Here is a 72,089-nt window from a genome sequence, read left to right on the forward strand (position 1 = left end):
CCATTTTTCCAGAACAAAGACACACAGTACAGTACATAAAGTATAGCTTTCTATTTCATTACTATTTTATACATATGGATCATATGGATAAGAAATCATGTACCACAGGGACAGAGAACCACCTGGACTGTGTATTGTTTTATTAGAACCAACTGCTAGACTGTTTTTCTTTACAATGACACCAAATGACTTGTGGCAGATCGTCTCAGGCATGGTAACTGTTTAATCCAAGCTTGGTAAAGACGGAAAAAATCAATTTAGTAATCCTCCAGGGCTATAGGAGGTCAGGGGTCAGCTACTGGTTCCTATAGCCGAGAAAAGCATATGTCAGCAGCATTCTCTCTCTCTCTCTCTCTCTCTCTCTCTCTCTCTCTCTCTCTCTCTCTCTCTCTCTCTCTCTCTCTCTCTCTCTCTCTCTCTCTCTCTCTCTCTCTCTCTCTCTCTCTCTCTCTCTCTCTCTCTCTCTCTCTCTCTCTCTCTCTCTCTCTCTCTCTCTCTCTCTCTCTCTCTCTCTCTCTCTCTCAAGGACAACTGCCACTGGAGAAAGGTTAGTTCCAAATGAGCAGCTAGTTCCAACATTCCAGGGGTGTCGCTTCATATCTAAGAGTCAGCTGCCTGGTAGAGAAGGGTGAAGGGTGACCTCCAGGTATCATTGACATTTTAACACGGCAGCACGACAGCATGGAGGGAAGCATACGGCATGGAGGGAAGCATGTTGCATGGCTCTACTACACTGTAAAGCGGATACTGTGAATTTACAAAGGATTGGTGCAAGCAGGTTGGCTGCTAGGTAAAGTGTTTGCACATTACAGTATATTAATGAATATTTTGTATTTTATATTACTTACAATTCTATAGGCCATGGCAAAATGCACAACTATTTAAGGTTTAAGACTTGCTGCCACTCCAATCTGTCCCCTATACAAATGGATAGGGCACTATAGGAATTATAACCACATAGGAGTTAACCTTTTACTGCAGTTTTTTGGTAGTCTTAAACAAATCTACTTTGAAACAAAAGTATACACCTCACACACATGGTTATGGTCTTAAAAAAGAAGACAACTGTACCATGTCAGATATAGACTTGAAAAGTATTCCATTTTGAGTTTGCATCCCAATATTACACTTTATATACATCACAGAAGACTGAAATATAACAAAACCATTTGACATAGATACACTGGATTTTCTGTGTATTGCAAAAAAAAAAGGGCTACATTGGTACAGAATTCTCACTAAGGGGTGCAACAAATATAGCCCCTTATAAGGCATGCCTCAAAATATGTCAATGAGCCAGAAAGAAAAATACAATGCACACACTAGGTTTTTTGCTGCTCCAAAGATATGGTACAGTACTGTATTCTGTGGGGTGGAATAACAGTACTATTCGAAATACAGCAATTCTTTTCCACCCACAACATTTTCCCATAATTTAGAGAATTCTGCAGTAAAACATTTCGGAGTATTTTACTGTTGATAATACCCAAAATTATCGTATAATTTACAGTTTTCCGTTACAGTGTACGCTTGAACAAAACTGGGAGTGTAAGTGAATTCTGGCAGGGTCTGGATCTCCCTGCTCTGCTCTCTAACCCTCCCCAAAACAGATCCAGGATTACTACTACCTCCAAAGGGGGCTGGTGTCAGTTGGCAGGGGGGGTTGGGGGTTCCTCTTTACAGTCAATAGGGGAAGCTCCCTAGCCCCTGCCCCCAGCCCCTTGATACTGTTAACGGTAGGATCGATGGCCACTATAACATGGATACTGGTGGTGGTGAGAAGCTCCCATCTAATTACATGGCAAGGCCATTTCAAGGCCACTTCCCCAGTTCTACATGAAACCTCCCCACTGAGATCAATGTACATTCCCAAGGAGCAGCCCTGTGGTTAGAATAAGGAAACAATGTGGAAATGGTGAACTTGGTAGAAAAACATGGGTAGAAACATACACATTAATGGTATATTGTGCAATGAGAATGCAGATGGGGAATGATTCACTTTTTAGACATTTAGTCCACCTGAGAACTTGAATTTGACACATTTAGCACTACTGAATTTGTCAGAGAATGTGAAACATCACTTCGATTTCAATCAATACTGTCCCACTGCTCCAAACAGAGCCTTATCCAACTCCTCCTGGCTGGCAGTAGTTTTCTTATCAAACACCCCTCTGTCTAGGACTCTAGGCCTTACTTCCCGGGATATTTTGACAGTTGGATCAGAGGAATTCAAAACAAGACCATCGCCTTCTCACTGAGTGAACAGTCGGCCACGCCTCCCTGGGCACCACTCCCTCTCAGCCTCCCCACCACCACCAGACGCTTGTTTTCATAATGCAGTGTGAAGGTTAAGTCCGGCTTTGCTTGTTTAACGTACACACAAGGGTGGTATGGAGAAAACAAAAGGCTTTTAACCCTTTCCAGGTGTGGCGGGCTGGGGAGGGCTGGGACCCTGGTCTGAGGGGGTTGCAAGGGGACCAGGGGGCCCGTTGGGGCCAGCCAGCTGTGCTTGTGTTGGGTCAGTGTGCCGACCCTCTCTGCAGGCTGGGCTCTAGGAGGACAGTGACTCCTGTGAGGGCCCGGGGCCCTGGGGCATGACCCTGGCAGTGTGTACAGTCCTTTATCTAGCAGGAACTCAATTGTCTCAAGGCTTAAAAATCCTTCTTTAACCTGTCTCCTCCCCTTCATCTACACTGATTGAAGTGGATTTAACAAGTGACATCAATAAGGGATCATAGCTTTCACCTGGATTCACCTGGTCAGTCTGTCATGTTCCTAATGTTTTGTACACTCAGTGTATGTAGTATATTAAAGCCCACAGAAATAGTCTGTGCGAAGTGTCTTGTGTATCGCACACAGGCAGGCAGCAGTTAAACACACCGACTGACAGACAGACCTACAGCAACCAAGCGGGGGGAACATCATGGCACATTGTCGTCATGTGATCGATCCCAACCGAAATAGCTGTGTGTGTGACTCACAAAGGGGAATGTATACCAGTGCACTCTGTGGTATGGCGGAAATACAACTCTCAAAGGTGAACCTCAACCCCCTTTTAATCAGCATCATTCCTGGCTCTAGAATATATCGCCCTGACCATCTCCCTTCACTCAAAGAGAGAGAGAGAGAGAGAGAGAGAGAGAGAGAGAGAGAGAGAGAGAGAGAGAGAGAGGGTTGGGAGAGAGATAGTGTGAATGAGAGAGAGAGCGAGAGAGAGAGTGTGAGAGAGAGAGAGAGAGAGAATGAGTGCGAAAGAGAGAGAGTTGGGAGAGAGAGAGTGTGAATGAGAGAGAGCGAGAGAGAGAGAGAGAGAGAGAGAATGAGTGCAAAAGAGAGAGAGTGAGTGGGAGAGAGAGATAAAGAGTGAGAGAGAGAAAGAGAGAGGGAGGGAGGGGGTCCAGCTATAGAGTCTAGCGGTTGGTGCAAGGTTATAGATTAGAATAGACTTGGGCTCTGAATTATTTATTAGCCCTGTGCGCTCCAGCATATTATTCCAGAAGAAGACGCACACACACACTCACAACTCCTGCTCAGCACACATGCCACATTTTTACAACACACACATAAAACACATACGTAAAAAGAGAGAAAGAGAGAGAGAGAGAGCGATTCACACCACAGACAGCTGAACTAACTTGAGCTCTGCCAGAGTCCCTGAGAACAGCATGTGATGTTGTTACACATAACAGCGGTTAGAAGTTACACAGTTACACTAGCAGCATCTGCTCATACTTTATGAAAGAGCAGGGGGCTAGAAATGATATTCAGAAGCATAACCATCAAGGTGGAGCAGTGCAGGTGACACAACCTTTCCCCCTCCCATCTCTCCCTCCTTCCCTCCCTCTCCTTCCCTTTTTCTGACAGCACAGACGGACAGTTCTACGAATCCTAGGCAGAACACAGTGGCCTTTTCTCAATTGGATTTGCTCAACTTCTGCGTCCTCTCTCCTCCATCCTCTCTTGCCTCCTTTTGAAAAAGGTCAAAGGTAATCAAGGAGAGGAGGCGAGGAGAGTGAACGTGGACAAAAATGCGCTAGTATAAAATGTGTCTCAGGCAAAATACGTTTACAGGGGTGGATCCCAAAATAGTGATAAGAACTCATTCAGTTAATTGTGCAATACATTTTATAGATAAAAAGATAAGTTGCATATTGTTTTTAAACGTGTGGATGCTTTTCTCCTCTGAAAAAACATAAGCTGATTCCAAGGAGGTGTGGCAGATTTCAAAACCCTTCAGCGAAGGACACATGACTATCCTTGATGAAAGGATCAGCTTACAATACTGAAGTCACAGCCAGCCAGGCAGCAAATGTTGTGACCCCGCGACCTCTGGCTTATGACCTTGGGTCTTATTGGGTACAGGGCATGCACCTGTCAGTCCAAGGGACCACTGTGAGGGTCCCTATCAGCAATGTCCAATCCAGATCCATAATGCTTACACACATGTGCTCAGCTCAGATCAAAGAGCATTAGCAATCTTCTTGCCTCCTTATTACTGACATTACATATACTGGCAGTTCAAAGCTTCAAAGCTAGCTACAGTAATAACTTAACAGGGGAAAGTAGGTTACAGAGACTGCACATTTATGTAACACTTCCATTCCTAACAACAGGCATGTGCACATATTTATACTGAACAAAAATATATAAATACAACACGTAAAGTGTTGGTCCCATGTTTCATGACCTGAAATAAAAGATCCCAGAAATGTTCCATACGCACAAAAAGCTTATTTCTCTCAAATTTTGTGCACAAATTTGTTTACATCCCCATTAGTGAACATTTCTTCTTTGCCAAGATAATCCATCCACCTGACAGGTGTGGCATATCAAAAAGCTGATTAAACAGCATGATCATTACACGGGTGCACCTTGTGCTGGGGACAATAAAAGTCCACTCTAAAATGTGCAGTTTTGTCACACAACACAATGCCACAGATGTCTCCAGTTTTGAGGGAGCGTGCAATTGGCATGCTGACTGCAGGGATGTCCACCAGAGCTGTTGACAGATCATTTTATGTTAATTTCTCTACCATAAGCCGCCTCCAACGTTATTTTAGAGAATTTGGCAGTATGTCCAAACAGCCTCACAACCACAGACCACGTGTAACCAAGTCAGCCCAGGATCTTTACTTCCGGCTTCTTTACCTGCGGGATCGTCTGAGACCAGCCACCCGGACAGCTGATGAAACTGAGGAGTATTTCTGTGTGTAATAAAGCCCTTTTGTGGGGAAATACTCATTCTGATTGGCTGGGCCTGGCTCCCCAGTGGGTGGGCCTATGCCCTCCCAAGTCCACCCATGGCTGTGCCCCTTCCCTGTCGTGAAATCCATAGATTAGGGCCTAAATTATTTATTTCGTTATACGAACTGTAACTGTAAGAATCTTTCAAATTGTTGCATGTTGCGTTTATATTTTTGTTCAGTAATAGTTGCATTGCCTGGAACTGACATACAATCATCCACATGTACATAATAAGACACATATCCAGTACATACCTACAGTGCACACAGGCTCATGGACACACTCACAAACACCCTCTCTGCCTCTCTCTCCTCTCCTCCTATTTCACTCACGGCCTACAGACACACGCGCTTGCACACACAAGTCAATTTACTTTAATTTGTCCCTCCATGATTTCCAGGCTGGCTTAAACTGCGTGTGTGTGTTACTAATAACTCAGACATGGCAGATATCTGAAGCATTTATTTGCAATTCATACTTCAGCTTCTCCACCCCTTCTCTCCCTAGGCTGCTCACCTTCTTTCTCCCTCTGCTCTCCCCCCACCTCTTTCCCTCTCTCTTTCTTTATATCTCTCTTTTCTAAAACGATGAGTTCTCTGAGTGTTTAGAGTGGGCGGCAGGCAGGCAGGGCTGAGCTGTACAGACTGAGTCACAGAACCGCTCCAGACCCAAATCTGTATGACTAATGGGGCCGCTGAGGAGCCCTCCTCTTTTTTTAAAACGACTGCTTTGAAAAATGCATCCAGTACCAACTTTCCACCTACCTCCCATAGCCCAAAATCTACTGTATCATTCCTCATAAGAGCAAATGGATGTATTATTGAACAGATGGGCTCCCAGCTCAGGGGACTGGGGTCGTCACATCAATAGCTATGGCAGAAAACAGCCATTTGGTCAAAATACAGGAGCACTAAGAATTCTCCAAGCTTTGAGAGATGATGCTCCCCAAAGTCAGATTGTATGCTAACTAGACTTTAGCTAACGGACTAAACTCCAGTGCTTAAGCAGGGGATAGAGTTAGTTAAGCACCATTGAGTGGCTAATAGTAAACGACTCTCCTTGTCTCTGACCTTGATCCATAGGGTTCAGTCTTATCTCAAGGATATCATTTTCGACAAATTCTGTCGTAAGGATTACATACACCTCCCAACATGTTAAGAGTTTGCCTTTCACCAGAGTGCAGCCATAAGCAAACACAAATCTTACACTGACAACCGTTGGCATGAAGGGCGTGCAAGAGTCAAAACAGGTCACAGCGAGCGAGAGAGACAAGGCAAAGCAGTACGGGCTTAAACATTAACTCTCATCTTTCCTTGTTACACATTTCCAAGGAAATGGTCTCTTCCATGAAATCCTACAGTGGTGATAACGTCAGGCCTGCTGTGTGCAGTTGGGGCTTACAGCAATATAAATCACACTGGCCCTCTGGAACTTGACAAATGTTTTATAGCATGAGAGATGAGATGCTATCTGGTTTCATGACAGAATAGACTATGTCTATGTGGGATTATACGGGTCATCAGCTGGACAGGACAAGCATACAAGCATATGAGCCAGCCAGGCAGGCAGGAAGGATAAACATCTGCATGCTTGCTTATCAGATTAGTGTTTACCACTGGTTGAAAGATGTAATAACGGTGGTGGGTATGAGAGGTTAGTTGATAATCGTTTTGTAGCATGCAGTATGTTTTGGTTTAGTAAACACCATGGTGTAACCTTTTAACCCCTACCAAGTCATTCATCAGTGTACGTGTGATGAGTAAGCAAGGCAAGTCTTCGTGTCTCATGCTTATAGGAAACTTGTTTTTTTCCTTTCAGTGTGAGGAGGGAGGTAGCCATGGTGCGTAACATTAGGGTGTATGAGAGCTGTGTGTCTCTGTGGAATAGGGTGTGGCTGATTTCTCTGTGGAGGGGACCTGTGATGGGCCTGAGTGGGGCGTAGTGCGGCCGGCCATCCATCCATCTACCGGGATTAAGAGCTCAGAGCCAGTTCCTGCTCTCACACAGAACAGAGTAAGGGCACAGAGTAGGGACCCTAGTGAGGAGATGTCACCTCAATCAGAAGTGCTCAGAACATTCACTCGCCACCACTGAACCAGGAGCCAGCAGCACTGCAGCAATAACACAACCCCAGTTGAACTGCGAGTTATTACTTTAGGTCGGCATTAGCTCAAGTCATTAGTCCCTGATCACTTCCCATAGCATTGAAGAACAGATGGGAATACCCTTTATACCAGTGTGTGTAATTCAAGATGGATCCAACAGGAATCTGGGACAGCCACTAGGCTAGGCATAGCTTGAGCTGGGAGGACACCATATACAATTTGTTTACATTTGTGGCCAAACAAATATATCTGGGAGATAATCCAGCTTTGGGCTGGGTTATATAGACAATACAATACAGTACAGTACAGAACAATGTAATACAGTACAGTACAATGTAGTACAGTACAGTATAGTAGTACATTACAGTACAGTACAGAACAATGTAATACAGTACAGTACAATGTAGTACAGTACAGTATAGTAGTACAATACAGTACAGTACAGAACAATGTAATACAGTACAGTACAATGTAGTACAGTAGAGTATAGTAGTACATTACAGTACAGTACAGTACAATGTAGTACAGTACAGTATAGTAGTACATTACAGTACAGTACAGTACAATGTAATACAGTACAATATAGGACAGTACAATGTAATACAGTACAGTAAAGTAGTACAATATAGTACAGTACAGTCTGCTGTGCTAAAGGAGGGTTCCTCCTTCTTCCCCCGTCTAATATGAGCCCAGACCAGTGTCATACTATGTTGCCCAGCCCTGACAGAGAGAGACAGAGAGAGAGAGAACAAGCCTTAGTACAGTGGGCATTCACAGCCCAAGACAGACACAGGCTCATGTTTATGAAGGAGACTAGCAGCCTAAATTTAGTTTGAAAGCACTACACCCCACCCCTCCTTCCTGCCTCCCAACAGCACAGACAAAGCCTGTGGCTCTCTCTACAAAATGGATGACGTCCACGGGGGGGTAATCAAGGCGGTAATCTGCACAAACCCCCGGTCCAGAGTGGTCGGTCGTTCCCCAGGGAAGACAGCCAGGTCAACTTTAAACTGCCATTGAGATTACTTACACACAGCTCTCAGTCCATCAGAATGGGGTTGTGCTGCTGCGTCACAATCTTGACTTGGACATCTGGTTGATATCTTGCCATCTTAATTTTTTGTTTTTCTCCATTCTTTGGAAAATGACAGCAATAAAAGAGGTTGAGATATGAGTGTCATTTGATGTTTCAATCGGTTACAGAGCAATTGTGAATGGCACTCTCTGATACACACACAATGAATTTGCAGTGGAAGAGGATGGGGACATGAAATCCTGTTTGTTTTTTTAAATTTCATAACTGTTCTCGCTCTCTAATATTATGAGACAGTAGGCTATCTAAAAATGAACCAGCCAGAGGTTACACTGTAGGCAGTGTGTACTGTTACCATTATAGTAAGGCATCTATTGATGCAATCCTGAGAAAATCGTTAATGTCTTGTCAAGGTGTGGGGGCCATATCATATGAAGACTGATGGGCTGCATAACACAAAATAGTCTATTGATAATCTCTCCAGGAGGAGGAGGTGAGGGGTGGAGGAAACAAGCCGACACTCCCCCTAGTGGCGGCAGATGGCAGAGATCTGTTTGGAATCCAATTGAAAGACTGTGACAGTAACACTAACCTTAATTCACAGCAGGCCATCAGGCCACGGAGTGAAACAGCAAATGATGCACTGTACAGCATCAGTGTTGTCTCCTCAGATTCAACTCTGCATCTCCTCCTTGGTTGGTCTGCAGTGAGACACACACAGATGCACACACACACACAGACAGACAGTTAACGCCCTAGAGTCGATTGATGCAAAATCTGTCAGTTTAAGCAATATGTCGCACTTCCGCATCTGCGGTGAAAGGTGGCAGAGCTAGAGCGGTGTTTGTCAGACCATGAGACATCCCGAAAATCGGTCTTTTTGAAAAAAAAATGAATGGAAGTATTGATGTAGTTTTGTGCATACCCAAAAAAAGGGGTTAAATAATTGGCCCAGCGTCGTCCGGATTTGGCCAGGGTAGATAAATAAGAATTTGTTCTTAACTGACTTGCTTACTTAAATAAAGGTTTAATAAAAATATAATAAAAATGTGTAAAAAAAGAAATATATATATATATATATATTTCCTGAGCTTTCTTATATCTCTTCCTATGATTTATTTTTTGACTGTCTTTTTTGCCATTTATGAATGTGTTATTCAAGACGTTTCTCTGGGCTATAGTAGTAAAGGCCAAATGCAATATTTTGTCAAATATTCTTTTTTTATACCTAAAGGGGTCCTAAAATTCAAAATCAAACATCTAAATGATCCATAATATAACCATCTTAAAACAATTCCATCTTAAAGCAATTGTTTTTGTGCTCTTTCACAACTGTAAAACTCCAGTCATGGTCATTATAAAAACCATTGCCTCATAGCAAAGATTCATATGGCATCCGTTGTTATCAGGATTGACTATCAAAACCATGTTGTTTTGGGTGCCAATGATCCACCATGTTGACTGTTTTAGTGATAACATTGTTTACTCCAGGCAGGCAGCACGCTGTACTGAGGGCAGTGTTTACATGTAAAGCATACAGAGGACTCATAACATAACCCTCTGTGATCTCTCTTTCTGTTTGGTGTGTGTGTGTGCGAGTACAAATAGATAAAGAACAGGCCGGCAGCATCCAGAGAACCTGTCCCACCAATGCCTCTAAATACCAGGATTAGGGCCTGAAATCCCTTCATCTGCACAGGGATTACAGTGCAAGTGAAACAGGTGTTTATGACATATCATTCAGCAAGTTAATAAACAAGCATAAAAACTCGCCAGAGTGTCATTTGTAGTGATAGCTGGGCGACTGGGGACACAAACAGGCAGTGCTGGCTGGGACGTGGGTGGGACATGGGTGGCTGTAAGGAAAGGAAATCCTAAAAAGTCAAAGTCAGTCAGGGCCTTGTGCGTGCCTGACGCGCCTGACCTCTGGTGTGACCCCTTCCTTGGCTCCTGAGTGCTCTGGGTCCTGCCCTAGCTGCTCTGACTTATGTCATTTTGATCACAGTAGCATTCCTTGTATGTCAGTGCTATTATGGACATGACCTTGAGCTTCAAGGCAACCTTGATTGAGTGGCTGGCTGGGGCTGGGAGGCAGAAAGAGGGGCAGCTGCCTCGGCAGTCACACTGGATATAGGGGGATAAAAAAAGGGGGGAGAGAGGGGGGAAAAAAAGGGGGGATAGAGGGGGGAAGGGGAGAGAGAGGGGGGGAGAGAGAGGGGGAGAAAAAAGTGGGGAGAGACGGGGGGAGAAAAGGGGAGAGAGGGGAAGAGAGAGGGGGAGAAAAAAGTGGGGGGAGAAAAGGGGAGAGAGAGGGGGAGAGAGAGGGGGAGAAAATAGTGGGGAGAGAGGGGGAGAGAGAGGGCGGAGAAAAAAGGGGGGAGAAAAGGTGGGAGTGAAAGGCCCAGACAGATGGAGGAGAAAGAGGGTGAAAGATGGGCTGGGGCTTAAGAGAGTGAGAGAGAGAAGAAAAGAGAGAAAGAGAGAGAGAGAGAGGTATATGAACAGGGGAAAGCACAGGGCTTTCAACATACAGGCAGGCACTCACATAGCAGAGGAATGCATTACATGATCACATGGATACACCATGACATGTTCTACACTAAAGAGCATTAATTCACCATACTGCATCTGTGCACTCTACTATTGATGAACTAGGTGCATTTTGAAATCAGTTTTACCTGCTACAGCTCTCAAAACATTATCTACGGCATTTTGTGTGTCGTCTGTTTTCCTAATCGGCGTCGCCATAGCAGGCAGTCAGGCAGACAGGCAGTCAGGCAGTCAGGCAGGCAGACATCAGTTTCTTTTGTATGCTCTGCTCTCTGTTAATCTCAACCCACTGTCTCCAATCCACTCCAGGCTCTGCTCTGGGCTTCCTCACAGGCTGTTTCACAACCCTACATTTGTCTAAATTTCAAGCTTGTCCATGAGGGTCTGTGCTGGTCAAGCTGGTCTGACCAGCATGGTCTAGCTGGTGATGCTGGTGACGCTTGTGACCAGCTCATGCTGGTATGCTGATGATGCTGGTGACCAGCTTATGCTGGTATGCTGGTGACCAGCTCATGCTGGTGATGCTGGTATGCTGGTGACCAAGCTGGTCCATGCTGGTCCAGCATGGTCTAGCTAGTCAAGCTGGTCTGCAAAACTACGCCCATCATTATCATATTTCCCAGCATGCTCTATTGCCGTTACATTTTCGTTTGTTTCAATATCTGTGTTTTGCATGTACATTGATTGATTAATTAGTCAATTAATGTATCTTATGTGCACACAGATAAATTAAATAAATGTTTCTAAACTAATCCAATCTGTTAGTTGGACTTATTGCGTCCATAACTGAAATGGTTGTTCCAGTTTAGATGATTTAGGTAGTCTCATTTATTCATCTTTCTAACCCTGGCAGTCATTCTGAATGCAGATTGTAGGTGAACAAAACTTCCAGTTGTTGGATATCCCCACTCTGGCTGGATTCCAATAGGAATTAAACATCACTTTACAAGCCAGCATAATGTGACTTAATGCTGGTTTTGCTGGTGACCAGAATACAGATGTAGGATCTTAATTTGATCACTATGTAGCAGAACTTTCCTAGCCTGACGACTCACGCTAAATTCTTCCGCTGCTCTGTCGTTCACTACATAAGTTAGTCTGAGACTGCCATCATTGAAATAGTTTGTGGTGATGAGGGGTGTTGTACAAAACAAAGTAATCAGCGATTGGATCGTCTCCAACCAACCAGAGTATCAAAGCCAATGACGAATTTACAAACCGCTACTTTACCCACGTGTGTTCTGGCTCTGGCCCAACCCATCGTTTTCTAGACCAAGCAGATGGCCCCGATTGCGTTCACATTCGGTGAAGGGTTGGGGAGGTACTCAGATTCGGATTCATCACGGATAAGAAACTAAGGTCAATGGGAGTGGTGTAGCATTTGGCCGAAGCAAGGAGTCTGGGTAGCCAGGCAAGAACTTTCCTACAATGCACGATATTTTAAACTTGTAGTGTATTTGAGGTTTTAAAAAGGCTTCTGAAGTTTATAATTTCCACTTTGCACTTTTCCTCTTACGAAAAATGCAACAAGCCCTACAAAAATGTCCATTAATTATAATCCACATAATAATTCACATTTCCTGTTGCTGCAGGATTATTTTCCTTCAGTAGCAAACTGGCTCAAATTAAGATCCTACATCTTTATGCTGGTACGCTGGTGACCAGTGTCCAAAACACAGCGAAGGCTGGTCACCAGCAAAAACACAGCGAAGGCAGGGCGCTGTGGGTCTAATTCCCAGTGTGTGTGCTGTTGTTAATGTCTGTCTGGTGTCGCGTAGTCTAGAGCTCCTCATCACATGAGAGATATCGATCACCTCCAGCTCATGGCTTCAGCCAATCAGAACTGTCCCCATGCACCCCACACTCTTCCCATGCACTGATCATGATTGGTCAGATGCTCCTAGCTAGTCCAGCACTGGCCAGTCGGATCCGTTGCATGCTCTCTCAAGCGTATAAGTATTAGCCTGGCCTAAACTGTGCTTTTCCAGTCTGAGAACATGGGTGGGCATTTGTGCATGGGATGCGTAAACAGTATTCTATGTAGTTTCTCATTCCTGTTAATATTATGTTACTACTGATATTGTCTGCAATGATTAGTCAGTGTTTACTACTTCTTATTTGCTATATATTTACATACAGTCTTTGCCATTATTCTCACTGTCCTATTGCCATCCTAGTCATTAATCTGGTGTTACTATTACTATGTAGGTCATTATTAGATACAGTCCTTGTTATCGAGTATTGCTGTGTAATAGCCTACTGTTTATTGCGGCAGTGTATTATTATAGTCCTTCCTATTGTACTATTGTAGTTATATTCCATTACATGGTTATAGCTCATTTATAGCATCCATTCGTTACTTTGTTCTATTCATTGCGTTTCCATTTCTGCATTACAGAACAATCTCCATGTTCATCTTCCTCAGTGTGTTTAAATAAAGTTCCTGTGTGTGTTAAGTCTTGGGCTGCTTTATTCCCCTCTAACCGAGGGCGGTGTCAGTCGGTCACAAACCAGTAAAATACGTAGAGCTTGGTCGCTCTCTGTCAACCAGCAAAAACACAGCGAAGGCATCAACAAAACACAGCGAAGGACGGTCACCAGCAAAAACACAGCGAAGGCTGGTGACCACTGACCAAGGTGACCAGCCTATGCTGGTCTATGCTGTTTTTTTCAAAGACAGCACAAGACAGGAAGTCCTTCAACACTAAGCAGCCAAATCATTCTGCTCTGTAGTCTTTCCCCTAGCTAACCACACACACACACAATTACTCCTCAATGATTAAACCACGCTTATTCATCTAAGCCAGCAGTCTTCCAGAGGGCTCTGTGGAAGGTCATATAACGGAGGCTGGAGCGAGAGCAAGAGCGCGAGGGGGGGGGGTGTGAAGGTGGCTGATCTGTTAATTGAATCGCAGGGAGGGATGCATGCAGGAGCTGGAGCTGGGTGGATACATTGCCACGGTTATTCACACAAGCTGCATTTAAGGGCTGCTAACCAATTAAAGGGAGAATCATTGCGCGTGTTGTGACATGACGTTGATGAGATTGAGAAGTAGCTAGCTAGTGCAACAGTGAGTAGAGGGCAGCGCCCTTTGTGAACACTATTGACAGAATCTTTATTCAATGGCCATAACAGTGCCTTCTCCCCAAAGACATATTACCACATTCCTTTTACGGCCACAGAGGCGGGGAGGAGATCCGTAAAAGATGACAGCTTTAAGGAATTGTTGGATTGGGGTGAATCGAGCAGATGAAGGTCAAAGATTTACCCACCACGTGAGGCGTGAGCCAAGGGGCGTCATCTATGGCATTATTGACACAGTATCAGACCCAGGGCTGGAGCATGAGCGAGAGCCAGCTTCACGTGACATTGATCGCAGGTGCCAAATACAGAGGCTGTTTCCACAGTGTGGACATGCTATAGGCCTATAGGTAGGGCCCTGTGTTTAGGAGAATCATGTCACATTACCTGGTTTTTAACATTTATTTAAAGCTTTTTCATCAAACTGTCCCCTTTTCTTTTTATGTCAGATGGACCAGCTCCATCCTCAGACAATTGCTTTCATTTTTGGTGTAATTCTCATTTCTGGAAAAGGCTTAAAATAAAGGTAAAAATCTAGGTCTCGAGACATCTAGGTCCAAAACACAGGGCCCTCTCTACTTATAGGATATCTACTACTACAGATATCACATTGGTATTCAGAGCACACCCTATTGGCTGAGAAAATCCATTCCCTGTACGTCCCCCCTTACAGAGCACTGCACAGGTTCCTCGTCATTCCCACCTCATGAAAAATTTAACGGTACACGGGAAAAATAATGCAAGTGACTACAAATAGGGCAAGACACAGAATCACACATCTCACGGGGGGGGGGGTGTTTTATATATGTTTAATGTTAAACATCTTGGCAAAATATGTACAATACATGTACAACTGCAAAACTAAACAGTTAGCTCCTACTATAGCAACATAGCACTTCATTTGGCAGTAGCTGCAGTCCATACTGTACAATACAGCAACAAGAGAACATGAGATGATTGACAGTTTAAAGAGCGAGACGAAAATATTAGTACATCTATTTAAAAAAAACATTCAATCGCTTGACACAGCATCGGCTAAACTTAGAAATTCAGTCCAGCTCCAACAAATTTGCACTCCACGTGTTATAATATGTGACACCCTATAAGCTAAGTGTCATGTAAGTGTTAGAAAGTGGCTTATCGGGTTGCCAGAGGGGGGCATGACATATAGTCTGTCCCGGTGTTGGATGGTGGCTCCTCTCTCACATCGAAGATAAACACCCCCTCCCTCCCTCCTTTCCCCTCCGCATGGCTCTGCGTGCCACGCCCACTAAACTATAGCAACCTCAAAGTCCTGTGCCCTCGTGATGACGGTTGACATCCCTGGCATTCTAGGCAAGCTCTGTTTACAAGAGAGAGGGAGAGAGAGAGCGGGGCTTATGTATGGACCGCACGGTTGCCTGTTTCAAAACACAGTCAGGGTCCTTACATAATTGGGCTGGGAGAGGTGGTGCCCTGTCCTCTCTGCTGAAAAACAAAAGAGACCTCGAGCAGCCACCCACCCACCATGCGAGGCAGTAGACAGCCCATGACAGTCCCTGCCTGCATGTCGAACCGTTCAAATACACAGAAACAAAAGAAAAACGTAGCGTCTCGATGCCACATTTCGCGGCTAATGAAGGAGAGAAAGAGATGAAGCAATTGGGTCAGTTAGTCATCATTTTTGGATAAGTAAGAAGGGAGGGGGATTGTCCCCTGAGACTGTAGGTTACAGCGGAGTATCTACGAACTCTGGGTTTGAACACAGAGTCTATGATCTACGCAGTCACCCTCCAGTTAGAATCCTCACATAGGCCCCAATCTTCCCTTGCCCTCACCCCCACCCATGCCCTTCCCTCAGTCTGAATGGGCCCCAGGAACAAAAAGGAATGGGCCTCTAAGGACCGTCCAGTCTATTTTGTACAAAGGGGCCAATGTGATTTACACCAAGGGAAAGGGCACTGCCCTATACAGCACAGTTGAGATCAACATGTAAACAATCCTAGACTACCCTTTGGTTACAAATAATGTTTGGCCAATTAAAAGTATCCAGTTATAGAACATCAAAGCAATAACTTTATAAAGGCCACATAAGTACAGTTGAAGTCGGAAGGTTACATACACCTTAGCCAAATACATTTAAACTCAGTTTTTCACAATTCCTGACATTTAATCCTAGTAAAAATTCCCTGTCTTAGGTCAGTTGGGATCACCACTTTATTTTAAGAATGTGAAATGTCAGAATAATAGTAGAGAGAATGATTTATTTCAGCTTTTATTTCTTTCATCACATTCGCAGTGGGTCAGAAGTTTACATACTCAATTAGTATTTGGTAGCATTGCCTTTAAATTGTTTAACTTGGGTCAAACATTTCAGGTAGCCTTCCACAAGCTTCCCACAATAAGTTGGGTGAATTTTAGCCCATTCCTCCTGACAGAGCTGGTGTAACTGAGTCAGGTTTGTAGGCCTCTTTGCTCGCACACGCTTTTTCAGTTCTCCTCACACATTTTCTATAGGATTGAGGTCAGGGCTTTGTGATGGCCACTCCAATACCTTGACTTTGTTGTCCTTAAGCCATTTTGCCACAACTTTGGAAGTATACCCATTTGCGATCAAGCTTTAACTTCCTGACTGATGTCTTGAGATGTTGCTTCAATATATCCACATAATTTTCCTTCCTATTTTGTGACATTCACCAGTCCCTCCTGCAGCAAAGCACCCCCACAGCATGATGTTTCACGGTTGGGATGGTGTTCTTCGGCTTGCAAAATTTCCCCTTTTTCCTCCAAACATAAAAATGGTCATTATGGCCAAACGGTTCTATTTTTGTTTCATCAGACCAGAGGACATTTCTCCAAAAATTACGATCTTTGTCCCTATGTGCAGTTGCAAACCGCAGTGGCTTTTTTATGGAGGTTTTGGAGCAGTGGCTTCTTCCTTGCTGAGCTGCCTTTCAGGTTATGTCGATATAGGACTCGTTTTACTGTGGATATAGATACTTTTGTACCCGTTTCCTCCAGCATCTTCACAAGGTCCTTTGCTGTTGTTCTGGGATTGATTTGCACTTTTCCCACCAAAGTACGTTAATCTCCAGGAGACAGAACGCGTCTCCTTCCTGAGTGGTATGACGGCTGCGTGGTCCCATGGTGTTTTTACTAGCGTACTATTGTTTGTACAGATGAACGCGGTACCATCAGGCGTTTGGAAATTGCTCCCAAGGATGAACCAGACTTGTGGAGGTCTACAATTTTTTGGCTGATATCTTTTTATTTTCCCATGATGTCAAGCAAAGAGGCACTGAGTTTGAAGGTAGGCCTTGAAATACACTGCTCAAAAAATTTAAGGGAACACTTAAACAACACAATGTAACTCCAAGTCAATCACACTTCTGTGAAATCAAACTGTCCACTTAGGAAGCAACACTGATTGACAATACATTTCACATGCTGTTGTGCAAATGGAATAGACAACAGGTGGAAATTATAGGCAATTAGCAAGACACCCCCAATAAAGAAGTGGTTCTGCAGGTGGTGACCACAGACCACTTCTCAGTTCCTATGCTTCCTGGCTGATGTTTTGGTCACTTTTGAATGCTGGCGGTGCTTTCACTCTAGTGGTAGCATGAGACGGAGTCTACAACCCACACAAGTGGCTCAGGTAGTACAGCTCATCCAGTATGGTACATCAATGCGAGCTGTGGCAAGAAGGTTCGCTGTGTCTGTCAGCGTAGTGTCCAGAGCATGGAGGCGCTACCAGGAGACAGGCCAGTACATCAGGAGACGTGGAGGAGGCCGTAGGAGGGCAACAACCCAGCAGCAGGACCGCTACCTCCGCCTTTGTGCAAGGAGGAGCAGGAGGAGCACTGCCAGAGCCCTGCAAAATTACCTCCAGCAGGCCACAAATGTGCATGTGTCTGCTCAAACGGTCAGAAACAGACTCCATGAGGGTGATATGAGGGCCCGACGTCCACAGGTGGGGGTTGTGCTTACAGCCCAACACCGTGCAGGACGTTTGGCATTTGCCAGAGAACAACAAGATTGGCAAATTCGCCACTGGCGCCCTGTGCTCTTCACAGATGAAAGTAGGTTCACACTGAGCACATGTAACAGACGTGACAGAGTCTGGAGACGCCGTGGAGAACGTTCTGCTGCCTGCAACATCCTCCAGCATGACCGGTTTGGCGGTGGGTCAGTCATGGTGTGGGGTGGCATTTTCTTTGGGGGCCGCACAGCCCTCCATGTGCTCGCCAGAGGTAGCCTGACTGCCATTAGGTACCGAGATGAGATCCTCAGACCCCTTGTGAGACCATATGCTGGTGTTGTTGGCCCTGGGTTACTCCTAATGCAAAACAATGCTAGACCTCATGTGGCTGGAGTGTGTCAGCAGTTCCTGCAAGAGGAAGGCATTGATGCTATGGACTGGCCCGCCCGTTCCCCAGACCTGAATCCAATTGAGCACATCTGGGACATCATGTCTCGCTCCATCCACCAACGCCACGTTGCACCACAGACTGTCCAGGAGTTGGCGGATGCTTTAGTCCAGGTCTGGGAGGAGATGCCTCAGGAGACCATCCGCCACCTCATCAGTAGCATGCCCAGGCGTTGTAGGGAGGTCATACAGGCACGTGGAGGCCACACACACTACTGAGCCTAATTTTGACTTGTTTTAAAGACATTACATCAAAGTTGGATCAGCCTGTAGTGTAGTTTTCCACTTTAATTTTGAGGGTGACTCCAAATCCAGACCTCCATGGGTTGATACATTTGATTTCCATTGATAATTGTGTGTGTGATTATGTTGTCAGCACATTCAACTATGTAAAGAAAAAAGTATTTAATAAGATTATTTCATTCATTCAGATCTAGGATGTGTTGTTTAAGTGTTCCCTTTATTTTTTTGTGCAGTGTACATCCACATGTACACCTGCAATTGACTCCAATTATGTCAATTAGCCTATCAGAAGCTTCTAAAGCCATGATATCATTTTCTGGAATTTTCCAAGCTGTTTAAAGGCACAGTCAACTTAGTGTATGTAAACTTCTGACCCACTGGAATTGTGATACAGTGAATTATAAGTGAAATAATCTGTCTGTAAACAATTGTAGATGTCCTAACCGACTTGTTAACAAACTATAGTTTCTTAAAGAAATTTGTGGAGTGGTTGAAAAACGAGTTTTAATGACTCCAACCTAAGTGTATGTAAACTTCCGACTTCAACTGTAAGTATGCCTGTTCGAGACAGGCTCCTGTCCTATTGGCCGTTCCATCTCCAGTTTCTGGAGGGTGAGGCAGCCTGAGGTACAAATTCACTCCCTGGACAGGACGCTAGTCTATTGCAGGCCACATAACTTCCTTCAAATGGAAAGGGAATATAAAATTCAGTTTCAAGTCAGCGTGTGGGAAAAGAATGGATGGAATGATATTCAGTTTAAGGGAACCACATGTGAATTGTATCTCTTATGTCACAGTGTACAGTGCATTCGGAAAGTATTCAGACCCCTTGACTTTTTCCAATTTTTTTCCCTCATCAATCTACACACAATACCCCATAATGACAAAGCAAAAACAGGTTTCTAGACATTTTTGCAAATGTATAAAAAATAAAAAACTGAAATATTACATTTACATAAGTATTCAGACCCTTTACTCAGTACTTTGTTGAAGCACCTTTGGCTGCGATTACAGCATCTTCTTGGGTATGACGTTACAAGCTTGGCACACCTGTATTTGGGGAGTTTCTCCCATTCTTCTCTTCAGATTGCCAGAGATTGCCTCAGATTGCCAGAGATCCTCTCAAGCTCTGTCAGGATGGATGGGGAGCATCGCTGCACAGCTATTTTCAGGTCTCTCCAGAGATATTCGATCGGGTTCAAGTTCGGGCTCTGGCTGGGCCACTCAAGGACATTCAGAGACTTGTCCCGAAGCCACTCCTGTGTTGTCTTGGCTGTGTACTTAGGGTCGTTGTCCTGTTGGAAGGTGAATCTTCGCCCCAGTCTGAGGTCCTGAGCGCTCTGGAGTAGGTTTATATCAAGGATCTCTCTGTACTTTACTCTCGTTCATGACTAGTCTCCCAGTCCCTGCCGCTGAAACACATCCCCACAGCATGATGCTGCCACCACCATGCTTCACCGTAGGGATGGTGCCAGGTTTCCTCCAGACGTGACACTTGGCATTCAGGCCAAAGGGTTCAATCTTAGTTTCATCAGACCAGAGAATCTTGTTTCTCATGGTCTGAGAGCCTTTAGGTGCCTTTTGGCAAACTCCAAGCGGGCCGTCATGTGCCTTTTACTGAGGAGTGGCTTCCGTCTGGCCACTCTACCATAAAAGCCTGATTTGTGGAGTGCTGCAGAGATTGTTGTCCTTCTGGAAGGCTCTCCCATCTCCACAGAGGAACTCTGGAGCTCTGTCAGAGTGACCATCGGGTTCTTGATCACCCTTCTCCCCCGATTGCTCAGTTTGGCAGGGTGGCCAGCTGTAAGAAGAGTTTTGATGGTTCCAAACTTCTTCCATTTAAGAATGATGGAGGGCACTGTGTTCTTGGGGACCTTCAATGCTGCAGAAATGTTTTGGTACCCTTCCCCAGATCTGAGCCTCGACACAATCCTGTCTCGGAGCTCTACGGACAATTCCTTCGACCTCATGGCTTGGTTTTTGTTCTGACATGCACTGTCAACAGTGGGACAGGTGTCTTTCTTTCCAAACCATGTCCAATCAATTGAATTTACCACAGGTGGACTCCAATCAACTTGTAGAAACATCTCAAGGATGATCAATGGAAACAGGATGCACCTGTGCTCAATTTCGAATCTCATAGCAAAGGGTCTGAATACTTATGTAAATAAGGTATCTGTTTTTTATTTGTAATAAATGTGCAAAAATCTAAAAACCTGTTTTTGCTTTGTCATTATGGGGTATTGTGTGTAGATTGATGAGGGAAACAAATAATTCAATCAATTTTAGAATAATGCTGTAATGTAACAAAACGTGGAAAAAGTCAAGGGGTCTGAATACTTTCCAAATGCACTGTATACCTTCTCTCTCTGTATGTCTTATTCAAAGAGGGGCTGGAAGCATGAAGGAGAAAGCAGAAAACAGCTGATGTCCTGGAATTAGGAACAGCCAAGTCAATCCTCCTGACGACAAGGAGATCTGTTAAGCTTGACTGCCGTGGCTCACTCACACGCTACCCTGCACCGTCCACGCCTTAGTCTCACCCCTATCTTCTAAACCCCCAGTCAGTGGCTACAAGGCAGGGGAGACTCTCCCATTCTAGTCCAGCAGCAGAGGGGATGAGCCATTGTTAAAACTAAATTGGTTTTGCCAGAGACAGGGCCTTAAAGGGCCAGCTGAGAGGGCCTTAAAGAAGCCAAGCTAAGGCATCAGGAGCAGTGCCAAATGGTTACCAAATACAGCCCTGGCTTAAAGCAACCAGGCCAAGCCCACTGCTACTATTTCTGTGGCCAGTCCAGCGTGGCTTTGACGGATCTGCCCCGTTACACACTGCGCTTCAACACTTCCTCACAAGTCAGGGGAGGTGGCGGAGGGGGAGAAGGAGGGAGAGACTCTTTCAGGAAAAATACCCCCCGGCACCCAGATGCAGATGCTCTCTCCCTTGACTGCCACAGCGACCCCCTACAAATGGACAATAAATTCAGCCCAGCACATAAATGTGAGGCTGCAGCCATATAAACAGACAGTGTTACTATGGAGCAGCTGATCCACACTCTGACTGGAGTCGGAGGCTAACAGAAACATGGACGCCTTGTCTCAGCCTTGCCTGCAAAGCACTGGATTACCCTCGCAGTCAGGAGCCCAATTCTCTAAGACAGAAACAACAACCAACCTAATTGTTGTCTGTATACTCCTCTATGGATTTTAAGCCAAGAGCGGCCCGGGAGCCGTGCAGGGAGGTAGTATAACAGTTGGTGTTATGGGATTTACCACCCAGAGGAGGTAGGAAGGAGAAACAACTTGTTTCCACAGTGGCCAGCAGGGGGAGAACAAGGGTCCAACAGGGGATTTTATAAGGACAGTGGTCTATTTATAGAACCATTGAATGAGAGAAAGTGTATTTTTAGAGCTGCGTAGGGTTCTGTCATGCTAGGGCTAGCAGTAGCTGCAGAGAGTCACTGCATCAAATCCCTGGTGACAACCCGTCCTTAGCATCAAGGTGACAACCACAAATGCGGAATACGCCACACATATGTTTAGATGTCATATGGAATACAGCACGTGTCACGCAGTAGCGTTGTTTGGTTGAGTGCAACCCTAAAAGCCCTGACGTCCATTTACACTTGATTACCCTCCATTCTGGTGCTCTCTTAGTGAAAGCTATGTTATAATAGCTTTCTCAAAATGGGTCACCATCTATGTGGTCTTTCCTTAAAATATATCAAAAATGTAGAGCTGCATACAAATCCTGTTATGAGCCAACATGGTAAAATGGAGGTGAATATCTGAAAAGCTGCATACCCAGCTTGAATTTTGAATCATCCAGACTATTCTGCAGCAATCAGCATAACAATGACACTGCTGCACCAACAGAGCAGAGCTGTGCTCCCTTCCAAACTGGTTTTGGCTATACTGAGTCATTTCATCTTTCATAGCTCATGTCATCAGAACACATTATAAAAGCCTGCTGGCGGTGAATAAATACAAATAAATAAATACAATAAAAAAACATGACATTGGATTATCCCTGACAGTAGACTTACTGAGCAAACATATTCTCATTAGATCATATTATGAAGCAGATATTGACAGTCAAATGAATTATATATCACAACACTGTTAAGATATGAACATGTTTAGATTGCGCAACGTCCACCAGAAGATTAGCATCAATACTGACTGAGGTAATAATAAAGACGCTAAAGCCTACAACGCCATCTGTTAGGTGAGCTATGCCCCCTTGTGGCCAGCTCAGAGAAGACACAGAGTTCTACCTCTGTCTAGACCAGACAGGCCAGATACAGCAGCAGCACGTAATGTCTTGTCGTCTCACTCTGCCCTGACATTTGGACCAATGAGAAGGCGCCGCTGGCACTACAAGTACTATGCTATTAAAGCCATAACAACCGAATGATGTAATTGCTTTAATAACAGATGTTTGCTGCCATTTGATATCTGGAATCAAACTAGCTACGCTTCATCCATTTGAACACAAGTCATCTCATCCACTCTCTCCCTCTTCTTATTTGATCATGCAATCTAGCATTAATGTTTTAGTATGCCGACCTCATTCTTCCTAGAAATCATAAAACTATTTTGTCTGAGCATAAATTGCATTGCTGTCAATGTCAGTGGCAGATTCACTGTTGACGGTGCAAGTGGTACATCACATAAATGGAGTCAGGGGTCTGTACATATGTCCATCAGTTTAACTGCCAGCGTCAGTTGAGAGAGAGAAAGATCCGCTCAGTGGAGAAGCTTTGTCAGGTAGGTAAAATATTCACAAGGACCTATTCCCTTGCCACAGACTGCCTGCTCTCCTTCATCCTCACACTGTGCTGAGGCATTGCTACCTGCCTGCCTGTCAGTCATTCTCTCTAGAAAAAAGCTGTATTCCACCCCTGGTTCCTGGTGATGGAAGCGGCCTCCCACTTACATGCTTCTAATAAGAGCTGCAGTCGAGGGCTTGGAGCTCTCTACATGCAAAATGCCTGGTGCACCACTTCACACACACCTGTCATCCAATCCATCACACACACTCTATCTCTCTCCCTCCTGTAGATGTAGGCTTCAGTGAGAGTGCTTCTCCTGCTGAGATGAGGTGCGTGAGCGGCGATGGTTGAGTGGCGTCTAGCTGGGACTGGCTGGTTGCCCGGGGCAACCCTAGTGGTAGGGGGTGGTGGGCGACATAGATGTAGGCACCACTGCCAGGTAGTTGGAGGGCACATACCCCCTCTGTCCCCGCACCTCCACCAGGCTCCAGTCACGGCTTCCCCTCTTGTCGTGGGGTTCCAGGACTCTGATTGGTTCCCCCGCCCTCAGAGAGACCTCATGACTGCTCCTCGCCGCGAAGTCATAGCCTGCGAACACCTGCAACGACACCGCGGTGGACAAAGAACAGACAGAGCAAACACGGCTTTATTAACGAGCATGGCGGTCTAACAGAGATTGATGTGCTAGCAGCCTAATTGCTGTTTTTAGCCTGGTGGTCTGGCCAACGCCATTAGTAAACACAGCTCTTCTCTGGACAACATGACTCTAGAAAGTTGGCCATCATCAGGGCATGTAAGTGCAGTTTAGGGCTCCGCCGTGTGGCCTGTGATGGTAGTTGACTAATAATCACCATCAGTCTCCTCTGCTCACACAGGCACATACTCAGCCAAGGTAAGGATTTTGGACAGAAAGAACAGACTCAAATGGACCACCCATGTTGAAGAATTGAAGCCTTAGGGGATTGTCACCTGCCTATGATTAGTGATCGTACTTCCAGCGGTACATGAAGAGGGCTGGCTATAAGGGTATGATAAATGCCTCCCAAAGGTCATGAGGAGAATCACTCACTTTTACAACCAGGAGAGCTGTATTTCAACACCGCCGCAACACACAGAATCAACCCAGAAACATTTATGTGCTTCGACACCTCCGCCCACACTGTGTATGTGTGGCTCCTCCAACAATGTATACTGATGTTTTTAGAGCTAAAACAAATAAATTAATAAAGCACTCTGAATAGGGTTTGGGGGCACTCTTCATTTCATCACTGCTGACAAGGGTAAGCAGCCAATTTGGGGTTTTCCACCAAAACCCTCAAACACATCTGACAGTGTTTGATTGATGGGATGCTGTTCCCCACCATCGCATACACCCATCATCCATTTCCCTGACACACAAATCAGAGCAGGTAATCAGATGTGCTTTAACACCCTGCCACTCAGATCCCATGCTGCTCTGGCCCTCTTGTGTCACTCACCCGGGTGAAGTTGCCCCTAGACACTAATCTTGGGTCAGTTTGAATTTTTTTCCCCACTAATGGTTAAAGAGATAGTTCACCCAAATTACTAAATGACATTGGTTTCCTTACCCTGTAAGAAGTCTATGGACATGGTATGACAGCAATCCATGCTTTGTTTCTTTGGCACTGTTTCCACATGCTAACTTTTTAGCATTTGTGGCACAAATCCCATTCAAGTCATTGGACAGATATTAGAATTTTTCACGTATCATGTCCAAATTATCCAAAAGTATCTTAAATTGATTGTGAAGCTCAACAAAAATCACTTGGATGTTTTGAACATGCGTGAAAAATGCTAATATCAGTCCAATGACTTGAATGGGATTTCTGCCACAATTGCTAAAATGTTAGCATGTGGAAACAGTGCCAGGGAAACTAAACCAAAGCATGGATCGCTGTCATCTAGACAATAGACTGCTTACAGGGTAAGGAAACCAATAAGTAATTTTGTAATTTGGGTGAACTATCACTTTAAGGTTAGGATTGTGGAGGGGACACTGATCCTAGATCTATACCTAGGGGAAACTTCACCAGGGAGTGTCACTTACCTGGAAGCAGGGCACAGTCATTGACACAGTCCTCACGGGCTGGGGTGTATCAGGGGAGTAGGAGTGTCGCCTGACGTCAGGGGTGTAGGAGTGTCGTCTGACCCCCCCAGCACAATCCATGGTAGTGACTGTCAGATGAGGGGACAGGGGAGGGTCCATGGTTACCTGGTGGTAACGCACCAGTTTGGAGGAGGGGACGTATCCTCTTGGACCTGGACACAGATTGTGTAATAGATTATCATAAAACATGCGTTCATCAGTTTTATACTGTAATAAGATGCATTACAAACCACCTATTATCCAATAATTAAGCTAATCTATTTGGATTGATAGAACTCAACACCTACTATGAGTACACAGCCAGCAGTAACAGTAAACAACCATTAGATGTCTCCACTAACTGGTGGTGGCTGAACCAGCATTCTAGTTTGGTATTCACTGCTACATTGACAGAAAACACAATACATTGACTAACTAAAGGACTGACTTTCCTTTAGAAAGCGAAGCAGTGGCCTCCCGAGTGGCGCAGCGGTCACTACAGACCCGGGTTCAATCCCAGGCTGTGTCACAACCGGCCAAAACCGGGAGTCCCATAGGCGCACAATTGGCCCAGCGTTGTCCGGGTTAGGGGAGGGTTTGGCCGGGGGGTCTATACTTGGCTCATCGCGCTCTAGCGACTCCTTGTGGTGGGCCGGGCGCCTGCAGGCTGACTTCGGTCATTAGTTGAACGGTGTTTCCTCCGACACATTGGTGCAGCTGGCTTCCGGGTTAAGCGTGCGGTGTTAAGAAACGCGATTTGGCGGGTCATGATTCGGAGGACGCATGACTCGACCTTAGCCTCTCCCGAGCCCGTTGGGGAGTTGCAGTGACAAGACAAGACTGTAATTGGATCGCAATTGGATATCATGAAAAAGGGGATAAAATACAACAACAACAAAATATATATATACACACACACAGTACCAGTCAAAAGTTTGGACACACCTACTCATTCAAGGGTTTTTCTTTATTTTTACTATTTTGTACATTGTAGAATAATAGTGAGGACATTAAAATTATGGAGTCATGTAGTAACCAAAAAAAGTGTTAAACAAATCAAAATATATGTTATATTTCAGATTCTTCAAATAGCCACCCTTTGCCTTGATGACAGCTTTGCACACTCTTGGCATTCTCTCAACCAGCTTCACCTGGAATACTTTTCCAACAGTCTTGAAGGAGTTCCCATATATGCTGAGCACTTGTTGGCTGCTTTTCCTTCAGTCTGCCGTCCGACTCATCCCAAACCATCTCAATTGGGTTGAGGTCGGGGGATTGTGGAGGCCAGGTCATCTGATGCAGCACTCCATCACTCTCCTTCTTGGTAAAATGGCCATTACACAGCCTGGAGGTGTGTTGGGTCATTGTCCTGTTGAAAAACAATTGATAGTCCCACTAAGCCGAAACCAGATGGGATGGCGTATCACTGCAGAATGCTGTGGTAGCCATGCTGGTTAAGTGTTCCTTGAATTCTAAATAAATCACAGACAGTGTCACCAGCAAAAGCACCCCCACACCATAACACCTCCTCCTCCATGCTTTACGGTGGGAACTACACATGTGGAGATCATCCGTTCACCCACACCGTGTCTCACAAAGACACGGCAGTTGGAACCAAGAATCTCCAATTTGGACTCCAGACCAAAGTGTTCCTTGAATTCCTAATGTCCATTGCTCGTGTTTCTTGGCCCAAGCAGGTCTCTTCTTCTTATTGGTGTCCTTTAGTAGTGGTTTCTTTGCAGCAATTCGACCATGAAGGCCTGATTCACACAGTCCCCTCTGAACAGTTGATGTTGAGATGTGTCTGTGACTTGAACTATGTGAAGCATTTATTTGGGCTGCAATTTCTGAGGCTGGTAACTCTAATGAACTTATCCTCTGCAGCAGAGGTAAATCTCGGTCTTCCATTCCTGTGGCGGTCCTTATGAGAACCCGTTTCATCATAGCGCTTGATGGTTTTTGTGACTGCACTTGAAAAAACTTTCAAAAGTTCTTGAAATGTTCCGTATTGACTGACCTTCATGTCTTAAAGTAATGATGGACTGTCATTTCTCTTTGCTTATTTGAGCTGTTCTTGCCATTATATGGACTTGGTCTTTTACCAAATAGGGCTATCTTCTGTATACCCCCACCCCCTACCTTGTCACAACACAACTAATTGGCTCAAACGCATTAAGGAAAGAAATTCCACAAATTAACTTAAGGCACACCTGTTCATTGAAATGCATTCCAGGTGACTACCTCATGAAGCTGGTTGAGAGAATGCCAAGAGTGTGCAAAGCTGTCAAGGCAAAGGGTGGCTATTTGAAGAATCTCAAATATAAAATATATTTTGATTTGTTTAACACTTTTTTGGTTACTACTTGATTCCATATGTGTTATTTCAAAGTTTTGATGTCTTCACTATTATTCTACAATGTAAAAAATTTTAAAAATAAAGAAAAACCCTTGAATGAGTAGGTGTGTCCAAACTTTTGACTGGTAGTGTATATAAAAAGAAAGTGAAGCAGTGTGTCATTTTAAAGATCATCCCCTCAAGTGAAAAGGTGAGATATCTTACCCCCTGCGTCGACCAGCCAGCGTCGTCTGTCCCCCCGTGTGTCCATCTCACTGATGGTGGCCACCAGCTCTCCTCTGTTCAGGCTCAGGTCCAGGTCTCTGGTCCCCACCACATGACCCGTCAGCTGGTAGATCTTGCCTGAGCCATGCTTATCTGTCAGGACCTTCAGACGCTTCTGAGACCGAGGGCTGAGAGGCTGGGAGGACCCAAGTGAACATAACAGGGTCGTGTTCATTTACGCACAAAATGGAAGGAAACTGACTGAAACAGGGAGACTACCTGGATTTGTCCAATAATAAACACTAAATGTTCGCTTTCAGTTGCAAAAAATTTATGCTACGGTGTGCCCTAATGAACCGATACTCCAAGTTCAGGAACATACAGTGCATTCGGAAAGTATTCAGACCCCTTGACTTTTTCCACATTTTGTTACGTTACAGCCTTATTCTAAAATTGATGAAATTGTTTCCCCCCCCCCCATCAATCTACACACAATACCCCATAATGACAAAGCAAAAACAGATTCTGAAATGTTTGCAAATTTATAAAAAATAAACAGAATTATCTTATTTATATAAGTATTCAGACCCTTTGCTATTGAGCTCAGGTGTATCCTGTTTCCATTGATCATCCTTGAGATGTTTCTATAACTTGGAGTCCACCTGTGGTAAATTCAATTGTTTGGACATGATTTGAAAAGGCACACAACTGTCTATATAAGGTCCCACAGTTGACAGTGCATGTCAGAGCAAAAACCAAGCCATGAGGTCGAAGGAATTGTCCGTAGAGCTCCGAGACAGGATTGTGTCGTGGCACAGATCTGGGGAAGGGTACCAAAAAATGTCTGCAGCATTGAAGGTCCCCAAGAACACAGTGGCCTCCATTCTTAAATGGAAGAAGTTTGGAACCACCAAGACTCTTCCTAGAGCTGGCCGCCCTGCCAAACTGAGAAATCGGGGGAGAAGGGCCTTGATAAGGGAGGTGACAAAGAACCTGATGGTCACTCTGACAGAGCTCTAGAGTTCCTCTGTGGAGATGGGAGAACCTTCCAGAAGGACAACCATCTGTGCAGCACTCCACCAATCAGGCTTTTATGGTAGAGTGGCCAGACGGAAGCCACTCCTCAGTAAAAGACACGACAGCCCACTTGGAGTTTGCCAAAAGGCACCTAAAGACTCTTAGACCATGAGAAACAAGATTCTCTGGTCTGATGAAACCAAGATTGAACCCTTTGGCCTGAATGCTAAGCGTCACGTCTGAAGGAAACCTGGCACCATCCCTACGGTGAAGCACGGTGGTGGCAGCATCATGCTGTGGGGATGTTTTTCAGCAGCAGGGACTGGGAGACTAGTCAGGATCGAGGCAAAGATTAACTGAGAAAAGAACAGAGAGATCCTTGATGAAAACCTGCTCCAGAGCGCTCAGGACCTCAGACTGGGGCGACGGTTCACCTTCAACAGGACAACGACCCTAAGCACACAGCCAAGACAACGCAGGAGTGGCTTCGGGACAAGTCTCTGAATGTCCTTCAGTGGCCCAGCCAGAGCCCGAACTTGAACCCGATCGAACATCTCTGGAGACCTGAAAATAGATGTGCAGCAATGCTCCCCATCCAACCTGACAGAGCTTGAGAACACCTGCAGAGAGGAATGGGAAACTCCCCAAATACAGACTCGAGGCTGAAATCGCTGTCAAAGGTGCTTCAACAATGTACTGAGTAAAGGGTCTGAATACTTATGCAAATTTTTTATTTGTATTTAATGTGCTACATTTTCTAAAAACCTGTTTTTGCTTTGTCATTATGGGGTATTGTGTGTAGAATAAATTTTAGAATAAGGCTGTAACGTAACAAAATGTGGAAAAAGTCAAGGGGTCTGAATACTTTCCCTTGACGTTGTAGATAAGCAGTGATCAGGAATATAGCTAAGCAACATAGTTAAACTATTCATTAGCAACATAAAAAAAAAGTTTATTGGTCATGTACACAGTTTTGCAGATGTTATAGTGGGTGCAGTGAAATACTTATGTTACTAGCTCCTAACAGTGCATTAAAATGTCAAACAAGTACACAAATAATCACACACAAAAAAATTGAGAAATCAAGAAATGTCATAACGAATCCAATTAACAACCCAAATAGCACTGTAACAGTAATCCAAATGCAATCTATAAATCAAATATTATTTGTCACATGCGCCGAATACAACAGTGAAATGCTTACTTACAAGCCCTTAACCAACAATGCAGTTTTAAGATAGATAAGTGTTAAGAAAGTATTTACTAAATAAACTGAAGAAAAAAACAAAAAAATTTACATAAAAAATATAGAAAATATAAAAATAACAAATAATTAAAGAGCAACAATAGAATAACAGTAACAAGGCTATTTACAGGGGTACAGGGGTACAGAGTCAATGTGTGGGGGAACAGAGAGAACAGTCTATGACTAGGGTGACTAGGGAGTCTTTGGCAATTTTTTAGATGCACATTATACAAAAGATTAGGAACACCTTCCTAATGTTCAGTTACAACCCCCTTTTTCCCTCAGAACAGCCTCAATTCATCGGGGCATGACTCTACAACGTGTCGAAAGCGTTCCACAGGGATGCTGGCCCATGTTGACTCCAATGCTTCTCACAGTTGTGTCATGTTGGCTGGATGTCTTTTGGGTGGTGGACCATTCTTGATACACACCGGAAACTGTTGCGCGTGAAAAACCCAGCAGCGTTGCAGTTCTTGACTCACTCAAACTGGTGCGCCTGGCACCTACTACCATACCCCATTTAAAGGCACTTACATATTGTTTCTTGCCCATTCACCTTCTGAATGCCACACATACACAATCCATGTCTCAATTGTCTCAAGCATTAAAAATACTAATTTAACCTGTCTCCTCCCCTTCATCTACACTGATTGAAGTGGATTTAACAAGTGGCATCAATTAGGGATGATATCTTTCACCTGGTCCTGGAGTGCCACAGGCACTTGATGTTTTTTTAGGCAATCATTGAACTGATCAATTAGGTCAGTTGGTCAGGTGTTGTGCCTAGTTGGAACAAAATCCTGCAGTACCCCAGGAACAGGGTTGCCTACCCCTGGTCTATGTCATGGAAAGAGCAGGTGTTCCTAATGTGTTGTATTAGAGTGAGCACTCATTATCACTGGTGTTTGTTCACCTGCTTAGCCTTCACCCAGGGTGACTTGTAAGGTTTATGGCTTTTCTATGTCATCTAAGAGCAGCTAATGAAGTGATCCTGTTCCTTTCTAGTGCTGTAGAAATGGTTCCTGTAAGTGAGAGTCATCTCCAGCCACAAATGAGCTGCCCATCCTCACTACTGCTGTCATGTATTCCTGTAGATCTGACAGGCTGAGTCTCATTACTATCATATAGAATCAATCCCAAATGGCACCCTATTTTCGATGTAGTGCACTACTTTTGACCGGGCCCATAGGGCTCCGGTCAAAACTAGTGCACTATATAGGGAATAGGGTGTCATTTGAGGGAATAGGGTGTCATTTGGGACGCAGTCATAGCTACCCTCTTCTGTTCTGAGGGCTGCTCACATTGCAGACAGAAAGACTTAAAACACTGATTATAATATGGGCTGTGTGAGAGGTCTAGACTGGTCTGAGACATGAAACCAGACCATTTCTCTCTCCTCTTCTCTCGCCTTCTTCACATTCTGATCACTTAAAGTAATGCGTAGTGGTGTGGTGATGATATGAGCCACGCGTTAGCTGGAGTTAAGTTATTAGTGCATTATGACTAAGCAAAATGAATGACGCTTTCTGTTCTGACTGGGTGGGAAAGGTAATGGAATTTCCAGTTTGCTATTTATACATGTTGAACAGCAAATATAGTTTGTATTTTGTCAGTTGTGAACGTGACATGTTCTATTGTGTTAGTTTTGACAAATGACTTGTGTTTAGTTACATAGGCGGCACACCTTCCTCAGAACCTTCAACAGGTAATCTCGGTTAACCCAGAACTAAAATATTGCGCAATTTGGTTAGTCGCCCGATTTAGGTTTACATCGTCTGTCCACGAGAGATTACTCAACAGGTAACACCACAAGTCTAAGGCTAATATAAATAACCATCCTGATCCAATTCAGGTTATTCCAAACACATGATGGATTCAGGTAATAAGAACATTTACAGTGAATAGGTCTAGTATGAATCGTCCTGCTACTATTTGACAACAAGTCCTGTGAGGCTGTGGATGTATACACGCATTGTCCCTGGCGATGTTCCCCGGCAACAAGTCACATCACCACCAACCAAACAACAGATTATAGTGCAGCTTCCGTTGGGACTGACCTGGACAATGGGAGCATTGAGTTGGTCCTCCACATTCCGACAGAGATTCTTCAGCCTACTCGCACCCTCCAGCACCGAACACTCTGCCCACTCCCAGAATGCATTAGGCTCCAGGGAACTGTGAGGGAGCTGTAAAGACATGTCAGACAAAACAAGTTTAGAAAGATAGTCAAGTTCAACTTCAGCTGCATCTCTGGCCTTAGGTATCGTTCTCACTAATCTGTCACTGAAAGTGATACAAGAAAACTGCAACAACATGCTTAACAATATACATTTTTACATTTTAGTCATTTAGCAGACGCTCTTATCCAGAGCGACTTACAGTTAGTGAGTGCATACATTTTTCATACTGGCCCCCCGTGGGAAACGAACCCACAACCCTGGCGTTGCAAGCGCCATGCTCTACCAACTGAGCTACAGGGGACTTCACGGGCAATGGATATTAGACCGGTGGAAATCTGTCCTTTGGTCTGATGAGTCCAAATTTGAGATTTTTGGTTCCAACCGCCGTGTCTTTGTGAGACGCAGAGTAGGTGAACGGATAATCTCTGCATGTGTGATTCCCACCGTGAAGCATGGAGGAGGTGGTGTGATGGTGCTTTGCTGTTGACAAGGTCTGTGATTTATTTAGAATTCAAGGCACACTTAACCTTCATGGCTACCACAGCATTCTGCAGTGATACGCCATCCCATCTGGTTTGCGCTTAGTGGGACTATCATTTGTTTTTCAACAGCACAATGACCCAAAAACACACCTCCAGGCTGTGTAAGGGCTATTTGACCAAGAAGGAGAGTGATGGAGAGCTGCATCAGAGGACCTGGCCTCCACAATCACCCGACCTCAACCCAATTGAGATGGTTTGGGATCAGTTAGACTGCAGAGTGAAGGAAAATATACACTGAACAAAAATATAAACACAACATGCAACAATTTCAAAGATTTTACTGAGTTACAGTTCATATAAGGAAATCAGTAAAATAAAATAAAATCATCAGGCCCTAATCTATGGATTTCACATGACTGGGAATACAGATATGCATCTGTTGGTCACATATACAGTGGGGAGAACAAGTATTTGATACACTGCCGATTTTGCAGGTTTTCCTACTTACAAAGCATGTAGAGGTCTGTAATTTTTATCATAGGTACACTTCAACTGTGAGAGACGGAATCTAAAACAAAAATCCAGAAAATCACATTGTATGATTAAGTAATTAATTTGCATTTTATTGCATGACATAAGTATTTGATCACCTACCAACCAGTAAGAATTCCGGCTCACAGACCTGTTAGTTTTTCTTTAAGAAGCCCTCCTGTTCTCCACTTATTACCTGTATTAACTGCACCTGTTTGAACTCGTTACCTGTATAAAAGACACCTGTCCACACACTCAATCAAACAGACTCCAACCTCTCCACAATGGCCAAGACCAGAGAGCTGTGTAAGGACATCAGGGATAAAATTGTAGACCTGCACAAGGCTGGGATGGGCTACAGGACAATAGGCAAGCAGCTTGGTGAGAAGGCAACAACTGTTGGTGCAATTATTAGAAAATGGAAGAAGTTCAAGATGACGGTCAATCACCCTCGGTATGTGGCTCCATGCAAGATCTCACCTCATGGGGCATCAATGATCATGAGGAAGGTAAGGGATCAGCCCAGAACTACACGGCAGGACCTGGTCAATGACCTGAAGAGAGCTGGGACCACAGTCTCAAAGAAAACCATTAGTAACACACTACGCCGTCATGGATTAAAATCCTGCAGCGCACGCAAGGTCCCCCTGCTCAAGCCAGCGCATGTCCAGGCCCGTCTGAAGTTTGCCAATGACCATCTGGATGATCCAGAGGAGGAATGGGAGAAGGTCATGTGGTCTGATGAGACAAAAATAGAGCTTTTTGGTCTAAACTCCACTCGCCGTGTTTGGAGGAAGAAGAAGGATGAGTACAACCCCAAGAACACCATCCCAACCGTGAAGCATGGATGTGGAAACATCATTCTTTGGGGATGCTTTTCTGCAGAGGGGACAGGACGACTGCACCGTATTGAGGGGAGGATGGATGGGGCCATGTATCGCGAGATCTTGGCCAACAACCTCCTTCCCTCAGTAAGAGCATTGAAGATGGGTCGTGGCTGGGTCTTCCAGCATGACAACGACCCGAAACACACAGCCAGGGCAACTAAGGAGTGGCTCCGTAAGAAGCATCTCAAGGTCCTGGAGTGGCCTAGCCAGTCTCCAGACCTGAACCCAATAGAGAATCTTTGGAGGGAGCTGAATGTTGCCCAGCGACAGCCCCGAAACCTGAAGGATCTGGAGAAGGTCTGTATGGAGGAGTGGGCCAAAATCCCTGCTGCAGTGTGTGCAAACCTGGTCAAGACCTACAGGAAATGTATGATCTCTGTAATTGCAAACAAAGGTTTCTGTACCAAACATTAAGTTCTGCTTTTCTGATGTATCAAATACTAATGTCATGCAATAAAAGGCAAATTAATTACTTAAGAATCATACAATGTGATTTGCTGGATTTTTGTTTTAGATTCCGTCTCTCACAGTTGAAGTGTACCTATGATAAAAATTACAGACCTCTACATGCTTTGTAAGTAGGAAAACCTGCAAAATCGGCAGTGTATCAAATACTTGTTCTCCCCACTGTACCTGTGGTCCTCTGTAGCTCAGCTGGTAGAGCACGGCGCTTGTAACGCCAAGGTAGTGGGTTCGATCCCCGGGACCACCCATACACAAAAAATGTATGCACGCATGATTGTAAGTCGCTTTGGATAAAAGCGTCTGCTAAATGGCATATTATTATTATATTATTTAAAAAAAGTAGGGGCGTGGATCAGAAAACCAGTCAGTATCTGGTGTGATTACCATTTCCCTCATGCACAGCGACACATCTCCTTCGCATAGAGTTGATCAGGGTGTTGATTGTGGCCTGTGGAATGTTGTCCGACTCCTCGTCAATGGCTGTGCTAAGTTGCTGGATATTGGCGGGAACTGGAACACGCTGTCATACACGTCGACCCAGAGCCTCCCAAACGTGCTCAATGGGTGACATGTCTGGTGAGTTTGCAGGCCATGGAAGAACTGGAACATTTTCAGCTTCCAGGAAATATATACAGATCCTTACGACATGGGGCCTTGCATTATCATGCTGAAACATGAGGTGATGGTGGCGTTTGAATGGCACGGCAATGGGCCTCAGGATCTCGTCACGGTAGCTCTGTGCATTGAAATTGCCATCGATAAAATGCAATTGTGTTCGTTGTCCGTAGCTTATGCCTGCCCATACCATAACCCCACAGCCACCATGGGGCACTCTGTTCACAACGTTGACATCAGCAAACTGCTCGCCCACACAACGCCATACACGCTGTCTGCCATCTGCCTGGTACAGTTGAAACTGGGATTCATCCGTGAAGAGCACACTTCTCAAGCGTGCCAGTGGCCATCAAAGGTGAGCATTTGCCCACTGAAGTCAGTTACGATACCGAACTGTAGTCAGGTCAAGACCCTGGTGAGGACAACGAGCACGCAGATGAGCTTCCCTGAGACGGTTTCTGACAGTTTGTGCAGAAATTCTTCAGTTGTGCAAACCCACAGTTTCATCAGCTGTCCGGGTGGCTGGTCTCAGACGATCCCGCAGGTGAAGAAGCCGGAAGTAAAGATCCTGGGCTGACTTGGTTACACGTGGTCTGTGGTTGTGAGGCTGTTTGGACATACTGCCAAATTCTCTAAAATAACGTTGGAGGCGGCTTATGGTAGAGAAATTAACATAAAATTATCTGGCAACAGTTCTGGTGGACATTCCTGCAGTCAGTATGCCAATTGCACGCTCCCTCAAAACTTGAGACATCTGTGGCATTGTGTTGTGTGACAAAACCGCACATTTTAGAGTGGCCTTTTATTGTCCCCAGCACAAGGTGCACCTGTGTAATGATCATGCTGTTTAATCAGCTTCTTGATATGCCACACCTGTCAGGTGGATGGATTATCATGCCAAAGGAGAAATGCTCACTAACAGGGATGTAAACTAATTTGTGCACAAAATTAGAGGGAAATACACTTGTTGTGCATATAGAACATTTCTGGGATCTTTTATTTCATGTCATGAAACATAGGACCAACAGTTTACATGTTGTGTTTATATTTTTGTTCAGGATACAAACAACTGACAGCAGATTCACTGGCTGAAATGGTAAATTGCAATGGTCAGCATTGGTCGTCCACAGATACCCTAGTTCCTATACTAAAGTCTACCTTGTTACTCCTTCTAAACCCCTCTACAGTGACTGTGGTGTACCTGCTACCTACCTGTTGGGCAAAGCCCTGGAAGAGCTGCTCCATGTCTGCAGCCAGGTCCTTGTGCAGGCAGCTGAAGGCCCCCAGCATGCCCCAGAGCAGGGTGAGGGCCAGGCCATTGAACTGGGGCAGCTCGTTGAGGAGCAACGTGTTGATGGTCTTATAGGTGTTGGCCACCGCCTGCTCATCGTAGCTCAGACTTGGCTTCTCTTCGATCAGCTCGTAGTCCAGCAGCTTGTCCAGACGCTTACGGATCAGGTTACGAGGCCCCACCAGCAGTTCTCGAAGGGCACAGAGAGGCTTGTGGACCAAAGTCCTCACCCTCTTCTCCTGGAAATGGAGTGGGGGGATGGGAAGAGAAAGTGGGAATATTAGGGGATAGAGAGTGGGGGAGGGCGATGGATAGAGGTGTGAGGTTCAGGCAGTGTAATCTGAAGCCTGAAGGACATGTGGGAAAGTGAAACACGACCATGGGCATAATTCAATAAAGACGGTCTGTAGCATGCATAACAAAGTGGTACTGTGGCTTGACTCACAAATGTAGGAAGTATCCATTGTCTCAATGCAGTTGTGATTTCCTTGTAGCATATAGCAGGCTTCTCACCGTCCATGTCAAGATCAAATTCCTCCGGTCGACAGCTAAGGAATCTCTGTAATAGAACGATGGAAGAAAAGATGCCACAAACTATATTTAGACACAGGGGAAACTCAAACAGAAAACTGAGGCAGTCGTCAGAAATCCATGGTTTATGACAGGCAGTGGTTGTTTGACAGTGGGGAAGGACTGCATTCACATAGGTGTGGCAATGAGAAAGAGGCTGAAAACGTACAGATTTTCTTACAATATCTGTACATTTTCAAATGCTCACTACGGAAACATTAGCCATGTAAAATACTCAAATCAGAGCTGTAGTCGACAGCTGGTGAGGAGGATCACTGATCCAACAGTGCCCATTATTTAGTGAGAAGAGGATGCCAAGCTAGAAGTGAATCTAAAGGGATTGGGCACTAATTGTATGTTGAGTTGAAAGCCAGGCGTAAACAAAGTGATTCCAATGCTGTCATGGTGATCTTACTCCACAGCAAAGGATCGGGTCTACAAAAACTCACCTGTAGATGGTTGAGATATGTCTCCACATTTTCATGTAGCACGGCGATACCATTTTCAAGGAGATAGAAAAAGCCCTCCAAGGCATCAAACTCCTCATCAACCAACTGGAATTGAACCGAGGGAAGTTATTAACAGCAAATTCAATAAATCTTTACAGAGATTCAAATAATAATGTTCTACCATCCATTGCTAAAAAGAGACCCAGAGCTTCAGTTTGTGACTTGATGAATATGTCTAAAAATGTCTGCAAGGGAATACTCATAAGCATGTGAGATGCCACCAGCATAGCATGTGTCATTGTATTCAACTACTCTCTACATACTTTATCTAACAAATGAGGTGTGAATCAAGGTTTGAATACAGCGAGACCTTTTAAGAAGTAAACACTGGTGATATCATATGTTATCTCACAGCTTTTTCCATTCCCTATGTTTAATTATTAACCTACAGTGCTGAAGAAGGGCGTGTAGCTTCATTTTATGGCTGAGTGAATCTAACAATAGGAACAGGCACGGAAAGTGCCTTACCCTTGGTGCAATCCCCGTCTCATGCTTGATGAACTGGCTCAGTCTGGCCGTCTTCTTTGCGATGCTGTGGCTGTTCAGCCGATTTATCTTATCTCTTATCGTCAGGGTCTCCGTCTTCTTATATTTGTCGGCTTTGATGAGAAGACAAGAAATTCTAATATGGGTGTTCAGAAAAAAAAGTGAAGGCAATGGCCACAATCTATCAATTCCTAAGGTACAATCCAATATCCTTGGTCTGAATAGTAAAACCAATCATAGGATATGATTACTAGAACGTGATAGCTAGCGTGTCCTCACCAACTTCTCGGAAGCGTTTGTACTCATTGATCCTGCAGTTGAGGGCTATGGCGGTGTGGGCAGTCTGCTCCAGGAGAGAGTAGGCCGGGTGCCCAGGGTCTGTATGTTTCATGATGGTCTGGAGGAGAAGAGGGTAGCGAGCGATCCTTTGGACTGGCATCACCAGAAAGAAGCTCAGAGAGGTAGCATTCACCTCTGGCCTGTACACAACATAGTCTTAATGTGTATTTTTCTAGATGTGTAATGTGAGAAAGCTGTATTTCGACGTCCGTAACACAATAAAAATGGGGTGTGATATTAAGGGCAATTTCAGTATTGTATTTCAATGGGACAATAGAGACAATGTATGGTACGAACAAGAATGCAGAAAATTAGACATAAACCTATGTACATTCACCTCTGGCCTGTATCAACACACGTGCTGTGACAATACTGAAGGATGGACATTGTATTTCAATGTGACAATAGGGTCAAAGTTAGCCTGGTCCCAGATCAGTTTGTACTTTATAGCCGTACCCTGTTGGATGTTTGGCATGAAAATGACCATAGATTTGGGACAGAAATGAAGTATGGTAGAAAGTATGGTTGGAACAGGAATGCAGAGAGAGATAAACGTACGCTGAGGACTTGATGACTTTCACCATCTCAGTCCACAGGGGTTCTTTCTGCTTGTAGCTGTTCTCTAACTCTGTGACATTGCTGTAGTTGGCCAGGTACTCCTTGTACGCCGACTCTATGTCTGTTGATAGACTGAGGAAGGCAACACCTGAAGGGAATATGAATCAAGTATTTATGATGGGACATAAATGTACATTTATGCCTCCCATGCTGTCCTTTATCTGTCCCCATGGAGCGTTGCTAAGGTAATTTGTCACATGCTCCGAATACGACAGGTGTAGATTTTACTGTGAAATGCTTAATTACGAGCCCTTTCCCAATAATACTGAGATTTAACAAGTGACATCAATAAGGGATCATAGCATTCACCTGGATTCACCTGGTCAGTATGTCATGGAAAGAGCAGGTGTTCCTAATGTTTTCTACACTCAATGTATATTTGTCTCTCTGGCCATTCTTGCAGGTTAGATCTCTGCAGAAAAGATTCATGTTTGAACACCTTGCCGTCCAGCTGCTGAGAGAGGTCAACTAAATAATGGAAAAAAGGAACTCTGACACACCGGCACTTGTTTGCTCTACATATAAATATAGCGGGGCAAACAAGGTCGCAACAGAGACTGAGTTTATTTTTTCCATTATTTAGCTGACCTCTCCAAGCAGCTTGACTGCAAGGTGTACTGTATGAAGTGTTTGGTTTGTAACACCATGGTGGGAAATGTGCTAATAGGCTTTTAATACACGCAGGTATGTAGAACACATAATGAGAAGCAGCTGGTATCAATAGTCCTGTGAAACAGAGGGGGTTGACATGAGCCTATTCATGAATAGCCCCATAGAATTAGTAGGTATGGTGGTGCAGGTGTGAATATGTTAGTAAGTACCTGTGAGTAAGAATTACTAGGTGTGATAGTGTATGTGTGAGGTGTGAAGGTAGCCCGCCAAGGTAACAGTCCTGCTACTCCTGCAATACTGCTCCTCTATGGCTCAGTTGGTAGAGCATGGCGCTTGCAATGCCAGGAATGTGGGTTTGATTCCCAGGACCACCCATTAGTAAATGTGTGCATGCATGACTAAGTGGATTTGGATAAAATAACCTGCTAAATGGCATTTATCATTATTATTTCTGTACTGTTGCTACTTACACAGGGTCTCCAGGAAGAGAGGATCATGGGGCGTGACCTGCTTCTGGTCCAGGAGGCTGAGGAGGCGTCCCGACACGTCAATCACCTCCTCGATGTACAGGAACATGCTGTCCAGGTTAGGCAGCTGAGGCTGTGGTGGGGGAGAAGGTACACCATACCAACTTTACTTCTTCACAAAGGGCATCATTCACCCACCACAACACTACCCTCTCCATCTTTCTATCCCTTCTCTCTCCATCTCCATCCACCTCGCCTCTCACCCTCTGCATCCTCCTCCCTCTTTCCATCCTACTGCCGACATACAATCACATTAGCCCTCCTCATCATTACCACTGGCTGATGCATAGACAGGCTTGCCTTCCACCCCATAAAATGTGATTTCATCCTGTTTTTATGAGACCCATTTTAAGCACAGCCTTGTAATCAAATACATTCGATGATATGGTAATTTAAATACCTTCAGAGACGGGAAAGGAAATAAAGCATGGTGCTTCAAGATAACCATTCCTTAGAGAGCCGTCTATTGACTTTAGACCCCAGAGTTTTCCCTGGTCAGGTCACATGGTCAGGAAACTATGCAGCGGTGCAGTTGAGGTACCTGTAGTTTCTGCAGGTTGCTCCTGATGGTGCAGGTGCAGACCTGGAGGAGTCTCAGGTAGTTCCTCTCTGTGTAGACCAGCTCCTCTGTGGCCAGGAGCTGCCTCTGAGCCTCTCTCTCAGCCCTCTCCTTGGCTGCAGCCTCCTCAGCCGCAGCCTTCTCTGATGCATCCTCTGCTGGCTCCTCCACAAAGACTGACATCTTTGATAACAGCGAGAAATATATAGGGTCCTCCTCTGTGTCCACTGCCTCACCCTCATCCGCTGTTCCCTCGCTCTCCTCCAACCTCTCCTCTTTGGCCTCAGCTCTGGGACTTAGAGAAGGAGTATGGTTTCGGGGAGCTGGGGGAGCCAGGGATGGGGTAGCTGGCTCAGCCCTCACTGGGCTTTCCATGCTGGGGCTGTCGGTCAGAGAAATAGGGGCTTAGCTCCATGTGGGGCCTGAGGTCTATATCCCACCCAGTAGTAGCAGCCAGCGGTAGGGCTATTATAGTGGGGCTGAATGGCTTATATTCTGCATTGTTTCCTGTCCTCTGAGCTGGAACACCATGTGTTCGCACAACATGGTCCTGCTTTCACAAAGCTGTTGCTGCTAAAGCAATTTCAATTTTTAGCAGATTTCAATCAATGTAATAAGGTTTACAGTGCCTTGAGAAAGTATTCCTACCCCTCGACTTATTCCACATTATGTTGTGTTAACGCCTGAATTCAAAATGACACAATACCACATAATGAGATAGTGAAAACATGTTTTTAGAAATGTTTGCACATTTATAAAATATTAAATACCTAATTTAAGTATTCAACTCTGAGTCAATACTTTGTAGAATCCCCTTTGGCAGCGATTACAGCTGTGAGTCTTTCTGGGTAGGTCTCTAAGAGCTTTCCACCCCTGGATTGTGCAACATTTGCCCATTATTATTTTTAGGATTCTTCAAGCTCTGTCAAATTGGTTGTTGATCATTGCTAGACAACCCTTTTCAGGTCTTGCCATAGATTTTCAAGTAGATTTAAGTCAAAACTGTAACTCGGCCACTCAGGATCATTCACTGTCTTATTGGTAAGCAACTCCAGTGTAGGCCTTGTGTTTTAGGTTATTGTCCTGCTGAAAGGTGAATTAATCTCCCAATGTCTGGTGGAAAGCAAACTAAACAAGGTTTTCCTCTAGGAATTTGCCTGTGCTTAGCTCCATTCCGTTTATTTTTTATCCTGAAAATCTCCCCAGTCCTTGATGAAGTTGAAAAATTGTGAAATGTCCCTTTATTATCTCCAGCACCACCCCAACATAAACATGTGAAAATTTCACATTTCAAAGTTTTGTAGTAAAAAAAAAGAGGGGAAGATAAGTGTTTCCAATGACATCGGTGTGCATCGTGTGATTTTAACCAATTATGAGGAGGCATTGCCAATTAATTGGTTGATGTCATTGTAAACCGTTTTCTTACGTTCTTTTTTACTACAAAACATAAACGCGCCATTTTCACATAATATGTTGGTAATGGAGATGAAATGTCCTTTATTACAAGCATACCCATAACATGACCCAGCCACCACTATGCTTGAAAATATGAAAAGTGGTACTCAGTAATGTGTTGTATTGGATTTGCCCCAAAAATAACACTTTGTATTCAGGACAAAATGTTAATTGCTTTGCCATATTTTTTGCAGTATTACTTTAGTGCCTTGTTGCAAACAGGATGCATGTTTTGGATAATTTTGTATTCTGTACAGGCTTCCTTCTTTTCACTCTGTCATTTAGATTAGTGTTGTGGAGTAACTAGGTTAGTATTGTGGAGTAACTACAATGTTGTTGATCCATCCTCAGTTTTCTACGATCACTACCATTGAACTCTGTAACCCTTTTAAATTCACCATTGGCCTCATGGTGAAATCCCCAAGGGGTTTTCTTCCTCTCCGGCAACTGAGTTAGGAAGGACGCCTGTATCTTTGTAGTGACTGGGTGTATTAATACACCATCCAAAGTGTCATTAATAACTTGACCATGTTTTAAAAAAATTTTTAAACCAATCTACCAGTAGGTGCCCTTCTTTGCGAGGCATTGGAAAACCTCCCTGGTCCGTGGCTGAATCTGTGTTTGAAATTCACTGCTCGACTGAGGGACCTTACAGATAATTGTATGTCTGGGGTACAGAGATGAGGTAGTCATTCAAAAATCATGTTAAACACTATTATTGCACACAGAGTGAGTCCACTTAAACTTAAACAAATGTGTATTATTATTTAGGCTTGCCATAACAAAGGGGTTTCATATTTATTGACTCAAGATGTTTCAGCTTTTCATTTTGTATTAATTTGTAAATATATATATAAAAAACATAATTCCACTTTGACATTATGGGGTATTGTGTGTAAACCAGTGACAAAAAAAATCTCAATTTAATCAATTTTAAATTCAGGCTGTAACAACAAAATGTGGATAAAGTCAAAGGGTGTGAATACTTTCTGAAGGCACTATAACTGTTTAAAATGCAGGCACTGTCTGACTCATTCATGTCATGGGAATACTGACAAAAAAATGTGTGGAGGGACAGTCAGTGGTTGTGATTCAGCAGCAAAAAATACTTAAAACATTTTGACTTAGCTGTGATTCACCACTGGATCTACATAATGAGTCATCATTTGTTAACGAATAAGGTGGATAGAAATACAGACATATCCAAACGCATTATATAAAACAGACACACCACCATAACAAAACAGGTCTCTGGATTACTAGTTTCATAATCAGATAATCCAACAACAACAACAACCTCACCTCAGGCTGAAAATATTAGGTTCTCAGTGACAGTGCCAGCAGTAAACAACCATTAATGCACATCATTACCTTGAGAAGAGGCCTGGGATCAGACGCAGCAGGGCTCGCTGGGCCAGAGGATTGTGCTGCTGTTGCTGCAGTCGAGTGCCTGGCAAACACACCAACACAGAGACTGGTGTAACTTTCTCCACTGACTCACTCACTAACAGAGCTGGGCCTAATGTGGCATGGGTGTGTGAGTGGCGGCTTGTGTGGGAATGGGGGATGGGAGGGTCAGCTGGATGGGATGTTTGTTGGGGTTAAGGGGGAGGCAGAGAGGGAGGTGGTGGTAGGCTTTTAGCAGTGTGGAAAGGCCAGCGCGCACACAGCACATATACTCTCTCTGTGCTGAATAAGCTGATTGACTGCAGCAGCCAGTGAAAAGGAAGTGACGCCTGCTCAGGCAGAAGCTCATTGGCTGGCCCCCATTCAAGAAGAAAGGCTGGCCCGCCAGTAGACACAGCACCATGCCGATTTACGTTTCCTCACAGTGTCAATTGCCACCCAAGTAATTGTAAAGATTTTCCGCCTGTAAGAATTTAGAAATGTGTCCTTTGTGTGGATGTCTCAGTACAAGACAATAAAATCATATGGAGTTTACAGTAAATGTTTATCTTGAGGGTGATCAAATGTGTCAGTTATTTACAGATAAACAATTCATCTAACTGACAAACATTTCAGGGGCAACAAGGAACACACAAGCGTTGAGGAAAAATGTATCGAGTTGATAACATTGGAATTGGGTCAAGGAATGCTGCGTAAATTTATGAATTAATAGTTCTGTCATCATTGTGATGACTTGTAGTTTTTAAACAAGTATAGGTGATTATAACTCATTGCTAATTTTAGAACAGGACACAGCAATAACCTTACCCATGTGTGAAAATTTAAATATTCCATTGACCAGGGTGGAAACTTGGATTCCAGGGATAGCAGGACACTGTATGGCTGATGGGTCGGTCCTAATGACTGGAGGATAAAAATCTGTTTCAGACTAAACATCCTCCACTCACCACAACATAATTATCTTCCTTTCTTACTTTGTTTAGGTCATGGCCCAGTTCAATTTACAGTATAACAGATTGTAGAAGAAGTACAGTAGGTCTACTACTTCTACATCAGTAGATCGTAGTACTAGTATAAGTAGTAGATTGGCTACCCAGATACATCTAGTAAATTCATATTTTATTTTTCAAAAGTGTACATAGATTAATTATAGATTAAACATGTAGTTTGAGGGTTCTTTCAATGGTGGATGGATGACTCACATTTATGTTATATTATAACACAGTGCAAAGAGATAGTAACAATGTATCTAAATTAGGCTATAGCCTAACATGAACTATTGAAAAAAGAAAGTGAAACAGACCTTTGAAGCAACAGTTTCTACTTGAGCACTAGTCAGATTGTTACACCAGATAATGTGATTTAACCAAAGATTGTTGATATACATTACTGGGAGTTACAGGTTAGGTACTGTTTGGTGTAGCACAGAGAATTTTCGACCAGCCCTGACTTGGCGATACCATCCTCGTTCTCGATTCGGCCTTACATGCATCTTCAAAAATTGTCTTTGTCTTGTTTCTGGTGGGGGTGTCCGTGTCCAGTTGCAGGGCAACCCCAAGGCAACAAATGGAGACGCGGAGAAATGTTTCTCAGAATCGGCCATGACTTCCTGGTCTGTCAACCATCTTGCCTCGGAGAGAACCATGTCCATAAATCCATTTGTCACAGGTGTTGTTGAGTGTTTCATCCTTTTTCATGCTGGATAAGGGCATCTGCTAAATTGCTAAAATATAAAACATTTTTGTATTGTGGGCTCTTTTTTTGGGGGGGGTTGTTTGCAATTCATGCTTGACTGTTACACTAAGATGATTTCGACTCACACAGCCACAAATTCATTCTCTGTACAGAGTCAATCAATCAATCACATTTATTTTATAAAGCCCCATTTACATCAGCAGTTGTCACAAAGTGGCTTTATACGTTACCCGGCCTAAACCCAAAAGAGCAAGCAAATCAGATGAGGCTGAGTTTACTGCACCAGATAAAATAAATACCATTTAATTTAATAAGATACATGTTTGGCCGAATCGAGAAAGAAGATAGTATCACGAAGTTAAGGTTGGTTGAAAATTCGGTGCTACACCAAAAATCTTTTGTTTAATCACATTATCTGGTGTAATAATCTGTAACTACTTTCGCGACCATTGACGATAGTATATTCGGACCGGGGGAGTTTTGTTAAGAGCCTCAAGGTTTGCTCTAAATATTAAAAGGTAAATTACTACACACCTTTAAGGGTTAGTGTTCCCACACGGCCATATCGCCATGTTACAGTGCTTCTTTAGACAGACGGACGACATAGGCCGCCACCTTTACCTAAACATCAGACTGTTACCATGGTTACTCCATGGATTTTCAGTCTAACTGAAGTCGCCCTAAAAAAGACCCAATCGTCTCTACGTTTTACATTTGAGTCATTTAGCAGACGCTCTTATCCATTGCGACTTACAGTTAGTGAGTGCATACATTTTTTCATACTGGCCCCACGTAGGGATCGAACCCACAACCCTGGCGTTGCAAGCGCCATGTTCTGCCAACTGAGCTACAGGAGGCTACAAGCCAGAATGTTGAATACAATTATATTTACACTTACTTTACCGGTTCTACATGCTCTTGGATCTTTTGGCAGTAGAAGGTGGAGATAGGGTATCCACAGGAAAGTGTGGATGTCACAAAACCCACGCTCACCTTAACACTTATTGTTCGTCTTTGAACCTGAGTGGTATACTAGAAGCAAACTAGATCTACTCAGGCTTTTATAAAGCTAGTTGGCTTCACATTCCAGGTAAGTCTTCATCTGTACTACGACGGTGGCTATTGCTCGTCTGCCTGCTGCTAACTATAGCTGGTTTGTAACTGCGCAGTGCGCATATGTTGCACGTGGCTAGTCGAACGCCGAACTCTTCAATTAATATAACGCTGAAACTTCAAACCATGCAGCCTGGTCTCATAGACTAAACATAACATAGTAATCTCAATCCAATCCGGGACACTCATAATAGTATGTTATACAACGGGTATGTCTAATTCTGAATGCTGATTGGTTAAAATCGCATTCCAGCAGGTGTCTATTCCATAAATGACCACCGGCTAAATCTGACTTAAAATGCCCATTTACTCTGTTCCATCTGACTGCACAATCCACTGTCTCATCAGCCCAGCCAAGCAATTTAAAAACTTGATCTATAATAATAAATAATATGCCATTTGATCTCCACTATAAAAAGCATCTAGAAATGATCTCACCTTTCTTTTACACTAACACTTAGTTTTCAACAGCGGAGATTTGTATAAACCTTGCTGTCTGTCTCTCAAACATTTGCAACATTATTTCAATATTCAAATTTGATCTCGAGCTGTTCCATAGTAATGAATGTGTTGGGATGAGACAGACAGGCAGGCAGCGTTTCTCAGCCACTCGAAATCATGAATCAGCTGGCATCATTTTTATGGCTTGCATTAGCCACCTAGCGAACGTTAGCCTTAACCACCTAGCTAATGTTAGCCACAATAAATTGGAATTCGTAACATATCATATGTTTGCATAGTCAAAACATATTGTATGATTGCAATTACTAACATATTGTATGAATTGCAATTTGTAACATGTCATATGAATTGTAATTCGTAACATATCCTACGAAATGGATGATGGATATCCACAAATTAACACATACCATACTAATTGGGGTGTCCCGGATTTACTTTTACTATGTTATGTCTACCCCTGAGTCCAGGCTGATCCATGGACAAGTCAGTGCCACATTTTTATTTGTGCCGAAATTAAAATGAAAAAATTGTTATCTTGCAAATTCAGCAGGCTGTCATGTGAAAGACTTTTAGAAGTGCCGTATTTATTTGATTACTTTTGTGCGCTTTGATGTGGTTATCATTATCAATGCACAAGCACCTTTTCCCCCCACTCCTACCGATAATATAATTGTATTGATAATATAATTGCATCAAGTCATAAAAAGGCTTTACTGTGCGTTAAGTTTCAAATGCATTTGTCATTACAAAATGTGTAATGTGTTAGGTATTTTAACATTACTCTTTTTTTAACACCAACACATTTGATGAATAAAATATTTACTAAATTGTCTTCCTCAAATGAAGTGGACGATAACGCAATATGCGAGAGGGAGGGAATCTGATTTCATTGCTCTTCAACTCGTGGCTCAGACACTTTATTCAGGATAAATGTATACTGAACAAAAATATAAAAGCAACATGCAACAATTTCAAAGATTTTACTGAGTTACAGTTCATATAAGGAAATCAGTCAATTGAAATAAATTAATTAGGCCCTAATCTATGGATTTCATATGACTGGGAATACAGATATGCATCTGTTGGTCACAGATACCTTAAAAAAAAGTAGGGGCGTGGATCAGAAAACCAGTTATATCTAGTGTGACCAACATTTGCCTCATGCAGCTTGACACATCTCCTTCACATAGAGTTGATCAGGCTGTTGATTGTGGCCTGTGGAATGTTGTCCCACTCCTCTTCAATGGCTGTGGGAAGTTGCTGGATATTGGCGGGAACTGGAACACGCTGTCGTACATGTCGATCCAGAGCATCCCAAACATGCTCAATGGGTGACATGTCTGTTGAGTATGCAGGCCATGGAAGAACTGGAACATTTTCAGCTTCCAGGAACTGTGTACAGATCCTTGCGACATGGGGCCTTGCATTATAATGCTGAAACCTGAGGTGATGGCGGCGGATGAATGGCACGGCAATGGGCCTCAGGATCTCGTCACGGTATCTCTGTGCATTCATATTGCCATCAATAAAATGCAATTGTGTTCGTTGTCCGTAACTTATGCCTGTCCATACCATAACCCCACCGCCACCATGTGGAATTATGTTAACAACTTTGACATCAGCAAACCGCTTGCCCACACGACGCCATACACGTGGTCTGCGGTTGTGAGGCTGATTGGACGTACTGCCAAATTCTCTAAAACGACTTTGGAGGCGGCTTATGGTAGAGAAATTGACATTCCATTTTCTGGCAACAGCTTTGGTGGACATACCTGCAATCAGCATGCCAATTGCACGCTCCCTCAAAACTTGAGACATCTGTGGCATTGTGTTGTGTGACACAACTGCACATTTTAGAGTGGCCTTTTATTGTCCCCGGCACAAGGGGGACAATCAGCTTCTTGATATGCCACACGTGTCAGGTGGATGGATTATCTTGTCAAAGGAGAAATGCTCACTAACAGGTATGTAACTAATTTGTGCACACAATTTGAGAGAAGCTTTTTGTGCAATTGAAAAATATATCTGGGATATTTTATTTCAGCTCATGAAACATGGGACCAACACTTTACATGTTGTGTTTATATTTTTGTTCAGTGTAGTTATGCCACGTTCAGGTGCTAGTTGGAACTAGGAAACTCTGACATTTCCGACTTGATAACTGGTTGTGGTTATACACGTGCCACGTTCAATGAATCAGCATGTTGGAAATTTGAGTTTCCTAGTTCCGACTAGCATGTGAATGTGTCAATTAGCCGGAGTTTAGCATGACACATGCTTCCCAGTGGAAACAGTTAGTTTTTGTTCGTTTGGTGTTCGGCAGTTATTATTTTCAGCTGTTCCTGCACACATTATTTTTTCTTGAGGCAAGTCGAAGTTTGGTAGCCGAAGTCTACACCCCTTCGTTGGTGATTGGTCAACAGTACTACATCTCAGTTGGTGTGGGAACTATTGGCGCGTTCACGTGCTAGTTGGACCTCGGAAACTTCCGACTTGCTAACTGGTTGAACGCAGTTTGTTGTCATTCAACTAGAGATGACTGGTTTTCATGCAAATGTTTTCACTTGAGAAATGCTGCACCAAATATCTTAGTTAGATGTAAAATTGTGAGACTAAGACCTCCTCTGCAAAAACATGTTGGCTATGTTGTTGGCTATGTTGTTGCTACGGCGTCTCAAGAGGGACACACAGTAATATTGCTGTTTTTTTTCTTGTTTTTCAAGCAGTATTTTAGGAGAGTATGCGAGGCACATATGTTCGCTTCGCCTAGCCGAGTTCCACTAGGAGAAAACCGAGCCTAGTATACGGGTGCCTTTAGCCTACCGAGGAGCAGGTTAGATCTGAAGGATTTGTTGCCATAGAAATGTTCAGTACCTGGCTAAAAGGTGAGCCACTTTCGTGGTACCAGTTATCCCAAGTTGAACTCAGAATTGACCAACGCTACCTCGCTAACTCCTCAAACTACATTTGTAGTATAGGGCTCAGGTAGCCTAAATAACGTTTAAACTTGACCTAACCAATGTGTCCAATTACAGTAGAACGATGGCAGTATCCTGAACTATGGAGACATCTAGTGGTATCTTTTTCCCTGCAAAAAAGAAGTGGCCTCTTTGGACCCAAAAAATCCAACGAGGAACCCCTCTGATACTGTCCTTGGAAACACACACATACACTACCGTTCAAAAGTTTGGGGTCACTTAGAAATGTCCTTGTTTTAGAAAGAAAAGCAATTTTTTTTGTCCATTAAAATAACATAAAATTGATCAGAAATAAAGTGTAGACATTGTTAATGTTGTATATGGCTATTGTAGCTGGAAACGCCTGATTTTTTTGGAATATCTACATAGGCGTACAGAGGCCTATTTAGATATTCCATAAAAATCTGCAGTTTCCAGCTACAATAACAATGTCTACACTGTATTTCTGATCAATTGACGTTATTTTAATGGACAAAAAATTGTTTTTCTTTCGAAAACAAGGACATTTCTAAGTGACCCCAAACTTTTGAACGGTAGTGTATACTGTATATATGCCTAAATTTGCTTAGTTAAACTGTCATACTCAATCAGAACCCAAAACATAAGCTTGCTTTACTCCAATGTTTGTAAACCATGTAATTGTAAACAAACACATATAGCCTCAAAATATATATATTTTTTTTATCATGGATGGTCAGTCATTGCATCCATAGCTCTGTCTATTTAATCTGAAAGTGGTTAGCTTTTTACCCAAACAGTGGCAGGGTGGGCTTTGTTATTGTTTGAACAGCCGATTGCCCCTTTAATGTATCATCAACCGTTTTTAAGCGAGTAAAGTCATACCGTATAAAAATAAATAAAAATTTGCAACAGTTGAGATGGAAACAGGACGTTTCGGTACAATTTTATAAATGCCGACAGATCATTTGTTCATTTGACATGGTGGGATCTTTTTGTGTCTGTAAAATAATTAGGCCTATGCGAGAAATGGCGCTGCAAACACCTTTATGCGCAAATATTGATATAATAACCATCATATTGACATAAACTTGGAGTCTCCCTGACCAAGTATGATATACCTACATGTTTCAAGCAGACCACCATAGTCCCTGTGCCCAAGAATGCCAAGGTAACCTGTCTAAATGACTATCGCCCCGTAGCACTCACATCTCTAGCCATGAAATGCTATGAAAGGCTGGTCATGGCTCACATCAACACCATCTTCCCAGACACCCTGGACCCACTCCAATTCGCATACCTCCCCAACAGATCCACAGATGACGCAATCTCTATTGCACTCCAGACTGCCCTTTCCCACCTGGATAAAAGGAACACCTACGTGAGAATGCTGTTCATTGACTACAGCTCAGCGTTCAACACCATAGTGCCCTCCAAGCTCACCACTAAAGTAAGGACGCTGGGATTAAACACCTCCCTCTGCAACTGGATCCTGGACTTCCTGATGGGCCGCCCCCAGGTGGAGGGTACGCAACAACACATCCACCACGCTGACCCTCAACACGGGAGCCCCTCAGGGATACGTGTTTAGTCCTCTACTGTACTCCCTGTTCACCCACGACTGCATGGCCGTGCACGACTCCAACACCATCATTAAGTTTGCAGCCGACACAACTGTGGTAGGCTTGATCATGGACGACGATGCAACAGCCTACAAGGAGGAGTTCAGAGACCTGGCAATGTGGTGCCAGGACAACAACCTCTCCCTCAACGTCAGCAAGACAAAGGAGCTGATCGTGGATTACAGGAAACGGAAGGCTGAGCATGCTCCCATCCACATCGACAGGGCTGTTGTGGAGCAGGTCGAGAGCTTCAAGTTCCTCGGTGTCCACATCACTAAGGAACTATCATGGTCCACACACATCAACACAGTTGTGAAGAGGGCACGAGAACACCTTTTCCCCCTCGGAAAAGATTCGCAATGGGCCCTCAGATCCTCCAAAAAAAGTATACATCTGCACCATCAAGATTTTATTGACTGGCTGCATTACTGCTTGGTATGGCACCGTCTTGGCATTCGACCGCAAGGCGCTACAGTGGGTAGTGCGTACGGCCCAATAAATCACTGGGGCCGACCGAGCTCCCTGCCATCCACGACCTCTATAACAGGCGGTGTCAGAGGAAGGCCCTAAAAATTGTCAAAGACTCCAGCCACCCAAGTCATGGACTGTTCTCTCGGCTACCACACGGCAAACGATACAGATGCACCAAGTCTGGAACCAACAGGACCCTGAACAGCTTCTCCCCCAAGCTACAGTGACTTCAGAAAGTATTCACACCCCTTGAATTTTTCCAAATTTTGTTGTGTTACAGCCTGCATTTAAAATATAATAAATTAAGATTGTTTTTGTCACTGGCTTACACACAATACCCCATAATGTCAAATTGGAATTATGTTTTGCTACATTTTTGCCAATTAATAAAAAATGAATAAATATTCAACCCCTTTGTTATGGCAAGCCTAAATAAGTTCAGGAGTAAAAATGTGCTTAACAAGTCACAAAATAAGTTGCATGGACTTGCTCTGTGTGCAATAATAGTGTTTAACATGATTTTTGAATGACTGCCTCATCTCTGTACCCCACACATACAATTATCTGTAAGGTCCCTCAGTCGAATTTCAAACACAGATTCAACCACAAAGACCAGGGAGGTTTTTCAATGCCCCACAAAGGGCACCTATTGGTAGATGGGTAAAAAAATAAAAAAGAGCATACATTGAATATCCCTTTGAGCATGGTGAAGTTATTAATTACACTTTGGATGGTGTATCAATACACCCAGTTACTACAAATATACAAGCGTCCTTCCTAACTCAGTTGCCGGAGAGGAAGGAAACCGCTCAGGGAAGTCACCATGAGGCCAATGACTTTTAAACAGTTACAGAGTTTAATGGCTGTGATTGGAGAAAACTGAGGATGGATCAACATCATTGTAGTTACTCCACAATACTAACCTAATTGACCGAGTGAAAAGAAGGAAGCCTGTACAGAAAATATTCCAAAACATGCATCCTTTTTGCAACAAGGCACTCAAGTAATACTGCAAAAAATGTGGCAAAGTAATACACTTTTTGTCCTGAATACAAAGTGTTATGTTTGGGGCAAATCCAATACATTACTGAGTACCACTCTCCATATTTTCAAGCATAGTGGTGTCAATATCATGTTATGGGTATGCTTGTAATCGTAAAGGACTGGGGAGTTTCTCAGGATAAAAAAGAAATGGAATGGAGCTAAGCACAGGCAAAATCCAAGCAGAAAACCTGGTTCAGTCTGCTTTCCACCAGACACTGGGAGATTAATTCACCTTTCAGCAGGACAATAACCTAAAACACAAGGTAAAATCTACACTGGAGTTGCTTACCAAGAAGAGAGTGAGTGTTCCTGAGTGGCCGAGTTACAGTTTTGACTTAAATCTACTTGAGAATCTATGGCAAGACCTGAAAATGGTTGTCTAGCAATGATCAACAACCAATTTTGACAGAGCTTGAAGAATTTTGAAAAGAATAATGGGCAAATGTTGCACTTAGAGACTTACCCATAAAGACAGTTTCCAAAGGTGATTCTTCAAAGTATTTACTCAGGGGTATGAATACTTATGTAAATGAGGTATTTCATTTTCAATAAGTTGGCAAACATTTCTAAAAACATGTTTTTACTTTGTCATTATGGGGTATTGTGTGTAGATTGGTGAAATAATAATAATATTTAATCCATTTTGAATTCCGGCTGTAACACAACAAAATGTGGAATAAGTTAAGGGGTATGAATACTTTCTGAAGACACTGTATATGACTGCTAAATAGTTAGTTAAATAGTTAACCAATTGAGTACCACAGTATGAGTGAAAATACCCATAAAAGCTAGTGGTAAAACATGGAAATGGTTTAAATAGTTTTTTCACCATTCATTTTTGCGTCAGGGATTTTCGAACTACTTCATATAAGGTCTCTGTTTCGTGTATGCTTACCCTGGCGTGACGTTTTGATTACCACGCAAGTCTCTCTCGGAAAAGGTAACTTTTAACAATATATTCACTTGTAATTACCCCCTAATAACGAAATGCTAATTAGCTGCTAATGTGGCTATCATACAGAACTACACATCTTGTCGCAATCTTTAACGTCATCCCTTAAGGCACATTTCTCAATGCAAACTCATCGACAAGTAGCAAGTAAACTAGCAAATAGATATTATAACCTTTTTTAGTTTCTCATGTAAATAATTGAGTGTTTCTCGTGTGTACTCTTGTTTAGCATTTTAAAATTACTAGCATTTTTGGAATTACCCTCTGGCCTTTGTAGCGAACTAGCTAACCTTAAGTCTCTCTAACGATCAGAAGCAAGGATGGTTCTGTGCTATGTACCGGATTGTAACCACTACTCCGATAAGCACAAGTGCATTTTATCATTTTCTGACCTCTGTAAGCGAGAGGCGTCGCTAGAGCCATGTAATAAGGTAAGCCCTGTTTGCTAGCTGCTAACGAGCAATTTTGGTTAAGTCAAAGATCTGTGGTTAGCTAGGTGCTTCTGAAAATTAGCTAGATACCCACTGACTGTAGTTACATGTACAACGCACGTTAACTTCCTTACAAGTAAAAGGAAAACCAGCATAGGCTAGCATAATGACTGTTGACATTTTTATTGACAAGGCTTTAGTGAGCTAGCCAGCTACTTTTTCACATGGTGACATGCTAGCTAGCATTAGCCCACCAGGGAAGGGATATTTAGCTAGCTAGTTAATGTTAACTTACCGTTCGTGTAGTCAGACTTGCTAGCTAACGTTAGCCCAGCATCATGGCAAGGATAGTCACCACTTAGAAAAGTCTACATGCACGGTGAGCTAATGTTAACTAACTAGCTAGCTAAAAATCACCTGGTGGGCTACCTAGTTAGGCACCTTGGTTGGCTAGTTAGCTACATTAGCTAAAGTTGGCTAGCTAACTCACAAGACTTGTGGGCTCAATGTTTTCCCATACAAAACACAAATGGCTTTGTTCCACGAGTGCATCTGTTGTACATGACTAATCAAATGATCTGTGAAGTCAGTTATACATGTCAGCAGGGATGAAAATTAAGTTAGCCCAAGTCGAGTACTTTTCAGACTGGGCTAGTAGACAATGTGCCAATCTAGCCTGAGACAGCAGCGAAACGGCTAGCAGAAAATGTGCCAAACAAGCCTGACACAGCAGTGAAGTTTTGCCTTTACAAACATCGCATCCCACAGATTTAGGACCTGAATGTAGAAATTGTGGTCTGCTGGCCACTGCCCAAAATCCTTATGTTACATCCCTGCATGTCAGTCCCTTTCAGACGATCCCCTGATCACTGTTGGTCCTCCTCAGTGACCTCACGTTGAGGGTTTGAACTTTCCTCTTGAGAATTAGAATCAGAAGTACAGTCGTATAGTTCATCGCAATACTTTACCTCTTTGGGCAAGTAGTACCCTAGACTGTCCTGATCATCTAGTTGAGCATTCCAGATAATTCCTCCATCCCAGCAGAAATGTCCCATCCACATAGCAGGATTTTAGATGTGCAGATAGTCCAAAGCCCAGTCTATTTTACCGTTACTATAGTCAAGTCTGTGGGCTATGGTATTTAAATATAGATGTTACCAGTAATCAACCTAGCTAGCTATTAAAATGTACTATTTTTTGGTCTTTCAGACAGGCTGTCAGGTGCCAGTGTGCAGCGGTAGGACGGAGTCAGGCGCAGGACACGGAACTGAGTAATGGCCAAACTTTACTCGAAAAACAACAAATCTTTCCACGCAGGGAAATACATCAGCTCACAGCAGTATAAACACCAAACAAAGAAAAATCACCCACAACACCATGAGGGAACCAGAGGGTTAAATAGGGAAACAAATTAACGTGATGGGAACCAGGTGTGTACAATACAGACAAAACAAATGGAAAACAGAAACGTCGATCGGTGGCAGCTAGAAAGCCGGTGAAGACGACCGCCGATAGCCGCCCGCACAAGGAGAGGCACCTACTTCAGCGGAAGTCATGACAGTACCCCCCCCCCTTGACGCGCGGCTCCAGCAGCGCGCCGACACCGACCTCGGGGACGACCCGGAGGATGAGGCGCAGGATGATCCAGGCGGAGACTGTGAAATTCCAGTAGTAAGGAAGAGTCCAGGATGTCCTCCACCAGCACCCAGCACCGTACCCCTCCCACTCCATGAGGTACTGAAGGCCCCTCGCCCGTCGCCTTGAGTCCATAATGGCTCGCACAGTATACGCCGGGGCCCCCTCGATGTCCAGCGGGGGTGGAGGAACCTCCCGTACCTCAGACTGCTGGAGCGGACCAGCCACCACCGGCCTGAGGAGAGACACATGGAACGAGGGGTTAATACGGTAATCAGGTGGGAGCTGTAACCTATAACAAACCTTGTTCAGTCGCCTAAGGACTTTAAATGGCCCCACCAACCGCGGACCCAGCTTCCGGCAGGGCAGGCGAAGGGGCAGGTTTCAGGTCCAGAGCCAGACCCAGTCCCCCAGCGCTCGCCTTCTGTCGCCTGATGGCCCGTTGCAGGCACACATGGGCAGCGTCCCAGGTCTCCTCTGAGCGCCGAAACCATTCCTCCACCACAGGTGCCTCGATCTGGCTCTGATGCCACGGTGCCAGGACCGGCTGATACCCTAGTACACACTGAAATGGAGACATGTTAGTGGAGGAGTGGCGGAGGGAGTTTTGGGCCATCTCTGCCCAGGGGATAAAAGCCGCCCACTCCCCCGGCCTGTCCTGGCAATAGGACCGCAGAAACCTACCCACATCCTGATTAACTCTCTCCACCTGCCCATTACTCTCGGGGTGCCCATTACTCTCCAGACGTTCCATGAACGCCCTCCAGACCCTCAATGTGAACTGGGGACCCCGATCAGACACTATATCCTCAGGCACCCCGTAGTGCCGGAAGACGTGGGTAAACAGAGCCTCCGCAGTCTGTAGGGCCGTAGGGAGACCGGGCAAAGGAGACGGTAGGACAGAAAACCGATCCACAATGACCAGGATCGTGGTGTTACCTTGTGACGGAGGAAGATTCGTCACGAAGTCTACCGATAGGTGTGACCACGGCCGTTGTGGAACGGGTAGGGGTTGTAATTTCCCTCTGGGCAGATGTCTAGGTGCCTTGCACTGGGCGCACACCGAGCAGGAGGAAACATAAACCCTCACGTCCTTAGCTAAAGTGGGCCACCAGTACTTCCCACTAAGACGGCGCACTGTTCGACCGATGCCAGGATGACCAGAGGAGGGAGACGTGTGGGCCCAACAGATCAATCGATCGCGGACATCAAATGGAACGTACAGACACCCAACCGGACCCTGGGTGGGAGTGGGCTCCGTACGTAACGCCCGCTTGATGTCCGCGTCAACCACCCATACCACCGGTGCCACCAGGCAAGAAGCCGGAAGTATGGGAGTGGGATCCGTGGACCGCTCCTCTGAGTCATACATCCGGGACAGAGCGTCTGCCTTAGCGTTCTGGGAACCTGGTCTGTAGGATAGGGTGAAAACAAAACGGGTGAAAAACATGGCCCACCTTGCCTGGCGAGGGTTCAGTCTCCTCGCCGCCCGGATGTACTCCAGATTGCAGTGGTCAGTCCAAATGAGGAAAGGGTGTTTAGCCCCCTCAAGCCAATGTCTCCACGCCTTCAGAGCCTTGACAACAGCTAACAGCTCCCGGTCCCCCACATCATAGTTTCGCTCCGCCGGGCTGAGCTTCTTCGAAAAGAAAGCACAGGGGCGGAGCTTTGGTGGCGTACCAGAACGCTGAGACAGCACAGCTCCTATCCCAGCCTCGGACGCGTCCACCTCTACCATGAATGCTAAGGAGGGATCCGGATGAGCCAGCACGGGAGCCAAGGTAAACAGAGCCTTCAGGTGACCAAAAGCCCTGTCCGCCCCAGCTGACCACTGCAGTCGCACCGGTCCCCCCTTCAGCAAGGAGATAATGGGAGCCGCTACCTGACCAAAGCCCTGGATAAATCTCCGGTAGTAGTTGGCAAACCCTAAGAACCGCTGCACTTCCTTTACCGTGGTTGGAGTCGGCCAATTACGCACGGCTGAAATGCGGTCATTCTCCATCTCCACCCCTGACGCGGACAGTGCGGTACCCTAGGAAGGAGACGGACTGTTGGAAGAACAGACATTTCTCAGCCTTGACGTTCAGGTCATGCTCCAACAGTCATCCAAGCACCTTGCGCACAAGGGACAAATGCTCGGCACGTGTAGTGGAGTATATGAGAATGTCATCTATATACACCACTACACCCTGCCCGTGCAGATCCCTGAAGATCTTGTCTACAAAGGATTGGAAGACTGATGGAGCATTCATCAACCCGTACGGCATGACGAGGTACTCATAGTGCCCAGAGGGGGTACTAAATGCCATCTTCCACTCATCCCCCTCCCGGATATGCACCAGGTTGTACGCGCTCCTGAGATCCAGTTTTGTGAAGAAGCACGCCCCGTGCAATGACTCGGTCACACTGGCTATGAGAGGCAACGGGTGACTGTACTTCACCGTGATCTGATTTATACCCCGATAGTCAATGCACGGGCGTAAACCTCCATCCTTTTTCTTCACAAAAAAGAAACTCGAGGAGGCAGGTGAAGTGGAAGGCCGAATGTATCCCTGTCCCAGAGATTCTGAGACATATGTTTCCATAGCTGCCATCTCCTCCTGTGAGAGAGGATACACGTGACTCCTGGGAAGTGCTGCGTCTACCTGGAGATTTATCACACAATCCCCCCGTCGATGGGGTGGTAATTGAGTCGCCTTCTTTTTACAGAAGGCAAGAGCCAAATCGGCATATTCAGGGGGAATGTGCATGGGGGAGACCTGGTTTGGACTTTCCACCGAAGTTGCACCTACGGAAACACCTACACACCTCCCTGAGCACTGACGTGACCATCCCTTCAGAGCCCTCTGTTGCCACGAAATAGTGGGGTCATGATGGGCCATCCAGGGAAGCCCCAACACCACAGGAAACACAGGAGAATCGATCAGGAAGAGACTAATACTCTCCTCATGACCCTCCTGCGTTATCATACGTAGTGGAGCTGGGACCTCCCTAATCAAGCCCGATCCTAAAGGACGACTATCTAAGGCATGTACAGGAAAAGGCACATCAACAGGAACAATAGGGATCCCTAATCTAAGTGCAAATGCACAGTCAATAAAGTTCCTAGCTGCGCCTGAATCTACTAGCGCCTTATGCTGGGAATGCGGGGAAAACTCAGGAAACTTTATACAGACATACATGTGCGCAACAGGGAGCTCTGGGTGAGTCGGGTGCCTACTCACCTGGGATGATCCACCAGTGCCCTGCCTGCTGCCTCGACTCCCTGCGGAACCTCCCCAGCACCGACCAGCAGTGTGCCCTCTGCGGCCACACTTGGTGCAGGAAACGCCCCCCCCCTCCGGTCACCCTTAGAGCAGCACCTCCGAGTTCCATAGGGGTAGGGTCGGATGTGCTGGGGGATGGAATGGAGGGACCCTGATCCGGACGTCCGCGGGTGGCCAACAGGTTATCCAGCCGGATGGATAAATCCACCAGCTGGTCAAGTGTAAGGGTGGTGTCCCTGCAGGCCAGCTCCCGACGAACGTCCTCCCGTAGACTACACCGGTATTGGTCGATCAGGGCCCTCTCATTCCATCCCGCGCTGGCAGCCAGGGTCCTGAAGTCCAGAGCAAAGTCCTGTGCGCTCCTCTTCCCCTGTCTGAGATGGAACAGGCGTTCCCCCGCCGCTCTCCCCTCAGGCGGATGATCAAAGACCGCCCGGGAAACGGCGGGTGAAATCCCCCATTCGGCGTTGGCCCACTCCAGCGCTTTCCCCAACAAACAGGAGATGAGGGCGGACACTCTCTCATAACCCGAGGGAGCCATGTGGACGGTCGCCAGGTAGAGCTCCACCTGGAGCAGGAACCCCTGGCACCCGGCAGCCTTCCCATCATAGGCCTTCGGGAGCGAGAGCTGAATCCCACTGGGTCCAGGTGACGGAGGGGTGGACAGCGGTGTGGGTTGAGGTGAAGTTGATGGGGGTGTGGAAAAACCCTCTCTCTCCCATCGCTCCATGGTGTGCAGTTCCGGAGGACTGGGCGCACCTGCTGACTCCATAGGTGGTGCGTGATTCTGTCAGGTGTCAGTGTGCAGAGGTAGGACGGAGTCAGGCGCAGGACATAGAACTGAGCAATAGACAAACTTTACTCGAAAAACAACAAATCTAATTTCCACGCAGGGAAATACATCAGCTTACAGCAGTATAAACACCAAACAAAGAACAACCATGCACAACACCATGAGGGAACCAGATGGTTAAATAGGGAAACAAATTAATGTGATGGGAACCAGGTGTGTACCATACAGACAAAACAAATGGAAAACAGAAACGTAGATCGGTGGCAGCTAGAAAGCCGGTGACGACGACCGCCGTTAGCCGCCCGCACAAGGAGAGGCACCAACTTCGGCGGAAGTCGTGACACAGGTGGACCGGAAACCCAGTGACAACACTCGGGTCTGCAGCTGCCATTTTCCGTTGGGAAAGAGAAATGGCCCTGTATTTACCAGAAAAGGTAGCTCATCCACCATGGCAGAAGAGGAAGATCCAGACACATCCACCATGGCAGAAGAGGAAGATCCAGACACATCCACCATGGCAGAAGTTGAGGATCCAGACACATCCACCATGGCAGAAGAGGAGGATCCAGACACATCCATCATGGCAGAAGAGGAGGATCCAGGCAAATCCTCCATGGCAGACAATGAAGATCCAGGCCCCTTGGCTGCTGAAGAATGTACAGTGGGGGAAAAAAGTATTTAGTGAGCCACCAATTGTGCAAGTTCTCCCACTTAAAAAGATGAGAGAGGCCTGTAATTTTCATCATAGGTACACGTCAACTATGACAGACAAAATGAGAATTATTTTTCCAGAAAATCACATTGTAGGATTTTTAATGAATTTATTTTCAAATTATGGTGGAAAATAAGTATTTGGTCAATAACAAAAGTTTCTCAATACTTTGTTATATACCCTTTGTTGGCAATGACACAGGTCAAACGTTTTCTGTAAGTCTTCACAAGGTTTTCACACACTGTTGCTGGTATTTTGGCCCATTCCTCCATGCAGATCTCCTCTAGAGCAGTGATGTTTTGGGGCTGTCGCTGGGTAACACAGACTTTCAACTCCCCTCCAAAGATGTTCTATGGGGTTGAGATCTGGAGACTGGCTAGGCCACTCCAGGACCTTGAAATGCTTCTTACGAAGCCACTCCTTCGTTGCCCGGGCGGTGTGTTTGGGATCATTGTCATGCTGAAAGACCCAGCCACGTTTCATCTTCAATGCCCTTGCTGATGGAAGGAGGTTTTCACTCAAAATCTCACGATACATGGCCCCATTCATTCTTTCCTTTACACGGATCAGTCGTCCTGGTCCCTTTGCAGAAAAACAGCCCCAAAGCATGATGTTTCCACCCCCATGCTTCACAGTAGGTATGGTGTTCTTTGGATGCAACTCAGCATTCTTTGTCCTCCAAACACGACGAGTTGAGTTTTTACCAAAAAGTTATATTTTGGTTTCATCTGACCATATGACATTCTCCCAATCCTCTTCTGGATCATCCAAATGCACTCTAGCAAACTTCAGACGGGCCTGGACATGTACTGGCTTAAGCAGGGGGACACGTCTGGCACTGCAGGATTTGAGTCCCTGGCGGCGTAGTGTGTTACTGATGGTAGGCTTTGTTACTTTGGTCCCAGCTCTCTGCAGGTCATTCACTAGGTCCCCCCATGTGGTTCTGGGATGTTTGCTCACCGTTCTTGTGATCATTTTGACCCCACAGGGTGAGATCTTGTGTGGAGCCCCAGATCGAGGGAGATTATCAGTGGTCTTGTATGTCTTCCATTTCCTAATAATTGCTCCCACAGTTGATTTCTTCAAACCAAGCTGCTTACCTATTGCATATTCAGTCTTCCCAGCCTGGTGCAGGTCTACAATTTTGTTTCTGGTGTCCTTTGACAGCTCTTTGGTCTTGGCCATAGTGGAGTTTGGAGTGTGACTGTTTGAGGTTGTGGACAGGTGTCTTTTATACTGATAACAAGTTCAAACAGGTGCCATTAATACAGGTAACGAGTGGAGGACAGAGGAGCCTCTTAAAGAAGAAGTTACAGGTCTGTGAGAGCCAGAAATCGTGCTTTTTTGTAGGTGACCAAATACTTATTTTCCACCATAATTTGCAAATAAATTCATAAAGAATCCTACAATGTGATTTTCTGGATTTTTTTGTCTCAATTTGTCTGTCATAGTTGACGTGTACCTATGATGAAAATTACAGGCCTCTCTCATCTTTTTAAGTGGGAGAACTTGCACAATTGGTGGCTGACTAAATACTTTTTTTCCCCACTGTAGGAGGCTGCTGTCTGCACAGTTGCAGAATGTTCTCACTGGAAACATGCCTGCAGTTGATGTCTGCAGGAGTCACTGTGAACATTCCTCCATTCCTGAATCACGGAAGATTCACAAAGTGAGATACTGTACATCTCACAAAAGACATCACAGATATAAATTCCCACTGTGCCCATGATAAAACGCTATGTGAATTGAATAAAACTGTGAGGAGATGCACTCAGACCAGCCTTTGTGATTGAATTTACGTTAACTACATTACTCTGTGTGTATGAACTATGTGGAATATTTTTGGATCATTGGCTTCCCTGAAAACAGGTACTGACAGGAGGTGCAACAAGAACACTGATCCAGTGCCCCCCCAACAACAACAAAAATTGATTGGAATAAAATATGTTTACAGATGTTTACTATTGCAGTGCCAACTTTGGGAGCATGTGGTCCTTGAAGAACTACTCTAGTCCAGTATTATGAGTCTGCCAGAGGTCATCAGGCTGGATGGGGATGGTGATGGAGGCTTTGCTGGTCCACTCAACGAAGAAGCAAGTGTCCCTTCCAGTGATGTGGAGCTGCCCTTAGACCTGGTGCCAGTAAGGATGGTCTTCACGGAGGCTGTAAGACCCTCCCTCCTCCTGGATATCAAAATCTTTTGACTTCACTGCCTCTTCAATGGTAAGGTCCCTTGCACCATATGGACACTTGACCACCACTGCTGTGGTGCGCACCAGATCATCCGGTGAGGCACCCAGGATCCCAGACCCTGTGACCCAAAGCCCTGACTCCTGCACATCAATCCCTGTAGCCACTTTAATGCCTTGATGCCCTCCTCTTCGTTATCTGTGTCCCACTTTACAGACAACACCCCATCCAACAACTGATCTGAGGACCCTTTTTAGCAGCGACGGAGTAACATGCTTGGCCCTAACCACTGCTCCAAAATTGCTGGCCGTCAACCTCCCTCTCCTCATGGTGTGCAAGTTGGGGTTGGTGCGCTGTCCAGCTGTTGCCTGCCGTATAGCCTCCTGCTGCTCCACCGACAGTGCCATGCCAGCAAGGATACCTGCATGCCCCAGGTGCCATTGTTAAAAAACAATGTATGTTACAGACAGTAAGGGTAGCAGTTGTTCTGGCTCAGATTCAAGGAGACATGCCATTCCACTAAACCTGACCCGGAGACAGTTCCTTGAGACACTGAAGATCTTTCTCTGTGTGCTCTCAGGACAGAGGGTTGTAGTCTTCGGCCGGGTACAGGTACTCAACTGACTCCACCTGGTTGGGCATGGCTGGCTTCCTCCACTTGCATTCCACATCCGTACAGCCGATATTGTGAACTGCAAAAATAGCCAATGCATGGCTACACTTATGAGCTCCACAGGGCCATTTGCATGTGGTAGAGGGAATCCCCTTGTCACCTATAGAGACCTGCCAATATGAAGGCTGTTAAGTGCCACTTGCCTTTCAACGCATGACTTTGAACACCTTGAAATGCATTTGTTGTAAGAAATATGCTATATAAATGAAACCAGGATCCCAGACCCCATGACCCAAAGCCCAGACTCCTGCACATCCATCCCTGTAGCCATATTGAATGCCTTGATGCCCTCCTCTTCGTTATCTGTGCCCCATTTACAAACACCCCATCCAACAACTGAACACCTTGAAATACATTTGTTGTAAGAAATGTGCAATCTCAATAGTTTGATTTGATTGATGACATTACAGCTGTATTTAATCAAATATAATTTTCACATGAGGACAAGTGCAGTTTTTTCCCATAGCCTTTTAATTGAAAACTTGGGATTTTATCACTTGACATATCACTCATATAGTGGGAAGAATCCTATAAATCAAGACTGTGAATGCATGTCCCACTCCGAATAAATAAATACTGTGCCTTAGAAGATTTGTCTCTGGTCATGAAACTAGAATACAGGCTGGATGTCTAAACAAAGTCCATTTTGAATGGCAATTGAGTTTTAGATTCATTCTCATCAAAGACGGCATTCTAGAACTGAGTGATCGAAGTCTGGTATCCGGGGTAATCTGGTCAATGATTATAATATTGATTAAGTGGCTCTTTCCTTGTAGAATGTTGACAGCTGTCTAGAACACATTGTATTGCTAAGATGCTCAAACTTAACTTAATAGCTACAAACTTTATCCCTCGTGTTGGCCCTAACCAAACCGGTAAATTGCCCCTCACTATAGCTGCACTTCTCCACATTGGCAGATTATATATACAGTGGGGAGAACAAGTATTTGATACACTGCCGATTTTGCAGGTTTTCCTACTTACAAAGCATGTAGAGGTCTGTAATTTTTATCATATGTACACTTCAACTGTGAGAGACGGAATTTCCAACAGTCTTGAAGGAGTTCCCACATATGCTGAGCACTTGATGGCTGCTTTTCCTTCACTCTGCGGTCCGACTCATCCCAAACCATCTCAATTTGGTTGAGGTCGGGGGATTGTGGAGGCCAGGTCATCTGATGCAGCACTCCATCACTCTCCTTCTTGAAAAACAAATGATAGTCCCACTAAGCCCAAACCAGATGGGATGGCGTATTGCTGCAGAATGCTGTGGTAGCCATGGTGGTTAAGTGTGCCTTAAATTCTAAATAAATCACAGACAGTATCAACAGCAAAGCACCCCCATACCATAACACCTCCTCCTCCATGCTTTACGGTGAGAAATTCACATGCAGAGATCATCCGTTCACCCACACCGCGTCTCACAAAGACCAAAAATCTCAAATTTGGACTCCAGAACAAAGCACACATTTCCACCGATCTAATGTCCATTGCTCATGTTTCTTGGCCCAAGCAAGTCTCTTCTTATTATTGGTGTCCTTTAGTAGTGGTTTCTTTGCAGCAATTCGACCATGAAGGCCTGATTCACACAGTCTCCTCTGAACAGTTGATATTGAGACGTGTCTGTTACTTGAACTCTGTGAAGCATTTATTTGGGCTGCAATTTCTGAGGCTGGTAACTCTAATGAACTTATCCTCTGCAGCAGAGGTAACTCTGGGTCTTCCGTTCCTGTGGCGGTCCTCATGAGAGCCAGTTTCATCATAGTGCTTGATGGTTTTTGCGACTGCACTTGAAGAAACGTTCAAAGTTCTTGACATTTTCCATATTGACTGACCTTCATGTCTTAAAGTAATGATGGACTTTCGTCTCTCTTTGCTTATTTGAGCTGCTCTTGCCATAATATGGACTTGGTATTGTACCAAATAGGGCTATCTTCTGTATACCCCCCCACCTTGTCACAACACAACTAATTGGCTCAAATGCATTAAGAAGGAGAGAAATTCAACAAATTAACTTTTAAGAAGGCACACCTGTTAATTGAAATGCATTCCAGGTGACTACCTTATGAAGCTTGTAGAGAAAATGCCAACAGTGTGCAAAGCTGTCATCAAAGCAAAGGGTGGCTATTTGAAGAATATCAAATATCAAATATATTTTGATTTGTTTAACAGTTTTGGTTACTACATGATTCCATATGTGTTATATCATAGTTTTGATGTCTTCACTATTATTCTACAATGTAGAAAATAGTAAAAATAAAGAAAAACCCTTGAATGAGTAGGTGTGTCCAAACTTTTGACTGCTAGTGTATATATATTTTTTGTGCTACAAATGTGGGGCTCAATGCCCTGAATTGCACCTGTTGTTTACGAAGCATGTGACAAATAAAAAAGTCATTCCCAAAAAATGTCGAGATGTTGGCTAGAGCGCACGTGCCAAGACCAGAGTAGTCACATTGACAAAACTAACCGTAGAGTTGAAAATGCGATGGAAACGTAAGCGACAAAAGTACATTTTGTGTGCCCTATGTCTATCCGCAACAAGTCCATTTGGTGGAAACACCACTGACGGGAAAATGCGCATATTTTCTTCGCATAAAAGTCTGTCGCCAATTTGTCAGTGATTCACAAGGATGACAACGTTTAGGCTACCACGGGCCTGATTGGACGTGTTTAATAACCTGCATAATAACACATGGCAGGCAGTAATGTCCCACTCTCATTGTCCTCTCTTAGGCCATTGAAACCACAACTGTAACCATCCCAAACAAGGGTGTATTGTTAAAAAAAGGCTGTAATTGTTTTCACATCTTGGAGTACATTTTCAAATAGATTGTGGAATATAATCATAATCATAATACATTCCCAGACCAGGCAATAGGCCTTGTGAAGGTCTTTGAAAAAAGCATATGGTTATAATTTATCCATATCTTGTTTTTTCTTCTTCTACAATAATATGTCCACCTAATAATTTCTTTAATGTTTGCAGGAGTGAAAACAGCTGTCTTCTGGCTCTGACCATACACAGATGAGGCTCTCATTCATGGAACATTTAAAGCCAAATAGGCCATCCCTTTCTGAGTGTTTTCTCACAGAGCATCACTCTGTTCTATTGCAGGGGAGTTCATGGATGTGGTCAAGAAAGAGTGACAGGGGAAAGGTGTACTTTGTGTATCAGCGCTCCCCCCAAACTCCATCCATCTGTTATGCAGAAAAAAACAGCACGCTTTTTGACAAACTACTCCTCGCAAGTCAGGACTTAGGGGGAGTTGAAAGTTGAAATGTAATGCATAACAGTACATGGAATTGATTTATTCATCTAATAGGATAGTATTACTTCAGTACTGTACAATGCTCAGCAAAGACCCCCATTTACCCTGCATGGTAATACAATTAGGCCTACACATTAATTACTAAAAGTTGTGTTTACTCATTGGCTTTGAATGGTTGAAAAGATGGATTGCAGAAAGCGACAGTGTGTAAATATACATTTTGCCATGTCTTTGGCCCATATCAGGCAAAATCCTTGTCCAAAATACTAAAGAACACTATAAAACAATTGGATCTTTCATATGGCTCTATTCCAGTGCCTCCAGTGTATGTTCAATAATATTCCAGAAGGGGGCAGTAGAGGTTTGTCACAAAACCATCCTTGACTTATGGCTCTTCCTTACAGCTTTATTAGATGTAACTGGAGTGGCTTTAGACACTCTTTCTTTCGTAAGCTAGTGGCAGTTGATGAGGGATTATAGGGATATGGTTAACAACGCTACATTGATTTTCATATTCTGTGAAAGGCAATAGACTGGAACTTATTCTTCTCTTTGTGGAGGAATATTCCGTCCCCAGCCCAGTCAGTCAGTGTGAAAACATGCCAGATTGTGTAAGGCTGAGGAGGCTCAGCTGCATGTTGAAGTAGTATGGCTGAGCACCAGAGGGACCAGCAGGCCTAATGTGTTCCAGGGCCCCGTCCAGCACCTACATATGTTCACACACACACACACACACACACACGTTTTGTTCTTCTATCCTCGTACCTACAATTAATTTCCATTCAAAATCCTATTTTCCCTTAACCCTAACCCTAACCTTAACCCTAACCACTAACCCTAATTGTAACCCTAAACCTAACCCCTAAGCTTAAAATAGACTTTGTCCTCATGGGGAATTTTCCTTGTTTTACTATCCTTGTGGGGACTTTTGGGGATTTTAGGTCCCCACCATGATAGAATAACCCCCCCACACACACACCTACTGTAGGCCCTAACTCACTGCTCTTACACCTTCCCCAATATAAATACTCATACTAGGCCTAAACCCCTTGTTCTGTCACTTGTCACTGTTCATAAAGATATTCCCTCCCACTATCATAAAGCATGCATTCCCAGGCCCAGTTCTGAAGTAATGTATGTGCCCACACACATAAATACTAGCATATGGACATGTTAGCATTAAGCCTAGCTGTAGCAGGGTTTGAAATGCCAAGTAAACAATTACCTCATACAGCCTCAGGCTGGCCATGCAGATTGAGTGGTGTTGCCCTATCACAGGATATCTTTCCATGGTTTTTAGATATGGCCTCCCACCCCAACAAAGTTATGTTCTGCCTGGGAGGCTTAGAACCTCTAGATGTGCTTGGAATGAAAGATAATCAGAAAATTCATAGCATGTAAATAAATCTGTCCCAGATTAAGAAACACAAGTGTAGAGTAGAGAATTGTGATACCAGAGAGCCATATGAATGGTTGAGATTGGGATCGTATTGATGGCCAATGGAGTTAACCCTGGGGCTGTACTAAAAGCTCTGTTACATTATTGACTATGGAGTATTTTTACTGGGTCTGTACCACTCAGGATTGGTTTAAAATGAGCTCCAGGATATGTCATCTTGGATTAGCATAGTTCTTTTTTATAAATGACTAATTAGTAGTTTTGAAACAATTATGGGTGAATTGCGGTGACCTCTGCTCTGGCTAGATAAAACGCAATTGTGGTATTTTTACAGGGAAATAGAATCAAGTTTGTATTAAATATTCAGTGCCTCTGGCCAATGGTTTGTAGTTATGTAAGTCACACATTTACTGTCATAGCTAATGTGTATGAAAGCGATTTAAAGGTACACACAGTATAAACTAGCCTTTCCGTTTATCCCGCACCAGAAAGGACAGAGACGTTGGTCATGCAGTGTTCCATTGACAGGAGTGTTAACGGGGATTGGCGTTAAAAGGAGGGGTAGATTAGAAAAACAAAACAGAACGGCTCTTTATGAAATACTCTATGAAAGAAAAAAAGAGCAAACAGAATGAACCAATAGTACAAGTATTCCAACCAAGCCCACGCATGATTTTATTTCTCTATCATAAACAGCTCAAATGAGCTATTATGTTGGTGTTTTTAAGCAGGTCCTGCCAATTGCTACGCAGTATATTCATTTGGTTGGGGAAATGGATATGGTCTGATGTTGGAAAGGAAAAGGAGAGGGAAATGTGGCCAAGTAACTATTACTAGATGAGGCTCACCTCAGAGTAGTCAGAACTAAGGGGACCAGAGGTTGGGCATTTATGAAAGAATTCTGTAATTTCAACTGCGTTTGACTTTCACTCTGGATTATTGGGCACAAGTAATCGAAAGCGGCTGCAGAGTTGCGAGCCAAGAAGTTGTAAACATTTAAGATATTTCGCAGCTTTAAGGTTTGTCTCGAGTCACTCTGACAACTTTGTTCAGAAAGTACTCTGTTCTGTTCTAACAGGCTGAGGTTGTGGGGTGGTTCCTCTTCTGCAATGCAGTGTGGGTCCTGACTGCACTGTGCCTGGTTGGTCCACATCTGGAGCGCAGCGCGCCAGGCCAGGTACGAGGTATGCTCTGAGGCCCTGCCACTCTGGACCACGGGGACTCGTTAAGGTAACAGGAGAAATTTAGCACGGGCTGGGGAAATAAACCTGCATCCAAATGTAATGGGTCTGGCAGTAAAAGTATTAAATTGTACACAACTTAGCCGGAGGGGGACCTTGGCCGACTTAAGAAGGACTACACGTAGACATGCAGAGCTATTTAGCTAAATGAGGAGTCATGCACACCATAATCAAAGCTGTGTGGGTGTATTAGTCAGTCAGTGTTGAAACACCACTCTCTCACTATCTATCGCTCTATCCCTCTCTTCAGCTGTATCTGTGACCACATTATTGACAACAAGAGAAAAGCAACAATACAGTACGACTGCATCCCAAATAGCATCCTATTCCCTATTTAGTGCACTACTTTTGACCAGAGAGATATTGAAGTGCGCATGTCAAATTGTTTTGAGTTTAGAATCAACATTAACCTTTATCCCAAGTATTTTATGCTCTGTATTAGTATAACCTTGACTACGAATTCAAGAGTTTCAATTTCATATATATGACCAAAACTGACCAAAAGGTCTACCTCCTACAGAGAGAATAGTGATAATTATTGACAGGCCTCTGTGAGTGTGGATGAAGTCATGAAATTATTTCAGTCCTGCAATAGTTTGCTTTACTTGACAGTGTTAGTGGCACGTACAGTAAAGACCCTAACTTAGTCATATCACAACTGAGAGAGTTTTAGAGTGCACAATAAGTTCCATCAGTACTTGGGTGTCTTTTTTCAGCCACACTCTTACCCCTTTTACAACAAAACCATTAACTAAAGCTGTCTCTCCCTCAGCTCTGAGGTAATTTAGACCAGAAAAACCATTTTATGAGCACTTAATGTTAATGTGACACTAGCATCGTAGTCATGAGCTCATGTTCTTCTTCCTACTTTCTCCTCTTCATACTCTCTGACCAGTGCAGTGTGATATAGTGCCTGCCAGAACATTTGGCAAAATGATCTGTATTTTTTTTACCAAAACCTTGTTTTTCCCAGCTAGTCTTGCCTTGAAAGACTTAGTTGAAAATGGGCAGTGCATTGATAATAGAAATCTACGGCACAACCACATCAGGATTCCCATACATTGTGTAAACTTTGAGATTTGACTTGCCAGTGTTTGTTTTGCAAATATTTTATGTAGAGCAATCAGAGAATACGAAACCAGCGGATATGTTGCATTGAAGATTTACAGCAATACCACAATACAACAATTTACAGTTCTTGTTGTTAGCAGATATAAAATATTCAAAAACAGCAGAAAAATTATACTTTTCATAATCTCTCGTACTTGGACATCATCTTAATAAAATGGTCTATAAAGGTTTTATATACAGTTGAAGTCGGAAGTTTACATACACTTAGGTTGGAGTCATTAAAACTTGTTTTTCAACCACTCCACAAATTTCTTGTTAACAGACTATAGATTTGGCAAGTCGGTTAGGACATCTACTTTGTCTATGACACAAGTAATTATTCCAACAATTGTTTACAGAAAGATTATTTCACTTATAATTCACTGTTTCATAATTCCAGTGGGTCAGAAGTTTACATACACTAAGTTGACTGTGCCTTTAAACAGCTTGGAAAATTCCAGAAAATGATGTCATGGCTTTAGAAGCTTCTGATAGGCTAATTGACATCATTTGAGTCAATTGGAGGTGTACCTGTGGATGTATTTCAAGGCCTACCTTCAAACTCAGTGCCTCTTTGCTTGACATCATGGGAAAATCAAAAGAAATCAGTCAAGACCTCAGAAAAAACATTGTAGACCTCCACAAGTCTGGTTCATCCTTGGGAGCAATTTCCAAACGCCTGAAGTTACCACGTTCATCTGTACAAACAATAGTATGCAAGTATAAACACCATGGGACCACGCAGCCGTCATACCGCTCAGGAAGGAGACGCGTTCTGTCTCCTAGAGATTAACGTACTTTGGTGCAAAAAGTGCAAATCAATCCCAGAACAACAGCAAAGGACCTTGTGAAGATGCTGGAGGAAACAGGTACAAAGTATCTATATCCACAGTAAAACAAGTCCTATATCGACATAACCTGAAAGGCAGCTCAGCAAGGAAGAAGCCACTGCTCCAAAACCGCCATAAAAAGCCAGACTACGCTTTGCAACTACACATGGGGACAAATATCATACTTTTTGTAGAAATGTCCTCTGGTCTGATGAAACAAAAATAGAACTGTTTGGCCATAATGACCATCGTTATGTTTGGAGGAAAAAGGGGGTTGCTTGCAAGCCGAAGAACACCATCCCAACTGTGAAGCACGGGGTGGCAGCATCATGCTGTGGGGAT

At 44.3% G+C, this 72,089-nt stretch overlaps 1 protein-coding gene across 2 annotated transcripts; it reads right to left on the minus strand.

Moving 5' to 3' along the window:
* Nucleotides 1-20,987: 20,987 nt before the first annotated feature.
* On the minus strand, nucleotides 20,988-46,722 carry LOC121545402 (rho guanine nucleotide exchange factor 37). 2 transcript variants are annotated; one of them, XM_045209426.1, is made up of 14 exons: nucleotides 46,494-46,722; nucleotides 43,865-43,943; nucleotides 41,021-41,420; nucleotides 40,423-40,552; nucleotides 39,281-39,428; nucleotides 38,663-38,862; nucleotides 38,366-38,496; nucleotides 37,838-37,942; nucleotides 37,264-37,377; nucleotides 36,740-37,057; nucleotides 32,425-32,553; nucleotides 28,105-28,300; nucleotides 25,506-25,717; nucleotides 20,988-24,035 (listed from the first exon to the last, which is right to left on the minus strand). In XM_045209426.1, the coding sequence occupies exons 3-14, from the start codon at nucleotides 41,411-41,413 to the stop codon at nucleotides 23,829-23,831; spliced, it is 2,283 nt and encodes a 760-aa protein (XP_045065361.1). In that variant the 5' UTR covers nucleotides 41,414-41,420; nucleotides 43,865-43,943; nucleotides 46,494-46,722; the 3' UTR covers nucleotides 20,988-23,828. The 2 variants fall into 2 exon arrangements, with proteins under 2 accessions (XP_045065361.1, XP_045065360.1); XM_045209425.1 differs by lacking the exon at nucleotides 46,494-46,722 and adding an exon at nucleotides 44,708-44,828.
* Between the last annotated feature and the right edge of the window lie 25,367 nt (nucleotides 46,723-72,089).

This window comes from Coregonus clupeaformis, chromosome 3 (genome assembly GCF_020615455.1).
Source record: "Coregonus clupeaformis isolate EN_2021a chromosome 3, ASM2061545v1, whole genome shotgun sequence".
NCBI lineage: Eukaryota > Metazoa > Chordata > Actinopteri > Salmoniformes > Salmonidae > Coregonus > Coregonus clupeaformis.

Coding starts and splice junctions, on each gene's coding strand:
- LOC121545402 (XM_045209425.1), bottom strand. Junction 41,421..43,864: donor ATCCCAGGCCTCTTCTCAAG/GTAATGATGTGC, acceptor TCTGACCGACAG/CCCCAGCATGGAAAGCCCAG. Junction 38,863..39,280: donor AAAGTCATCAAGTCCTCAGC/GTACGTTTATCT, acceptor TGTTGTGTACAG/GCCAGAGGTGAATGCTACCT.